The following is a 72,089-nucleotide window of genomic DNA, read 5'->3' on the forward strand; positions in this document are numbered from 1 at the left end:
ACATAACATAATTCTGTTGATTTTATCTTTAAGTTTTGGTTAGAATCTAAGCACATCTCACTAGCTTTACTTCTGGTACTTTAGTCCAAATTATCATCATCTCTTACCTTCATGCTCTCAGTTGCTTTAGTGGTTTCCTTGCTTCTACTTCTGTTTCTCTATAGTCTTTTTGCTATGGATGCTGGAAATATTCTGTTAAAATGCCAATCATAAGGGGTGCCCCCTCTGCTGAAACCCTAATGGTTTCACATTTCTCTATTTCTTTGAGAATTTTCCATTCTTCCTATCTCTATTAGTGTGATACTGGAAATCTTGGGTTGGTCCTTCATAGTTTGCTTTTTTCTCTCTCGTATTTCATATCTTTGTGGTTTTCTCTATAATCTTGGGTATTTCCTTGACTTTATTTACTTGTCTTTCAATTGAAATTTTTAATTTTAGAAGCCATATTTTTCACTCCATTTTTACACAAACTTTTTCTTATAATTGCATAGTTCCTTTGTATAGCATCCTGTTCTTATTTTGTGGATACAATGTTTCTTTGAACTGCCATAAGTGTATTAATTATAATTCTTTAAAAATTCTATTCTTGAATTACTTGTTTATTCTAAGGTCATTTTTTGTTTATTCATATAGATCTTTCTCATCTATGCTGTTCCTTTTTATTATTTGTTTTTTAAAAAACCTTGGTTTTCTGTTTATATTTAAGAAAGTAGTATTGGTTGGTTAGTGTGCATTTCCTCTGCTAACAGAAAAATTGTAAGGTGTGTGGCTGGACATAGATTACTGACTGGTGGGTTTAGATTTAATTTCAGTGAGCAGAGAGGACTATCATGACTAAGGTCCCTCAAAACCCAAACATAGAGGACTTCATTTTTTATAGTAACTTTCTTTTTTTAAATATAGTTTATTGATTATGCTATTACAGTTGTCCCCTTTTATTTCTCTCTGCCCTTCACACCCCCTCCCACCTGAGTCCCCTACCCCCTTTATTTCATGTCCATTGGTCACACATATAAGTTATTTGGCTTCTACATTTCCTATACTGTTCTTACCCTCCCCCCATCTATTTTGTACCTACCATTTATGCTACTTATTCCCTGTACCTTTTCCCCAGTTCTCCCCCTTGCCCTCCCCACTCATAACCCTCTTTGTGATCTCCATTTCTATGATTCTGTTCCTGTTCTTGCTGTTTGCTTAGTTTGTTTTTGTTTTTATTTTTCTTTTAGGTTCTGTTGATGATAATTGTGAGTTTGTTGTCATTTTACTGTTGATATTTTTGATCTTCTTCTTTTTCTTAGATAAGTTCCTTTAACATTTCATATAATAAGGGCTTGATGATGATAAACTCCTTTAACTTGACCTTATCTGGGAAGCACTTTATCTGTCCTTCTATTCTAAATGATAGCTTTGCTGGATAGAGTAATCTTGGATTTAGGTTCTTGCCTTTCATGACTTTGAATACTTCTTTCCAGTCCCTTCTTGCCTATAAAGTTTCTTTTGAGAAATCAGCTGATAGGCTTTTGGGAACTCCTTTGTAGGTAACAGTCTCCTTTCCTCTTGCTGTTTTATGATTCTTTATCTTTAATCTTGAGTAATGTAATTATGATGTGCCTTGGTGTGCGCTTTCTTGGGTCCCACTTGTTTGGGATTCTCTGAACTTCCTGGACTTCCTGGAATTCTGTTTCCTTTGCCAGATTGGGGAAGTTCTCCTTCTTTATTTTTTGAAATAAGTTTTCAATTTCTTTCCCTTCCCCTTCTCCTTCTGACACCCCTATGATTTGGATGTTGGAATGTTTAAAGTTGTCCTGGAGGTTCCTAAGCCTCTTCTCATTTTTTTGAATTCTTCTTTCTTCATTCTGTTCTGGGTGAATGTTTATTTCTTTCTTCTGGTCCAAACCATTGGTTTGAGTCCCGGTTTCCTTCCCTTCACTGTTGGTTCCCTGTACATTTTCCTTTATTTCACTTTTCATAGTCTTCACTTTTCCTCTATTTTGCTACCATACTCAACCATTTCTGTTAGCATCCTGATTACCTGTGTTTTGAACTCTGCATCTGATAGCTTGGCTATTTCTTTATTACTTAGTTCTATTTTTTCTGGAGCTTTGATCTGTTCTTTCATTTGGGATTTGGGCCTTTTTTTTTTTTTAATCTCAGCACACCTGTTACATAGCAAGGGTTGAAGCCTTAGGTATTTGCCAGGGCAGAGCAACTACGTCACTACCTCACGTCATTGTATGTGGGGGAGGGGTTTAAAAGGGAATAATTCCACTTGCTCAGCTCTCAGTCAGCTTTCAGTCAATTCCTCAGCTACCCACAAACAAATTCTGCCCTTCTGGTGCTGACTCCTGAGTGGGTGGGTTTGTGTACATTCGAGGACCCTGTGGATCTCTGCATTGAACTCTCCTGTGAGGCTGGGAGTTTCTCCTGCTGCCTCTACCCCCACAGGTGTTTTCAGTGAGAGGTTTTGAGGCTTTATTTCACTGCATCGGAACTCTGGGTTATATGGTCTGTCTTGCTCCCCAGTTGTTCCTCCTGGTTTATCTGAACACAAACGTGGGGCCGCCCACTCCACCAGCTGCTGCCTTGCCCATCCTGGTCCTCCAGCCACCACCTTGCTGTGAGTCCTCTCCACCCCAGCTGCCTGTCTCCACTCCTCCTACTGGTCTGGATGAATGTTTCTTCTTTAATTCCTTGGTTGTCCAACTTCTATACAGTTTGATTTTTCTGGCAGTTCTGGTAGTTTTTTGTTTTTAAATTTGTTGCTGTCCTTCTTTTGGTTGTGCGAGGAGGCACAGTGTATCTACCTAATCCTGCATCTTAGCCAGAAGTCCTTTTATAGTAACTTTCATGTTAGAAACCTTAACTTAACCAAGGGCATCCATTCAAACTTGTAAGAGAACAATCTCTTGGGGTTTTCTCCTGGAGAAGATATACTCTGAATTTTCATATCTGCCAGTGGGGGTACAGGTTGTTGTATTTACCCATATACAGATCTTCATTTAATGTTACTGTTTTTATATTCCTCAATGTTTGTTCTTGACATGAACGTCTGGGGTTTTCGATGGTAAATGGCTCCCATCTCCCTTTTGTTGCAATCCTTCACAGTTTATCTTAGGCTCAAACTTTCTCATGTAGTTTCAGCCATTCATTAGCTTTCATAACTCTTTGACTTTCAGAAATGAATTGAAATTTTTGTCCACTGGTAAATTTGTTTCCTCATTTTCATTTTTTGTTTATGAGATCAAATTGTTGTTTGTATTTTCAGTAGTTCCACAACATACAATCCATTGCTAGGCTTGTGTCATGGAAGAAATTGTTCTACCTGTTCATATGTTGCAAAGTTTGTCTCTATCATAATCTCTGAGACTGTAATTTTTTTTTTGCATGGTTTTCCATTTTGAAGAACGTGATTTGATTCCCTTGAATTTTCTCCCAAAGTTTGGAGGAGATATGCATAATTATCTATACCAATTATAAGAATGATGTCCCTTGCATCTAATGGAAATTCATTATTATGAAGAAAATAGTATTTACTACAGTTAGTATTAAAATCTATTGAAGATGTCTGTGTCTATGATGAATTTGGAGGGGGCAGGATTTCAGTTCAACAGTATTTAGTAAAAATGTTCTTCCTCTATGGAACATGGTAAAATGTGTTAAGTAAATAAAAGGTCTTGTTTTCCTTTAGTGGCATCATGATGATTACTTACTATGGGGTATTTTCATTACTTACACATGTCTGTTGCTTTTTGATTTGTTAAGTGTGTATGATTCAGCATCATTTTCTCTAATACAAGATGACAAGAAAACCCTCAAACCACAATGGTTTCTACTTGGATATCCTCTCAAAGTATTTGCATTTGTTAACCAAGTGCGGCATATAGAAGAAAAATAGAAGAGACTTTTTCCACCTCATAATGAAGTAGAAATAAGTATTCTTATAAAGATTCTCAGAATTAACTACCAAAATTCCCTTTTCCATTCATAGTTTTTATACTATGTTTGCTCTAATTACAAATTACTCTTTTTGTTCTAAACATCAATGATCCTCACATTCTAAGCACATAGAAAGTAGATAAACCCAAATAAATGAGAAAGTTTTGGATGTAGGTTAGCATCCCCTCATACCCTTTCATTATTATTTAAATTTTTAAGTTATTTAAATTATCTATATTCAAAGTTTCTTTAATGTTTATTAATATGATTTTCTCCAGTGAAGTAAAAGCTAGTACACATTTTGTTATTTACATCACTATAAGTTCATAGCTAAATATGTAATATATTTCTTATTTATAGAGGAATTGTTTGGGGATACAGACATATTAACTTGGAACGCAAGTGAATTTGAGTACTTTAATGTGAAACACATTGAGCAGACCATATTCACATAGACCTAATTGAAAGGCCATTTGAAATGGGAAAAGTCTTTAAAAGCTGTGTTTGAAAGTCATGTACAAAGTCAGGCACAGAGAAGAAAAGAGTTTTTGAAAGTTAAATTTTAAAATAGTAAAATCTCTTCTTTCCTTTTTTTTTTTAAAGCACAGTTTTATATTTCATCACTTCTCTGTGATCCTCACCTGGGCTCAGCATCCCCTCACTCTCCCCAGACTGTCCTCCATGTAGGCCCTTCACACCGGGCTGCTGCCTTGCCCTCCTCTCACTGGAGAACCAGTAAGCCCAGCCTGACTTTCTCAAGGATGACTGCTTGAAACAAATTTTGTAATTTCTCTCCATGCCACCAATTTACGTATCTAATTGTCCAGGGTCTCCAAATTTTTGTTTATGAAACTCTTCAATAAATAATTTGGAAAATTCAACCTCAAAATAGTATTTATATTTATTTTCAAATTATATACATGCAGTTTATACTAATATATGTGCATTATAAAAATATACAGAAATAAAAATTAATGATGAATAATTAACATTAATAAAAATGTTAGTGAAATTTTATTCCCGTACTCCAATAAAAGTCAGGCATTTTTGCTAGGATTCATGTATCCTATTTTGGAGATAATTGCATAGCCTGTTATTTTGGATGTAGTCATGTGGTTCAAAGTCAAACTGTTTTTTGTAGAATATTAATGACAGCCATTGACAATGTGTTTCCTTCTCAAGACATGTTAACATTTTGAAAAAGAGTCTTTCTACTAAAGAAATGACAAATTATGAAATCATAATCTATATGAGGAGGAGGATTACCCCAAAGCCCTCTCTACACATTCATAGAACTAAACATGGTGACATACATTTTTATGTGAAGATATACAATTTTTAAAAAGATGATGCTGATTAGGTGAGCATTAACCATGTAAATGTGCTGAAGGTAGTCTCTCTAATAATAGTCTTTGGGCTGGAATGGCAGACAGTTATAATTTACAACAAGGATTATTTACCTATTTGTTTATTCTCTTTAAATTGCTTTTCAAAGTGGCTATCGAGTAATTTATAATTTCAATATGGCTGCTGCTTAAATAGTTACAGAATCACAGATTTTGTTTCAAACTCAATAGAATTTTCAATATCATCTCATCTAGGTGCTTTACTTTTCAGTTGAGAAAAATGAGACTCAGTGAAGTTACTACCCCTGCCAAGGACACAAAGCTACTGACAGGACTAAGGCTATGTAATTCAGCTCTTCTTGTGGGACTGATGGGCCTTCTGTTCTTTAGCAGTGGGATAATAAGTGGATCTCATCAGAAAAGTGCTCCAAACTATAAACCCCTCTGCCCTCATTAGACTTGTTGGGAGGAGTGTCAACTGTAGATCCTAGATTTTAAAATCTATCCATGATAGGGTTGCGGTGGGCTGAATTTACAACCAACAGAAGAAGTTTTCTAATCAGCTATGGTGAGTAGAACAAGAATGAGACATACATAAGAGAAAAGGAAGGGACTAATGCTTATATGTAGTAGAATCCAAGTATACAGAAATTTTGTAAAGCTAAACCAGTCTGTTGCAGAATGAGTAACTAGTTTTATGAGTATTCTTTGGAAATAGAAGCAAATCTAGACACTCAAAGTTTCTCAACCAGAATGGGATTTGGATTAAAAATCAAGGTAATCTTTAAGAGAAATGAAGAAATATGTGTGGATATAGAGTAATTCTGAATAATTGATTATCTATTTAAGTTAAATTTTGCAGGACCTCAAATACTTACTTAGAGGATAGGTACAGAATAAGCAATAATGTTTCCTAAGTACTTAGGATATTCTGTGAACACTTGACTGGAGATCCCTTAGCTTGCAATCCCTGGGCTAAAGACCCCTCTTCAAGTGCAACTAGGTGACACAATCTAATGTAATTATATATTTGTTACTTTCTCTTCTCTGCTTCTCCCATTTCAATGTAATCTTCCACATAGGTATATAACCAAGAGAAATGAAAGCATATGCTCACACAAAAGCCTGCTGACAAATGTTTATAATAGTCAAAAAGTAGGAACCAGCCAAAGTCCATCATCTCATGAATGGCTAAAGAAAACGTGGTATATCCATCCATTGGAATACTGTTTGTCAACAAAAAAGATAAAGTACTGATTCATGCTAAAAATGATTAAATCTTAAAAATATGCTAAGTGAAAAGAAGCCAGTTACAGAATACCACATTTTTGCTTGACTCCATGTATTAACTTACAAGAGCTGCCATAACAAAATATCACAGACTAGGTGGCTTAAACAACAAATAATTCATTTTCTCACCTTTTTGGAGACTTGAAGTCCAAGACAAAGGTGTTGACAGGTTTGGTTTCTCTTGAAGTCTGTCTTCTTGACTGGGCTTGGCCCTGTCACTGTGTCCTCACATGGCTTTTCCTCTGTGCACACAGCCTCCTAATATCTCTTCTAACTTCTTACAAGGACACGATTCCTATTGGATTAGGACCCCACCCCATGGCCTCATTTGGTCTTAGTTAACTCTTTCTAGACCTTATCTTGAAATACAGTAACATTGAGGGTTAAGGTTACAACTTATGAATTTTGGGGAACACACTGTATATATGACAATCCATTAATATGACATGTCAAAAATTGGTAACTTCATAGAAACAAAAGGTAGATGAGTGATTACCAGGATCTAGGAGTGGGGGAATGGGGAGTAACTGCTAATGGGTATTTGGTTTCTTTTTGAGGTGATGAAAATATTCTGAAAATAGATAGTGGTAATGGCTGCCCAACTGTGTGACTATACAAAATACTATTGAACTGTACAATGTAAATAAGTGAATTTTATGGTATATAAGTTATATCTCAATAAAGCTGTTTAAAATGTAATCTTCATATATTAAAGGCCCATCTGGACATAGATACCACATTGATTATTTTAACAAATGGAATTCAATAAGTATTAAAGAACTAAAAAAGACAAAAAGAATAGTTTTAAGTTATCACAAAAGTAACAAATGCCACTCTTAGGGCTGGGAGAACACAGTGAGTCTGGAATTATTAGAAGTTAGCAGGTCAGACATGAAATTCAGACTTCTGGAAGAGGTGCAACTTGGCTGATGCTGGTGTCTCTGAGAACGTATGAACAGATTCTGTGAGTGTTCGCAAAACTGCAAAATGAATCAAGTGGAGCAAACTATTCCCTTTTGAGTGAAGAAGCATTGTGAATGATGCTGTCAGATATAGGAAGCAAACAGGAAGTCAGCAGGGAGGAGTGCATCCTTCCCTCCTCTTCTTGCCTCTAGCTTCCTTCTAGAGCACCCTATTGGGATATCCTAATAGGGAGCAGCTGGCAAAGGACAGATGTTATTTGTAGGGTCCCAATGCCAGTATCAGAAAGCTGATTACATAAGAGTAGGTTTAAAACTCAGAGACTGGCTAAACAAGTGACACACAAAAGTGGGGCTTAGCTTAAACTAGAGAATCTCTACAGCCTTTTCCAACCCTGGAGCTTATAATGTCAGATGAAGGCTTCATGTTAGAACATCAGTTGGCCAAATCCTAGTCCACTTCCAATCAAGAACAGTTGGTGATGAAGTTTTCACCCAGTCTAAGGTATTTCTTAGATTCTTCTCAGACTTCTGAGTGTTCCTTGTCAGGTGGTCAATTCTCTGAGTTTCATAGGAGTCTTATTAATCTGGCCCCAAGATCTCTACTTCCCCGAGCTATTTTGTCACCTCACCAGGTTGGGAGGTCACCAGATATGCATAGGAGGTCTGGAAGCTATAATACTTTTTTCCTTCAAAATGTTACAGATTAAGTGAAATATTTTAAGAATCTTGTTTGTGTTTTTAATAACAGTTTTATAAAACTTTATTTTAGACCTTGATACATCAAAAATTTAGGAACAAACTGATTTTTCTAATCTTTATATATCATGGCAAACATTTATAAACATTTATAAGAAAATATTTGCACTAAATGTAGTGTTATAATATATATTCATCTGTTGTAATTTTTCTGCATTCAAATTTTTAATGGAGAGAGAGAGAATACATACTGACACTCTTTGGGAAGAACAGAGCATTGTTCTAATATTATGTTCTTAATTTTTACAGTTAAAATATCAAATTCTCTTTTGTTTATGAAAAGATGGTGAAGGTAATGGTAATTTTCATTTTTATTTATTTTAATGCTGTTTTGTGACACTTTAAAAATGGCAATTATCTCTCTCAGATTATCTCTCTTTTCCTTTAATTCATCATTTGCAAACATGGCAAACTGTGCATATTCTGGAAGCCAAAATCCAAGTGACTTGTCTACTCTACTGTGTTCCTTCCTTCTTTTAATTTTCCCTTACAGCTCTGAAGGATAGACATGAAGTGCTCTTCTGTATTTCTTGAGTACCTGTTTGAAACTCATTGTGTACATCATATCTGATGGTATGGAGTCACCCTAATTTCAGGAGACTAAGGGCACTGGGAAGCATTTTGTACTGTAGGGTTGGTCCCCAAGTGTTTCTTGTTTTTATTTTATAACCCACAAGTTTCACTCATTGTTTTTGCTGTCTTTCTCAGATTGTCTTTCTACCCTTTCTCTTTCTTTTAAAGGGCTCTGGTATCAGTTCTCACTCTTCCAGTGTTAGATCCCCACCCTACCTTTCATTTCTTTTGTACTCACTAGTAGACTAGTAGGATTCAGAACTTATTACTGAAGGAAAATATACTTAATGTTTTTGTTTTCATTTTTAAGAATTCTATTAATATAATAAGTGATGTTTTTACATCCATATTCAAAGTTATTAAACTATAACAGTGCTACAAATCTACGCAACTTCAAATTTTAGTTAACAACCTATTATATCAGACCCACGGATGTATTCTGATGTGTCGGCATATAATTTTCTGGGCTTGAATTGTGTCTTCAGCTTTCTCATCAGCCCAAATTCTCAAGCAATTGGGCTACTGCATCTTGCACCGGTGGAAGCTTCTGGGTCATCAACCAAAGGAGGTGTTGCCAAAGTTCTCTGTAATGACTAATCTGGAGGTTGCAAGGAATGAGAAACTGAAGCTCAGGTCCATAGAAACAAGACATGATTGTGAAACACTGACATAAAAGTATTTCTAGCCATTGATGCCCCTTGAAAGTCCTATAGCATGTGGTGATTGTAGCACATAATTAGTCTGCGAACTCCAGAGGTAAAGAGAGAACCCATTCTTTTAATTAGGGTGCCCAAATTTCTGGACCCCACTAATTTTGCCAGAACAACTATCTTTGGAAATTCCTCTCCTTGGAAACTGTGGAAGGTTTGTGTTAGGTAGATTAGCTAGTCTTCTGCAAAATTAGATAAAGGGAGTTACCAACTTGTATACATTATTATTGCATTTGGTTTTTTTTACAGTTTAACACTAACCACATCATAGAAAAATTAAAATATGGTTTCCTTTGGGGGCCACAGTTACTACTCAGGCAAAGTAAGTGGTTGCTTCTTAAGAAAAATGTCTTATCTCTTTTTTCATAGCAGTGGTAAATTTCTGAGGATTTCTCAGGGTAAATAATGCCAAATGAGACAGGTATTAGGCTTGAGAGAGTGATCCTCTTACCTATATATCTATTATTTCTCTCTCATTTTAAGAAAATCTGTTATATTAAGTAGCTGATGAAAATGTCATGCTTCATCTTCATACAACAGAGGTATTGGTGGCTCACTACAGTGAGATAACAAGTGTTAGCAGTAAAAATAGCACTTTGTTCATTATAATCACCTTAGTCTTTTAAGTGAAACACATTATCAAATACAAAAATGGGATCTCAGCCACTGTGAGACCAAATGCTCAATGTTTTCAGAGATTTAAAATATATATGCAGTTTTGTACTTGACGTGTTTGTTTTAAAAATGAGCCAGGTTTCAACAAATGAGTTTCTGGACTAGATGATCTTTAATAATGTTTCCAAGCCCTGGATTTTTAGTGTTTATGTGGCATTACTAATACTGATTTTTATGTATCTCTGATGTAAAATTATATTGTTAAAACTTTGACTATTTTTAAATGCGATTGCCCCAGAGAGGTTATATTATTCTTTTAAATAAAACCCCCAGTGACCCAAATTTACATTTTGTTGGGAAATTTGCCAGGAAGGCAATTTTACTTATTTATATTATGTCACAATCCCTGTGTTTCCTCATTCATGGTGTATAACAAGATATAACTTAGAGTTATATGTATGTGGTGCCAGGATCAGGATATTATTGTGCAAGGATAATACTTCCAACCTCTCTGTCAGACTTTGGAAATCAATGTTCATTTCACATTGTACCCCCTCCCCAGTGCTTCTCAACAAATACCAAAGCCAGCAGAGATGACCCCTTTTAATTCCTTAATATAGGCCACAGTTCTCTTTGATTTATAGAAGACTGGTAGTCTATTTATAAAATATGTATCTGCAAGATGCAGTTTATGAGAAACTTGGCTTTTGGGACACATTAATTCTAACTGCAGATGCAACTTTCATGTTTTATAATATAACCCTGACAGCTGTAATTTCAGATTAAAGATTTTTCATTCACATTCCCATCCTGATTGCTCTGCACGGTCCTTATATTACCTTATTGTCAATAGCAAGTGTTCACTCTATTGGGAGTCATTTAATAACCAGCTGCCATTTAAAGTGAGGACAGAACATTTGTCTCAGCCAGGCCATCTCAAGTAGAGTTCCTCAGCATACGGAGCTGGGACCCAGTCAAGAAAAACAACAGCTGGCCTCACTATTGTTCTGACTTTTCCTTTTTTGTGGTGGCTAGTTAAAATAAACATGGACACTCTTGGTGAATTTCTGAATGCATTTGTGAGTTTGTTATTTTAGTAACCAAATCATTCCCTCCATCAGCCTCTTCTCCCAATCCCTTATGCCACCCTGAACCTCATCCACTTTATAGGTCAGGTTTTCATTCATTTCTGAGTTCTATAAATATATATTCCTCCTAAAGTCCATTATATTGGTTACTAAGAATTGAACAACATGAAGATTATAGGTTTAGTGGATATCATAAAACATCTGCTTTGAAGGAGACTGATCTGTTTATTTCTACAGATTATGTTTGAAATGATGAGATTGTAATTAAAATAATTAATTATAATAATAAGACAACCTTCCAGAAATATAAATTTCAGTCTGTCTGGAAAAACTTTGAGATCCTTGGCTGATATATGAAAATGCATTCATGATGGGTAATGTTTTTATTTAGTGTCTACCTTTAAATTTCCTTCACTTGACAGCTGGCATTAGCTTCTACAGCAGACAGCAGCGATGGAAATAAAAATGAAAAGTAAAGGAAAGCTTTGAAAAAATGGACTCTTTCATGGCTAATTAAACCAGAGTACAAATCAATCATTGGAAATAAGTGATGAATTTTTTTATGCTTGTAAGCTTACTGTGCCCTGTGGTGTTTGCTATACACTGAAATTACAATTCCCATTAGCTTATAGGGTAATCGTTTACCTTCAGCTTTACCTTTATCTATTGTATTGATCTGAGATTCCTGGGCAAGGAATGGAAGGGCAGTGGTCTAAGTGTGGGGCCTGAAAATGTCTCAGCTAAGAACAGAAACGCTGCTTTGTGGACTAAGTCCTTTTTTTCCTTCTTCTTCTAATTTCAGCTGCTAGGAAAGTACCACAGTTTGAAGTCCAAAGGAAAATTTAATCATGCTAACTAGGGAGGGAGGAGGTGGCCCTTGTAGAAGCCAAGTGGTGGATTGAGTGACCGACTTTCCAATGGATTATGTCACGTTTACCTGATCTTTTGCTTAACACCCACTAAGAGTTAAATTTTCAATTATGTCATCAACAGTTACTGGGAAATCTTTGCAGTATTAGGTTAATAATACAATATTAAAATCTTAAATTAAGGTTGAAATCCTTTATTCTGATTATTTTTGATATTTGAGTTCTCAGCCTGTTCTACATGTAATTTGTTTTCTGGGTAGAATTCAAGAGCAATTTTTTTTTTCTTTGAACATCAGGCAAGCTTTGCATATAATGACAGGGTTTATTTTTTAAAGATGTCACAAGCATATCATGAGGGATCCTTTAGACCCCTAAACTGGGTCTTGATTTTTGCACTTTGAGGATGTGATAGCATGTGATATTTCTAAAATAAAAATATGTCGAATATATGACATACGCTTATAAATTCAACATGTTTATATGAATGAGGATGATTCATATAAATTTTGGAAAATTAGGATGATGCACCCTTTTTCATAGATACAAGGTAAGATGCAAGGAAGCAACTGGCTAAAACCTAATGAATGGCAATACACCCCAAAATGTGATAATATCCACTTTATAAAAGAAAATTGCTGACCTGAATTTGCCCTTTTGGCAATGTGGAATTCTCAGACTGGCTTCTACCAGAAAATATTACTTCTTCTCTAGAGAGAGTGCCATGACTAAGCTGTTGAATTCTCAGCCCTGTCAGACGCTCAGCGCTCTGATCTAGCGTGGTGACCCTGCCCACGGGCTGCCAGGGCTCTCTCTTTGCCGTCTTAATGTGCTTCATATAGTAGCCACTCCCACAGTGAAAGCACAGCATCCAAAATCTGTCAGGGCTCTCTTATGTGTCATCATCTGAGGGCAGTAATAAAGAATTAGGCCAGCTGCATCCACTAGAAGAGACTGGCCTGAAACATCTGTATTTCAAATACAGCTCTGGATGAATAATAAATCGAGATGTCTCTGCCTGAAATTGGAAAAAAGGTCCCATGACCAATCATGTCTATAAGAGTGCTAGTATTAGAGTTTAGGGGAAAAAACGGAACCATCTTCATTTTCTGCCTCAGCACTCTGTGCTTACCTTCATCTGGCTAAATACAGTTGAGAGAGTAGTAGTTTTAAAAGAGGCCACACATTATCTTTAACTTTTCCCTGTTTTATTAATAAGAGAAAAATAAAGTTATTATTTAAAAATATAAGTGGATAGGGTGCAGCACAGAAAAATCATATAAGATAGACAGACAGACATATAACATCTAAATGAAGTAAATTCAGAAGGGCTAGGACTCCTGGCTGTCTCACTATTTACTATAAACAAAGTAGGAGCCCTTTGGAGGCTGATGGGGCTGTTGATTGGTGTTTATGCATCCCAGCGGGATCTGGCTTCTGATAATCTAGGACTGCTGTGTATTGACAAGTGTAGGCTGGTGGTGAGCTAGTGGGACCCACTTAAAGATGGGGAGAGGGGCTTGTAAGTGCTTCAGAGCTAGGTTGAGCTGAAAGACTGTTTATTTAGAATTCTTCCCAAGTCCTCTAGGACCCTACCAAGGGTTGTAGAAGTCACATTCCCCAAAGCCCTGTGTATCTTTGTAGAAGTATCTGGTTGGTGAAAGACCAAATAAGAAATCTATGACATTCCTTAAAGAAGCCCAGGTCATTTTATCTGACATTTTTTTTAATACTGTGATGTTTTGGTGGAACATCATTTAAATGTAAGCTATGTCAAGTTGAATATGGAAAGGACAATTCTTATTGCTCTAATTATATTTTTAAAAAAATCAAAGGTAATTTATATTTTAATGACATTTTAAAATTTCTTTGTTTTAATGGGCATGTTACGTTTTAGATTCTATTCCCTGCCGCCAGTTTTATTGGGATAAAATTATCATATTAACATATGAGATTGTATTAATTTAAGGTGTAATGTCATGTCAATGATATATTGCAAAATAATTACCACAAGTTTAGTTAACATTTATCAGCTCATACAGTTGCACATCTTTTTTCTTGTAACAAGAACTTTTAAGATCTACTTTCTTAGCAACTTTCAGATATATATTACATGCTTTATATTATATCCCCAGAACTTCTTTATCTTATAACTGGAAGTTTGTATCTTTTGACAACCTTCACCCTTCTGCTTTCCCTACACTTCATCGCTGGCAACTACCAATCTGTTCTCTGTGTCTATGAGTTCATTTATTTATTTTTTAGATTTGATATATAAAACCCTCAAGCTTTTAGATCTAAGAAGATACCAAGACAATTTTGCCAAGTTCTGCCACAGCAAATGGAGCTTACTTTAGTTATAAGTGAGCTCCCATGAGAAAGTTTTTCTATCGTGATTTGTAACCCAGTGCCCTAACCATGGTGGTGGTTCTGGATAAGAAACAACTCTGAGTGACTCCAACCTTTTGTGGTCTAACAACATTTGCTTATGTGATATCTGTCTTAGAACCATGTGGGTAGTGTATGCAATAACAGTACTGTGTGAACTGAGATGCTACACTTAAACCATAGTGAGTGATACTACTATGATAGTGTATTACTATCTACCATTTGATCTTACTAGAATTATTTCTTGTCTGCCTCCAACTAAATTGAGATCATGCTGCTTCTCCAATAAAGAAATAAGACACTGACTTTCTGTTTTTTGAATTTAGGTTTTGCTAAGGGTCACATTTTGGTTAAAATGCAAAATTTTTAAAAACCCTGTTATATTTTCAGTAGCTTTGATACATGTATCTTTAAATTGCTGTGGTTTGAAAATAGATGACTCACAGTTTTTATCATTTTGTTATATTTTTATCATTGATCATTAAGATCCTTAGTGAAGTTTGCCATGTAATTTATATTCCAAAATATCTATTTACTATTTATTTGTTTGTTTATTTTTTTCAACTGCTTAAAAATCCAATCATTTTTACATCAAGGAAACCATGAAAAATTTGACTGGTCAGCTCTCTGGTGGAATTTTCCCCCTTTCAACTATGCACATGCATAAGGGCAAAGTCAACTGAATTAAATATATTTGGATTGTCCTCAGAGATCACACAATTTGAGTCCAAATGAAACTCTTTCAGTCCTCTCAGAATTGCCTACGAACTAGCTCTGTTCCACTCCAGATGATTATTTATACTTCTTTTTTTCTTCTTTATTGTTTATGCTGTTACAGTTGTTCCCACTGCTTCTCCCTTTCCCCACCTCCACTCAGCCCCACCCTCACCCCACCCCAAGTCAATCTCCATATTGTTGTTCATGTCCACGGGCTGTGCACAAATGTTCTTTGGTTAATTAATCCCTTCTCCATCTTTCATCCTGTGCCCTCCTGCTCCTTTCTGGCCTCTCTCAGTCTGTTTTATGTGTCTAAGCTTCTGTTACTATTCTGTTTGTTGGTTTACTGTGCTCATTACATCCCACATATAGGTGAGATCATGTGGTATTTGTCTTTCACTGATTGGCTGAATTCATTTAGCATGATAATCTCCAGGTCCATCCATGCTGTCAAAAAAATGTAAAAGTTTCTTCTTTTGTACTACTGTGTAGTATTCCATTGTGTAAATATACCACTGTTTGTTTGGGTTTTTTTCCCTTCAATCCACTCATCTACTAATAGGCTCTTAGCCTGTTTTCAGATCTTCGCTATTGTAACAATATATATATACCCCTATGTTGCTATATATATATATATATAGTGTTGGTGTTTCAGGATCATTAGGATATATTCCCAGAAATGGAATTGCTTGGTCGAAAAGGAGTGCCGTTTTTAATTTTTGAGGATACCCCATACTGTTTTCCACAGTGGCTGCATCAGACTGGATTCCTACAAACAGTGCACAAGGATTCCCTTTTCTCCACAACCTCTCCAACACTTGTTTATTGATTTACTGATGGTAGCCATTCTGATGGGTGTAAGGTGATATCTCACTGTGGCTTTAATTTGCATTTCTCTGGTGATTAGTGACGTTGAGCATTTCTTTTATGTGTCTGTGGGCCATCTCTGTGTCCTCTTTGGAGAAGTATCTATTCAGGTCTTTTGTCCATTTCTTAATTGGGTTGTTTGTCTTTCTGGTGTTGAGTTGTATTAGTTCTTTGTATATTTTGGAGATCAAAACCTTATCAGATATATCATTGGTGAAAATGATCTCCCATGCAGTGGGTTGTCTATTCATCTTGCCGATGGTTTATTTACCTGTGTAGAAACTTTTAAATTTGATGTAGTCCCATTTGCTTATTTTCTCCTTTGTTTCCAATGCCCTAGGAGATACACTAGCAAGAAAATTGCTACATGATATATCTGAAATTTTACTGCCTATGTTTTCTTCTAGTATTTTTATGGTTTTGTTACTTACATTTAAGTCTTTTATCCACTTTGAGTTTATTCTTGTGTATGGTGTAAGAAGGTGGTGTAGTTTAATTTTTTTGCACCTGCCTGTCCTGTTTTCCCCAAACCATTTATTAAAGAGACTGTCTTTGCTCTATTGAATGCTCTTGCCACCTTTGTCAAATATCAATTGATCATTAAGGCATGGGTTTATTCCTGGGCTCTCTGTTCTGTTCCATTGATCTATAGGTCTGTTCTTATGCCAGTACCAGGCTGTTTTTATTACAGTGGCCTTATAGTATAATTTGATATCAGCAGTTGTGATACCCCTACCTTCGTTCTTCTTTTGCAAGATCGCTGAGGCTATTCAGGGTCTTTCTTTTTTGGTTCCATATACATTTTTGGAATATTTATTCTAGTTCTGTGAAATATGCCATTGGTATTTTAATGGGAATTGCATTAAATGTATAGATTGCTTTGGGTAGAATGGACATATTAATGATATTTATTCTTCCAATCCATGAACATGATATATGCTTCCACTTATTTATATCTTCCTCAATTTCTTTCTTCAGTGTCCTATAGTTTTCTGAGTACAGGACTTTTACCTCCTTAGTTAAATTTATTTTAGGAAACATTTTTTGTTGCTGTTGTAATAGTAAATGGAATTGTTTTCTTAGTTGCTCTTTCTGATCACTCATTATTGGTGTATAAAAATGCCATTGAATTCTGAATATTGACTTTGTATCCTGCTACTTTGCCAAATTCATTTATTAGATTAGTAGTTTTTAGGTTGAGTCTTTAGGGTTTTCTATATACAATATCATGTCATCCACAAATAATGATCATTTTATTTCCTTCTTTCCAGTTTGGATGGCTTTTATTTCTTCTTGTCTGATCACTATGGTTCAGACTTCCTCTACTCTGTTGAATAAGAGTAGTGAAAGCAGACATCCCTGCCTTGTTCCTGGTCTTAAGGAGAATTCCTTGTTTTTGCCCATTAGAATGATGTTAGATGTAGGTTTTTCACATTTGGCCTTTATTATGATGAGGTATGATCCCTCTATTCCCACTTTACTGAGATTTTTTAGCATAAATTTTTTATTTATCATAAAACATTTTTATCAAATGTTTTTTCTGCACTTATTGATATGATTATGTGATTTTTGTCTTTCCATTTGTTTACATGATGAAACACAATCATTGATTTGTGAATATTGTATCAAACTTGCATCCCCAAGATAAATCCAACTTGATCCTAATGTTTGATATTTCTAATGTATTACTATATTCAGTTTGCTAGTATTTTGTTGATGATTTTAGCATGTAAGTTCATCAGAGATTTTGGCCTATAATTTTCTTTCTTTGTTGTGTCTTTATCTGGTTTTGGAATTAAGGTGATACTGGCCTCATAAAAAGAGCTTGGAAGTCTTCCCTCCTCTTGAATTTTTTGGAATTCTTTGGGAAGGATCTGTATTAGTTCTTCTTGAATATTTGGTAAAATTTGCTGTGAAGTCATCTGGTCCAGGGCTTTTTTGTGGTGGTATTTTCTTTATCATTGTTTGATTTCATTCATTGTTATAGGTCTATTCAGATTTTCTGTGTGTTCCTGATTCAGTATTGGAAGATTGTATGTTTCAAGAAATTTGTCCATTTTACCTCCATTGTCCAAGTCCTTGGCATATAGTGGTTCATAGTAATTTCTTACAATCCTTTGTATTTCTGTGGTATCAGTTGTTATTTCTTTTATGTCATTTCTGATCTTAGTTATTTGGATCCTCTCTCTCTTGTGGTGTGTCTGATTAAAAGATCATTAATCTTGTTTATCTTTTCAAAGAACCAGCTCCTGATTTCATTGACCTTCTCTCTCTCTCTATATATAATATATATATAATATATATATAAAATATATATAGAAGTGATATATATTTATATATTATATATATTTATTACATATATAATATATATATTTTATATGTATACTATATGTAATTATATATATATATATTTATTCTCTATGTCATTGATTTCTGCCCTGATCTTAATTATTTCCTTACTTCTACTTGCTCAGGGCTTTGTTTGTTGTTGTTTTTCTGGGTCTTTTAGGCATAGTATTAGATTGTTTCTTTGGGATTTTTCTTGCTTCTTGAGGTTGGCCTGTAATACTGTGAACTTGCCCTTTCATGACTGCTTTTGCTGAGTCTCATAGCTTTGGGCTTGTTGTGTGTTCATTTTCATTTGTTTCCAGGTATTTTCAATCTCCTCCTTAATCTCATTGGTTACCCATTCATTATTAAATAACATGCTAGTTAGCCTCCAAGTATTTGCATGTTTTTGAGTCTTTTTATTGAGATCGATTTCTAGTTGCATGCCATTGTGATTCAAGAAAATGCTTCATATGATTTCAATTTTCTTGAATTTGTTAAGATTTGTTTTGTGACCTAATATGTGGCCTACCTTTGAGAATGATCCATGTGCACTTGAGAAAAATGTATATTCTTCTTCTTTGGGGTGAAATGTTCTGTACATATCAATTATATCCATTTGATCTAGTGTATCATTTAATGTCATTATATCCTTGTTATTTATTTTTTTGCCTGGAAGATTTGTCCATTGTTGACAGTGGGGTGTTAAAATCCCCTAGTATGACAGTATTGTTGTTGATATCTTCCTTAAAGTCCACCAACATTTTAAAAATATATTTAGGTGCTCCTGTATTGGGTGCATATATATGTACAAGGGTTATATCCTCTTGTTGGATTAATCTTTTTTTGTATTTTGTAGTGACCCTCTTTGTCCCTTTTTATGGCCTTTGTTTAGAATACTATTTTGTCAGATATAAGTATTGCCACTCTAGCTTTTTTTGCATGTGTGTCCATTTGCATGGAATATTTTTTTCTCTTTCCCTTTACTCTTAGCCTGTGGACATCTTTTGTTCTGAGGTGGGTATTTTGTAGACAGCGTATAATTGGGTCATATCTACTTATCTATTCAACTACTTTATGTCTGTTGATTGGACCACCTAATCCATTTACATTTAAGGTTATTATAGATAGATTCTTATTTATTGCCATTTTTCATTGTACCTATATTTCTCTCTCTCCTTATTATTAATGAAGGACCTTTTAACATGTCTTGCAGTGCTGGTTGGTGGTAGTGAACTCCTCTAATCCCTCTTTGTCTGGGAAACTCCTTATTGGCCTTCAATTTCAAATGATAGCCTTGCTGGGTAGAGGAATCTAGGCTGCATGTTCTTAGTTTTCATCACTCTAAACATTTCCTGAGAGACTTTTCTGGCCTGTAGTGTTTTTGTTGAGAAATCAGCTGAGATTTTAATGGGAGTGCCCTCATCTGTAACTGACTGTCTCACTCTTGCTGCCTTCAAAATTCTCTCCTCATCTTGGGTCTTTGCCATTTTAATTATGATCTATCTTGCTGTGGGTCTCTTTGGGTTCATCTTGATTGGGACTCTCTGGGCTTCCTGAACTTTTATAACCTTTTCCTTTGCCAGGTTAGGAAAGTTTCTGCCATTAGCTCTTCAAATAGGTGGTTCTCTATCCCTTGCTTACACTCATCTCTTTCTGGTGCTCCTATGATGCTGATGTTGTTACACTTCATGTTGTTCCAAAGGTCCCTTAGATTTTCTTCAGTTAAGTCGCTTTTCTTTCTCATTTTCTCTTTTGGCAGATACTGTTATCTTGTCCTCTAATTTGCTGATTTGAACCTCTGCTTTATCTAAACTCCTGCTTATTTTTTTCAAGGGAATTCTTCGTTTCAGGTATTATAATCTTCATTTCTGACTTGTTCTTACTTATTGTTTCTGTATTTTTTTTAATGCTTACTCTCTATTTATATTCTCACTAAGATCATTAATTCTCCTTCTAAGGTCTTTGAGAATCCTTATAACCATTATTTGAAACTCTGCATATGGTATTTATGTTGCTTTCATTTTATCCATATCTTTTAATTCTTTTTGTGGGTTCTGTTTTTCTTTTGCTGGGGATGTTTTCCAAAATATCTGTTTTTAAATTAAAACAACTTTATGGTATATAAGCAAAATGAGAATATATTTCAATCTGTTTCTAATTCTTCATTCAAAAATGGTGTTTTATGATTATCAAATATATGTGTCAAAATCCCTCCTAATCAATGTTAGTTGTTTTAGCATTAATAGAAGTGCACAAAGGCAAATCAGTCATTTAAAGAAAAGTTATTTGTTTTTGCATGGTATAGGAAGGTAAATCTTATGTCTATTAATCTAGCAGGAAATGTTTATTGAGTACCTGCCCTATACTTAATACAATGAAAGATATTGTATAAGGTATTTTAAAAAAGAGTATTAGTTTTTTAGAGAGAATTATGACCACACAAGGCAGACAGGACACATGGAAGGCAGTCAGATAATACAGACAAGTACATAGTGTGTGCTGGGATATGCAGCAGAGCTGATGAGCAAGATGGGAATTCAGTGAAGATTGTGAGCAACAAGGGAAAAGTTGTTTGGAAGAAGTAGAGCTGAAAAGTGAACCTTAAAGGGAAGTCAAAATTCATTAGAGAAGACAGAAAGGAAGTAGGGGTCATGCATGGTGAGTATATATTCGTTTCACTGTTTTTTTTCAGTTGAGTATATAGTAAGCATTTTTCATGTAGTCTTCTATAATAATAATTTAAATGGTTATATTGTAGTGCATGTTAGGAATAGACCATGTTTATTTTCCTGGTGTTATACTATTGGTCATTGGGTGATTCTTAAGTTTTTCTATGACAGTAAATATTATGTAAACATCTTTGAAGCTAGATTTTTGTGAGAATGTTGTTACATTGTTTTGGAATCAAAATTATTTATAACATATTGGGCTTAAATATCAACACATCAGTAATTTAGGTTTTTTAGCAAGTTAGCAGAGTTCCTGTCATGTAAGCTTTACACTGCTAGGTGTCTTGTAAAATGATAAGCTATCCAAGACCTCTGTATAGGTTATATGTGTGTATATGCAGAGGATATGTATGTATGGTATATAATTGCATGTACACATCAGTATGTGTGTGCTTGTGTTAAAACACACAGTAGAGTGTGGAGGGAGTTTTTTAACTAAGCTGCATGAAGTAACATTTGGCAAGGGTTCATTTCAGAGAAGAGAAATTTCATGATAAGAACCAGACTTACCCAATTCTTGCTCTAATAATACAAACTTTTGATTTCAGTGAACACTAAGAAATATATGCACTAAGACATGAGCTTGGAGAGTGGTTTTTGAGCCAGATAATGGAAAGTGTGAAATGTAAGCTAAGGAGTTTATACCTGATTTAAGCAATAAAGATTTTTAAAACAGATTTTAATAGATTAAAGGGCTTCAATAAAATACAATAAAAAAGAGCTTTATAGGAGAGTAATGGAGGTTTACAGACTGAGGTGAAAAGAAGAATGCTTTTATTATTAGGCAAGATGGAAGATTACTGAAATTTTCAAGGTCCCAATAGGTGGGGGGTGTGATCATGGAATGATGGAGAGATACAAACCATGAGGGTAGAAAAGGTAGGCAGATATTGGATTTCACTCATTACAGTTATTCAAGGAATACTCCAAATTCCTCACTAGCGTTATTGTCTACTTGGCACTGTACTGTCCCACATTCCTTATATTTCTATCAGTAGTAACCACTTGTATTACAAGATCAGTGAACAACCACACCTTTTGAGAAATGTGCCATTTCCACAAAGCACCTAGATGAGCATTTTTCCTCTTCCTTAAGGGTGGAGAAACAACGTGCTTTTAAAATAAGCCCAAACATTTAAAAAGAACATTTTGCTAATGCAGCACTCAGTTTTCTTTCTCTGAAAGGGCTGGACCCAAAGGCAAAATCGTTGATGACAGCGACAAAGGCAGTGATGGCACGCAGCAAGGAACTGCTCTACTGCAGTCAGGTATAATGGGAAGTCCAAGATTCTCTTTGAAACTTAGACCAAGATAATAAGGCGTAATACATATATTGTTTGTAAGACGTTCAAAACTTCTCAAATGATAAAGGATGTTGAATGAAGGAAATATATAATATGAAAAAAGAAGTACAAAGTATTATATTACTTATATTATATTATTATATATATTATATTATATTATATAAGATAACTCATTTTATGAGATTTACATATCCTTAAATTTCATGTTATTTTAATAAGCATGTTTATTCCCCTTTAAGCATTCATATCAAGCCCTAACTACTGTCTGCCTAACAGCTACTGAATGAGACTCTCCTCTGACAACAAAACATTAAAACAAAAAATAAAAAACTTACCTCTACTGGTATTTTTCATCTCATGACAAGACCTGCTTATAATCAGCTCAAATTTATCATGCCTTTATTTTATAATGTAAAAGTTAATTGTTACTAGGTATTTATTATGTGCTAGGCGAGTGCAAAATATTTTATGGGCATTATTTCATTTATACTTTGTCATGGAACTTTTCTTTGAGGAATGTTTTGCCATTGCTGTCACTGCTATTAACAATAGAGTATGAAAATAAAGAGTTATCAATTGTAACTGAATAATAATAAAAAAATTTTAAAAAGAAAATAAACAGTTACGACATAAATAGTTCTGAAACTTTATTTGATGTGGATATCCCTTCATGTCTATAAAACTCCTCTCTCTGGAAATGAAGTTTGTGATAATTTCTACTGAAATCGAGTGGATGTTATCACATTGCATTTAAAGCTGTACTATGGGCTTATATCATCATTGCTGTTTTTTCTTGTAAATACAATAGCACATTTGTAATATTATAATTGTTTTTAATCTTAGCGTTAAAGTTCAAAATATGTGATTTTTTTGCAAATATAAATGGACAGCATAATGAAAATTATGCAATGAATTTTGTTCTTGGAAGCAAGGTTTACTGAGACCTGAATAAGTACATTTGTGTTTGAGCAATGAAGTGATCAAGTGTATTCCTCTACTTTTCAGCAGTTTCCTTTAAAACTTCCAGGAGAAGTTTTCCCTCTCCTCTGCAGAAAATTCGGCTCTAAAAGGTGTTTGCAAATGTCTACAGGTGTTGAGCCTCTAGCATCATTTCAGTCACTGAAATAAACAACATAGGGGCTTTGTAACTATACATCTACCTGTAAATAATTGCACAATGGCTACTAAAATTGAGCCAGCAGTGTTTTTTTTTAAATCCCTGTGTATATGTTGCTTTTAACTTGATACAAATCTAATTTCTAAATTGTATTCATAATTTCTAAAAGTAGATAGAATGAGGTTACCTTATTTTCTTACAGAATATGTCATATAACTCAGTCCCTGGAAGGCATAAACAATGTAACACCTCTATGGAATAACATTTTTGTGCATGTTTTAAGCTACAGGAAAAAGCCTGAAAAGAAATGCTTGCATCTTCTGCAGAATTAGTCTTTATAACACTATTTATTCTGTAGTTTATCACCCCCTGAGTAAAGACCTGTATGATAAATTCCTATTAGAATTTAGCAGCTGCAGGAAAACTAAGTTTGCTTTAAAAATAGTAACAGCTATGCTTTATTTTACTGGGCAATGGGAACTAGGTAATTCATTTTCCCCAGTCTGTTGGCCTGGTCTAACAATATGCTCAGTGTGGTGGAGAAAGGTCATATGTGATATGTTATATGTATATTTTTAATTTCATTTTCATCCTTCAGTTTAAGTCAATACTAGATGATTAGTTACATAATTGAGTAACACTTCCATTAGGAAGAATGATAGTAACATCTGTCATGGGAGCTGCAGTCCTCATCCATCCAACACACTCAGGGTTATGAAAGATGAATGTGCTCATAGCCCTCATCCCCGTTCCCAGCGTTGCTTTCTCAGTTAAGGTCTCATTTTTTTCTTTTGTTCTAGATAAGTCTCCTTCATTCCAGCGTTGTTCCTATGAAAGCCATTCAAAATATTATCAGAGTTTTTCTCTATCATGAAAATCTTAGCATCTCTTTTACCATCTTTGGAGCTATAAATGGCTCCCTAAGGATGTTCCATAAAATGAAAAGCTGTGGTGTGATTTGTGCTTGTTGCATCAATAAAGCATTCTCTATTCAAATATAGTTGAAACTTTCTTGTAGTTTAAGGGATTTCTTTATTGCCAGTTAGTAGTATTCTAAGGTTCATTGAGGGTTACTTAGAGAACTCGAAGAGAGTATGTCATTTCCCAAACACATGTATCCATAGGAACGTTTTCCCGTGGAAATCCAAGTCCACTTTACCAGCTTTTCTTAGCCCAAATATTTGCTTTAGTTGTGCTGAAGGACATGCTATTTCTGGGCCACAACATGTATTCCTCATTTTAGTGTGAGTTTATGCTATTCCTTCTACCTATAAATACATTTTCCCTTTTATCCATATAAAATGCATAGAGATTCTTTAAAATCCAGTTCAAATTTTGTCATTTGTACTAAAACTTTCTTGTCCTTTCTCTAAGGCAGAACTATTCCCTCCTTCCTTCTTGTGGCCATTGAACACTTTATTTAAAGATTTTATTTATTTATTTTAGACAGAGAGGAAGGGAGGGAGAAAGACAGGGAGAGAAACATGAATGTGTGGTTGCCTCTGGTGTGCCCTCTGGCAACCTGACCTGGTCTGAAACCCAGGCACATGCCCTGACTGGGAATCGAACCAGAGACACTTTTGTTCGCAGGCCGGCACTCAATCCACTGAGCCACACCACCCAGGCTGAACATTTCAAAAATATCTATTATTGAACTTCTCACTCTAGGTTTTTAATTTGTTTATTTTATCACTTAAATTTTATTTTAATAAAGTATGTATACTCATGATTTATTTCTAATTAAATTAAAAGTTGGACATGGTAGTCAGTTTCCATAGATACTTCCCTCCTCAATGAACCATAACTATAAGATTTCATGCCATCAAATAGCCTCTCTTGAGTCTGGGCTAGCCCTGTCACTTGCTTTTGATCACTAGACTTTTAAAAAATATTTTATTATTTTATTTTATTTTTTAATCATTTTTTTCTTGTTGTTCAAGTACAGTTTTCTGCCTTTTCCCCCCACCCCTCCCCACCACCCCAGCCCTCCCCACCTTGTTATGGTCCATGTGTCCTTTATAATTATTCCTGCAAACCCTTCACCCTTTTCCCTATAATCCCCTCCCCTCCCCTCTCTGGTCACTGTCAGCCTGTTCTCAGTTTCAGTGTCTTTGGTTATGTTTTGCTTGCTTGTTCATTTCGTTGATTAGGTTCCTGTTAAAGGTGAGATCATACAGTATTTGTCTTTCACTGCCTGGCTTATTTCACTTAGCATAATGCTCTCCAGTTCCATCCAAGATGTCACAATGGGTAGGAGCTCCTTTCTTTCTGCTGCATAGAATTCCATTGTGTAAATGTACCATAGTTTTTTGATCCACTCATTTACTGATGGGCACTTAGATTGCTTCCAGCACTTGGCTATTGTAAATTGTGCTGCTATGAACATTGGGGTGCATAGGTTCTTTTGGATTGGTGTTTCAGGGTTCTTAGAATATAATCTTGGCAGTGGAATTACTGGGCCAAAAGGCAGTTCTGTTTCTAGTTTTTTGAGCAAATTCCATACTGTGGTTGCACCACTGTGCAATCCCACCAACAGTGCACTGGGGCTCCCTTTTATCCACAACCTCTCCAACACTTGTTTGTTGCTTTGTTTATGATGGCCATTCTGACCTGTGTGACGTGGTATCTCACTGTGGTTTTAATGTGCATCTCTCTGATGGCTAGCGATACTAAGCATCTTTTCATATGTCTCTGGACTCTCTGTACGTCCTCCTTAGAGAAGTGTCTGTTCAGGTCCTTTGCTAATTTTTTAATTGGGTTGCTTGTCTTCTTAGAGTGGAATCCTGTGAGTTCTTTACATATTTTGGAGATCAAACCCCTGTCCAAGGTATCATTGGCAAATATGTTTTCCCATATGGTTGGTTCTCTTTTCATTTTAATACTGTTTTCTTTAGCCCTGCAAGAAGCTTTTTATTTTGATGATATCTCATTTGTTTATTCTTTTTTTAATGTTCTTTGCTCTAGGGAAGATACCAGTGAAAGTATTGTTACATGGAATATCTGAGATTTTCCTGCCTATGTTCTCCTCTAAGACTTTAATGGTGTCATGACTTATATTTAAATCTTTTATCCACCTTGAATTTATTTTTGTGTATGTGTAAGGTGGTGCTTGAGTTTCATTTTTTTGCATCTAGCTGTCTAGCTTTCCCAACACCATTTGTTGAAGAGGCTATTTTTTCTTCATTTTATGCTGCTGCCTCCTTTGTTGAATATTAATTGACCATAGAACATGGGTTTATTTCTGGGCTCTCTGTTCTGTTCCATTGGTCTATGTGTCTATTCTTATGCCAGTACCAGGCTGTTTTGATTACAGCGGCCTTGTACTACAGTTCGATATCAGGTATTGTGATCCCTCCTACTTTGCTCTTCTTTCTCAGAATTGCTGTTTGGGGTCATTTGTGGTCCCATATAAATTGTTGATGTGTTTGCTCTATATCTGTGAAATATGTCATTGGGACATATTTAATAGGTCCCTATTAAAGGCAATACCTTTAATAGGTATTGCATTGAAACTATAAATTGCTTTGGGTAGTGTGGACATTTTGATGATGTTAATTCTTCTGATCCATGAACACACTAGACTTTTGTGAAAAATACACTGTGTGACTTTTGAGACTAGGTCAAAAGAAACCTTGTCTTTTTTCACTGGATCTCTTGGAATGCTTTTCTTGAGGGATGCTAGCCACCGCGTAAGAGGGTTGACTACCTTGAGATCACCCTACTGTGAGAAAACCCATACTAGTTATGCGAAAAGATAAGGGAGAGGAAGAGATAGATGAGAGAGAGACAGAGAGAGAGAGAGAGAGAGAGAGAGAGAGAGTTCAGGAAAAAGAGAGAGAAAGGAGAGATGAGCAGTCAACAATCTGCTGTTCCTGACAGTCCAGATAAGGTACCAGGCGTGTCAGAGAAGTTGTTATGTATCTAGCCAAACCACTGTCTGCCTTCAACTGAAAACCCACATGACATTTGGGTTTTCTAGCTACATCCAATTCTCTGGCTACATGCAGTCAACTTGGGAGTTGGATGGTGAACACACACGTGCACACACACACAGCATTTACTTTGGAACCAGGTGGGAGTGGAATTTGACAAGACTTTAAGGAGAGGATTTCTGGTCAAGGTGGTAGAGCAGGTAAATGCTGTGCCCTCCTGCTCCCACCACCACATCAAAATTATAATTAAATTATAGAACAACAATCATTTAGAACCACCTGAAGACTACCTGAACGTAAGTTCTATAATTAAGGATATAAAGATGAAGCCATTATGAGACTGGTAGAGAAGGGGTAGAGATGTGGGACAGGCAGGTTCCATACCCATGGTGTGATAATTAAGAATCAGGAGGGATATTTCAGCTGTAGTGGTCCTCCTTGAGGGGTAAGGGGTCCTTGTTCCACATCCAGCAACCTAGTCAGGAACACTAGTGCTGGGAAGAGGAGTCCCCATAACATCTAGTTGTAAAAAACAGTAAGGATTGCATCTGAGTTAATACAGGGGGCTGCTGGAGCCCCAGGAATTCACCTGGAGGGGCTCCTGTACCAGGACAGAGGCAGCACTCAAAACACAGCAGGTACACACTGGGAAGACTTAATTGACTAGCTTCAGCGCAAGAGCCATAGAGGAAGGGGTCAGGGCAGCTTTCACCAGGGATGGAAGTGCTGGCAGGTGTCATTGTTCCTTTGTAGAGCACTTCTCTCACACAGCCACCAGGTGCAAGCAGGTGCCAATTCTGCTCTCCATTTACCTAACACCATTGGCCTCACTGAGTCACACAAGTGACCTACTTTGGCTTGTGCTTCAGACTTTCCCAAAAATCTCTCAAAGTTCCACAAACACCAAACATACAGCAGCTGAACTCAACATGCCCTATACATCTTGCTAAGTGGTTCCAAGCCTGGCACAACACATCCAGTCTCAGAATGCAGCAATCAGCTGCATTGTAGCTCCCATAAGGTGGCACCATGCCTGGCATAAGCTGTAGTTAATTGGCTTGGAATGTTGCTTCAACTAAGAGGACATAAACTCAGAACAAATGGTGGCTAGTCTCAGCTCACATCATGGTGCCCACTGAAATTATTTCAAACCAGCCTTAGTGACAGTCAGACTAAGTTCACAACACAGCCTTTCCCAAGTGTCTCCAGGCTCAGCACAAGCAGCAACCAACTGCAGATCACTTTGAAGTTCCCACCATGTGGACCAAAGACAGGCACAAATGGCAGCTGACTTTGGCCTACACTGGAGCCAGTCCCAAGAGGCTACAAAAACAATATGCTGGTGACTGATATCAGAATGTACCAGAGCACCATGCATCAGAATGTACCAGAGCACCATCCAACTAGTTCCACAAATGACACACCCAAAGGGTGGACTTGTCTGGCACCAGAATCCTGCTAAAGTGACTACTTCTCTGTAGGGTCAACTGTAGTCATGGAAAAGTCATCTTGAGGGTCAATCCCACTCACTAATGTGGCAATAGCAATCAAGATTCAACTACAACAGGTGGGCATACACAATCTACACAAAGGACACCCTTGGAGCAACTGGCTTAGGTGAAAAGGGAGACTACCATTGAGCCTCACAGGACACCTACTATATAAGGCCACTCTGCCAAGACTGGATGATGTAGCAGTTCTACCTAATACATAGAAACACAGGGACACAGCCAAAACTAGGAAACAGAGAAATACATTCCAAATGAAAGAACAAGAGAAAACTCCAGAAAAAAAAAAGATTAAATGAAATAGACACAAGCAATCTACCAGATACAGAGTTCAAAACACTGGTTATAAGAATCTGCAATGAACTGAGGGAAAGAATGATACACTCAGTGTGAATTTCAATAAAGAATGGAAAACATTAAAAAAGAACCATCCAGAAATGAACAATGCATAACTAAAATGAAGGATATATTAAAGAAAGTCAATAGCAGCTCAGAATAAGCAGAGGATCAATTCAGTGGTCTGGCAGACAAGATAGTAGAAAAACAATCAGAAGAGCAAAAAAGAAAAAAGTATTAAAAAAAGATAGTTTAGGAGACACCTTTAAGCACACCAACATTCACATAATAGGGGTATCATAAAGAGAAGAGAGCAAAAAATTAAAAACCTATAAAGAAATAATGACAAAGGAAACACATATAAGTAAGGGAAGTGCAGAGAGTCTAGAACAAGATGAATACAAAGAGGCCCTTACCAGACACATCATAATTAAAATGCCAAAGGCTAAGACAATGACAGAATCCTAAAAAAGGCAGGAAAAAAGCAGTTAGTAAATTATAGGGAGCTCCAATTAGGTCATTACTTAATTTTTCAACAGAAACTTTGTAGGCCAGAATGGAGTGACATGAAATATTCCAAGTGATAAAAAAACAAAGAACTACAACCAAGATTACTCTACCCAGAAAGGCTATCCTTAGAATCCAGGAGAGAGAAAGAGTTCCCCAGAATGTGTCCTTTGATAGATGATTGAATAAAAAGTGGTACATATATACAAAGGAATATTACTCATTGAAAGATGTAATACTGCCATTAGGGAAAACATGGGCAGTCCTTGAGAATATCATACTAAGCAAATAAGTCAGTCAAAAAAAGCCAAGAACCATATGATTTTATTCATATGTGGAATATAAAACTGAAAACAACAAATGGACCAACAGGAAGAACAAACAAAAACAACTCAGACAGAGACAACACTGTGGAGATTACCAGAGGGGAAGTAGGGTAGGAGGAGTTAGTAAAAGTTAAAGGAAGTCAAATATGGTGATAGAAGGAGATTTGACTTGGCGTGGTAAACACACAATGCAATATACAGATGCTGTATTATAGAATTATACACTTGAAATCTATATAATTTTATTAATAATAAAATAATTTAAATAATTTTAGGACTGTATAAATATAACTACTCTTTAACTGTAAAGGAGTTGAAATTACATTTGGCCCTTTGAAGGCAACTGCTGAGGCTGATGTGGCCCCCGGTGAAAATGAGTTTGACATACCTGATAGACCCTTACGATGAGAATAATGTTATTTGAAGCTTCGAAAACACACAGACTAAAAGTAAAGGTATTAAAAATATTTCATCAAAATTCAAACAACAAACAAAGCTGGCATAGCAATTCTTATATCAGATAAAATAGACTTTAAGTCAGAGGCTGTTAACAAAAGATAAAGGGCGTTTCATAATGACAAAGAAACCAACCCAAGAAAAGGACATAACTCTTGTAATAACATTACTAGATGCAAAAAAAGACAGTGTTTTCATAAATGTTGGTGGGAATACTGGACAGTTACATACATACTGGATTGCTTTCTTACATCACATACAAGAATAAATTCAAAATGGATTAAAGATTTAAATGTAGAACATGAAACCACAAAAGTTATAGAAGAAAATATAGGCAGTAAACTCTCTGACAGCACAACTGGTAATATTTTTGGCATATATGTTTCCTTGGGTGAGGGAAATGAAAAGAAGAGTAAACAAATGGGACTACATTAAACAAAAGTTTTGCACAGTGAAAGAAACCATTGACAAAATCAAGGACAACCTACTGCAAGGAAGAACATATTCACCAGTGATACATTCAGTAAGGAGGTAAAACCCAAAATATGAAAGAAACTCATAAAAGTTAACATCAAAAATAATAATTAAAAAACAATCCAGTTATAAAATGAGTAGAGGACCTGCATAGACATTTCTCCCAAGAGGACAGGCATATGGCCAACAGACATATGAAAAGATGTTCAACATCACTAATCATTAGGGAAATGCAAGTTAAAACCACAATGAGATATCACCTGTCAGAATGGCTATCATCAATAAATCAACAAACAAGTGTTGGCAAGGATGCAGAGAAAAGGGAACCCTCATACCCTATTGGTGGGATTGTAAATTGGTGCAGCCATTGTGGAAAACAGTAGGGTGGTTCCTCGATAAATTAAAACTAGAACTCCCATATGTTTCAGCAATTTAACTTTGAGTATCCATCCAAAGAAATGCAGAACAACAATTTGAAAAGATACATGCACTCCTATGTTCATTAGAATGGCCAAGATATGGAAGCAACCTAAGTGTCCTTCAGACAAATGGATAAAGAAATGGTACAATGGAATGAAATCTCACCATTTGTGACAAAATGAATGGATCTAGTGGATATTATACTAAATAAAATAAGTCAGACATAGAATGACACTAATATATAGAACCTAAAAATCAAAACAGAAACAAACTCATAGATACAGAGAAGAAACTGATGGTTGTCAGGAAGGAGAGCAGTTGTTGGGATGGGGAAAAGAGGAGAAAGGATTAAAAGTCCAAATTGGTAATTATAAAAATAGTCACAGACATGTAAAATACAGTATAGAGAATATAGTCAATAATATTGTAATAACTGTATATGGTGTCAGATTGATACTAGACTTATTGGGGCAATCAGTTTATAAGTTATATAAATGTCCAATCACAATGTTGTATACCCCAAACTAATGTAATATTGTATGACAACTGTAATTGAAAAAAACAAAAGAAAAAAAAACATTTTTCTCAAGTAAGTATTTCTCTGGATCAATCTAGAAAGTCCCATCTCTTTTTCTCTCTCATTCTTTCTCTCTCTCTTAGTGGTGGTGGTTTTGTACTTAGGGATTGTTTTTTTATCACTGACTCTTCTATTAGAAGAGGCTTTATTTCCTGAAACAGGTAATCCAATAGTTGGTGGTAATCCTAGAGGATTAGTCCACTCAGCAGAGTCTGTGCCTGAAGGTATCACTTTTATGGTGATGTAGAGTCTGACCATTTGCTTTAGTAGGTTTGTGGTAATGCCGCCCCTGGTACACAAGTTTCTCTCAATTTTGTGGTCAATGAATACTTTCAAGTGCTGCATCTGATTTTGCATGTAGGCATCGCTGAGGAATTAGGCAAAAGTAATGCAAACCCAGTGGACAGTGGGCTTCAGTTAACATTTGAAGTGAGCAGTAAAAAGAGAGGAAGAGGAAATTGATCCAAGACTTGCCTTCATTGGTGTTTTGACATAATCAAATATGGATGCTAGAATTTGTTGCTCTACTGGTAACTACTTAAGAACAATACCACCTTAGTCAATTTTGAGACCTTGGTATATATTATAAGGAACTGCCAGATAACCTTATTAAATTACTTTAAAAGAGGGAGAGGGAGTGTATTGTACTGGTTAAAAGCAAAGACTGGAATCAGACCGCCTGGGTTCAAATGCTGCCTCTACAAGTGCCACCTATGGGATCTTGGACTGGTTATTAACATTTTGGGGACCTCTGCTTCTTCTGTAAAATGGAAGATTTATATCCTGGAGTTTAAGTAAATAAATTAATATATGCTAAATGCTTAGAAAATGGCTGGCTCAAAATAAGCATTATAAAAATATTATTATTACTATTAACAAATGCAGCTATGCTTAAAATCAAAACTGGTTTCTGGATAAATACATGTAAACACTACACTGAAAAGTCAACACTGTATCAACCATTGAACTAAAGAGTTTGCTTATATTGTTTTATTTAGGTGAAGATTATTATACTTTTATCTAATAAAATGGCTTAGAAGAGTTGAATAACTTGTCTAAGAACACACATCTAGTACTTTACTGATCAGAATCTGTTGTTAGGTTGTCTAGTGTCAAAATTTGTCCTCTTAACCTATATACATTCTCATATGCTATCATAAGTAATATAAAAATGCAGTAGAGGAAATGACTCACCTTCCTGGAGAGTCAGAAAGTCTTTGTAGAGACCGCAAGTTTTAAAATTACCAAGTGAAAAAAGTTTCTATTCAATGTTTTTTAACTTTTAGGACAATTTCTCTCAATAACCCAAATGTGTTTGTGAGTAGGAGAGAAAAAAAAGAACTATTTATAATTATGTAATTATTCCTACTAAAAAGTCAATATTACTTAAGAAATTCAATTTCACAAATATTATTATTCTATTTTATAATCTTTTTGTTCTTTCATTTTTTTTAAACCTCACCCAAGAACATTTTTCATTGCTTTTAGAGAGATGGGGGAAGGGAGAGAGGTGTTTTGTGGGTTTTATTTTTTTTAGAGGGAGAGAAACAAAAAACATTGATTGGTTGCCTTCTGTTTGCTCCCTGACTGGGGACCTAATTTGCAACCTGGGTATGTTCCGGAGACCTTTTGGTTTGTGGGGCAACACCCAACCAACCCACCACACCAGCCAAAGCAAAATCAAATTTTTAAATGTAAAAATAGAAAAGTTATCTTTCAGAGAATCCTTTGGTGAAAATTTCATTATTCAAGTTGAAAGCACCAAATTCTCCTTTTAAAATTAGGTCATATTTCAAACTTAGTTAATTAGATTACCATAAACATTTAAAACTACATATATACATTTAAACATCCAACTTTTTTTAGACACTTAAATGCCTGAATAATAAATCTGTTACCCTAATTTGGAAGCAATTTCTAAATGCTTAAATGGTGCTGAAATTCTAACAAATAAACCTTAAAAAATCAATACTTTTGAAAATATGATATTTTTACCTTGTTTTATAAAATATAGTCCCTTATATACCATGATTGGGAAATTGATTTTTCTAATTAATGTTTTCTGGTCTGTATTAAATTAGCATGAATTCAAAAGATGACTGATAATTTTTTAAGTATTAACATGCAATTACACACAACGACTAACCTGTTCTGCTCTGTTACTTCTGGGTGACAGAGAAAGACCTTCGGCATTGTTGGGGGGGTCATCGTGATGATAACTGCTTACCATTGACCTGGTTCAGCTCTTTAAAAAAGTGTATACACTTTTGGATAAATAACATACTTTTGGATAAAACATCTTAAAATATGTTGCAGTTTAGATTTTTTGAACTTTCATTAAATTCATATGTCTTGTATTTTTTAAATTGCATCATCTTAATGGTTTCTCACCACTCTGCCAGGCAGCTGAAAGTAAAAGTGTTTCAAAATAAGAAGAATCAGGGCTGTGCCTCCATTTTTATTTATGCCATGTTAAAACATTTACCATATATTTATGTGTACTTTAATTTCTTTAGGTTGCCATGGGAAGCTGGAAGTTGCAGTGCAGAAAGGAGTGGAGTCAGAATGATTTTTACTATCTGTAGAATAAAATAAAAGACTAAAAATGAGTAACTAAGTTGGAATGCCCAATTGCAAATAACTAATAATAATTAAGTCATTACACCTACAAAGTGAATAGTAAAAAAAAACACACACACACAAGCACACACAAAAGGAAAAATAGGCTTTTTATGGTGGAGAAAAAATGCACAAATATTTCTATGATGATTTTGCTAATGGAACTTCTCTAAACTAGGAGATTGGAAAACTATAAAATCCCTTGGTTGCCTATAATTTTATTTTCTTTAAAGAAGGAGGGAAAATCTTTGGCATTGACAAAAGAGAGAAGGAATTATTGCTTTTAATTGTTGTTCAATTAAAGTTGTCCCACCTTTTCCCCTGTTGCTCTCCCCCGCCCCACCCAGTTCCCTCACCACAGTCAATCCCCACTCTACCCCTGGGTCCTTTATACATGTTTCTTGACTTGCCCTTTTCTCTTTTTCCTGTTATTCCCCTACTGCCACCCATCTGGTCACTGTCAGTTTATTCTTTATTTCAGTGTCTCTGGTTCTATTTTGCTCATTTGTTTGTTTTGTTGATTAGGTTCCACTTATAAGTGAGGTCATATGGCATCTGTCTTTCACCACTTGACTTACTTCACTTAGCATAATACTCTCCAGTTCTGTCCATGCTGTCACGAAGGGTAGGAGTTCCTTCTTTATTTCTGGCGCATAGTATTGCATTGTGTAAATGTACCACAGTTTTTTTTTTTTGATCCACTCATTTACTGATGGGCACTTAGGCTGTTTCCAGCACTTGGCTATTGTAAATTGTGCTGCTATGAACATTGGGGTGCATAGGTTCCTTTGAATTGGTGTTTCAGGATTCTAAGGGTACAATCCCAGCAGTGGAATCACTGGACAAAAAGGCAGTTCCATTTTTAGTTTTCTGAGGAAATGCCATACTGTTTTCCACAGTGGCTGTACCAGTCTGTATTCCCACCAACATCTTCACATCTTCACATTTTCTCCACATCTTTGTCAGAACTTGTTGTTTGTTGATTTATTAATGATGGCCATTCTGACCAGTGTGAAGTGGTATCTCACTGTAGTTTTAATTTGCATCTCTCTGATAGCTAATGATGTTGAACATCCTTTCATATGTCTCTGGGCCCTCTGTATGTCCTCCTTGGAGAAGTGTTTGTTAGGTCCTTTGCACATTTTTTAATTGAATTGTTTGTCTTCCTGGTGTGACATCATGTGATTTCTTTATTTATTTTGGAGATCAAACCCTTGCCCAAGGTATCATTGGCAAATATGTTTTCCCATACTGTTGGTTCCCTTTTCATTTTGTTGATGTTTTCTTTAGCCATGCGGAAGCTTTGTAATTTCATGTATTCTGATTTGTTTATTCTTTCCTTTATTTCTCTTGGTGTAGGGGATGTATCAGTGAAAATATTGCTGCATGGATTATCTGAGATTTCCCTGTCTATGTTCTTCTCTAGGACTTTTATGATATCATGATTTATATTTAAGTCTTTTATCCATCTTGAGTTTATTTTTGTGTATGTGTAAGTCGGTGGCCAAGTTTCATTTTTTTGCATGTAGCTGCCCAGATCTCCCAAAATCATTTGTTGAAGAGGCTACTTTTACTCCATTTTATGTTACTGCCCCTTTGTCAAATTTTAATTGACCATAGAACATGGGTTTATTTCTGGGCTGTCTTCTGTTCAATTGATCTATGTGTCTGTTCTTACTCCAGTATCAGACTGTTTTGATTACAGTGACCTTGTAATATAGTTTGATATCAGGTATTGTGATCCTTCCTACTTTGTTCTTCTTTCTCAAATTGCTGTGGCTATTCAGGGTCATTTATGGTTAGATATAAATTTTTGAAATATTTGTTCTATATCTGTGAAATACATTATTGGTATTTTAATAAGGATTGCATTGAATCTTAAAATTGCTTTGAGTAATATGGACATTTTAATTATGTTAATTCTTCCAGTCCACAAACACAGTATATGCTTCCATTTATTTGTATCTTCCTTAATTTCTTTCTTCAGTGTTGTGTAGTTTTCTGAGTATAGGTGCTTTATTTCCTTGGTTAGGTTTATTCCTAGGAATTTTATTTTTGTTGTTGCTATAGCCAATGGGATCAGCAAGCCTGTAACTGGACTCATCAAGAAAAACAGAGAGAAGACCCAAATAAATAAAATCAGAAATAAAAGAGGAGAAATTAAAACCAATACCACAGAAATACAAAGAATTTTAAGAACTACGTCAAACAACTCTATGCCAAGAAACTTGAAAACCAGAGGAAAATGGACAAATTTCTAGAAACATATAATCTTCTAAAACTGAGTGAAGAAGCAGCAGAAAGTCTGAATAGACTGATAACAGCTAGTGAAATCGGAGTAGGAATCAAAAAACTCCTGGCACACAAAAGCCCTGGACCAGATAGATTCACAGGAAAATTTTACCAAACATTTAGATAAGAGCTAACCCTGATCCTTCCTCAAACTAGTCCAAAAAAATCCAAGAATAAGGAAGACTCCCAAAGTCTGTTATGAGGCCAGTATTATCCTAATCCCCAAACCAGATAAAGACCCAACAAAGAAAAAAACTACAGGCCAACGTCGCTGATAAACATAGATGCTAAAATCCTCAACAAAATATTTGCACACTGAATCCAGCAATACATTAAAAAGATCATACGCCATGTTCAAGTGGGATTCATCCCAGGAATACAAAAGGAAAGACAAAAATCACATGATCATATCAATAGATGCTAAAAATCATTTGATAAGGTACAGCATCCCTTTATGATAAAAACACTCAGCAAAGTGGGAATGGAAGGAATATACCTCAACATAATAAAGGCCATATATGAGAATCTTACAGCCAACATCATTCTCAATGGGCTAAAACTTGCCCAACGGACTAAAAGCTTTCCCACTAAGATCAGGAACAAGACAAGGATGCCCACTTTCACCACTTCTATTCAACATAATATTGGAAGTCTTAGCCACAGCTATTAGACAAGAAGAAATAAATGGCATCCAAATTGTAAAGGAGGAAGTAAGACTGTCATTGTTTGCAGATGACATGAGAGTGTACATAGAAAACTCTATAGACTCCACCAAAAAACTACTCGACCTAATAAGTTAATTTGGCAAAGCAGTGGAATACAAAATCAATATTCAGAAATCGAAGGCATTTTTGTACACTAACAATGAAATATCAGAAACAGAAATTAGGAGGAGTTACCAGATAATAGCTTAAAACCCAAGAGTTACTAAATGAATGGAGGGGACTGAGCTATCTTACTTTAATGTGGTAACATGTGCACCTTTACATCTTTGGCAGAAAATACCCCTTTTAAAAAATATATATTTTACTCTCCAATTATTTACTCATTGAAACATTGTATTATTTTTTCATGGTTTGTTTCTCACAACAATACTCTATTTTATGTTTATTAGTAATTTTGTAACATTTTTTCTTTCTCAGGTAAGATAGGATACCAGAGAAGGTTCACTTGGGGTGAGAATTATGCGTGGATTCTGCCATGGGCTACAGCAGACCTGCTCAGGACCTACTACCTCTGCACTATGCTGAGCGCCTGACCCTCCCTGAGAATTTCTGTTGTGAGTGTGGTGAGGCACATATCCTTTGTGGGGTTTTTTTTCCTTCTGAGCTCATTTTATAAATTCTGAAACCCTAATCTGGTTCCTCCCTGAAGGTTTGACATCTCTTAAGTGGAGAAAAGAGTCTTTTCTATGTTTTTAGTTCAGAGAATGTGAACACATTGAATTAGGTTGTTCCCCAAAGAGGGAAAATGAAGCATTAGACAGCAAGGCCCAAGAAGAAAAGAGCTAGGTTTAATTATCATTGTCTTTCTAATAGTCACTTGACTAGTGTCACATTTAGTATGGTTCAATACATATTTGTTGGATGGGTTAAGAAATGAAAACAGGAAATCAAATTATATTGTTTATCTACCTCTGTTTCTTGTGTTGGTTCATCTTATATAAAGCTGAGGTCTTAATGTATGAGAAAAATAAAAACATTTATTATTTATAAATAGAGGATTACACATATGGAAATATATATGTTGTTTTGTTTCTATGTCACTTTAAATTGTGGTTATTTGCATGTTCACATTGAAATCATGGAAATATAAACAATGTGGACAACAGTGTGGTAATTGTGGGGGTGGGGAGGAGTAGGCGGAGGTGGAAGGGGGTGTAGGGAGGATAAAAGGTAATGAAAAAAAAAGAATGTCTGTTATAAAAATTGAGAATGAGAAATTCCAAGAGCTAAACATTTTTCAATTATTCTTTAATTGTTTTAAATATTTATTAAATCTAAATTTAAGTTTAGATTGTTAAGCTTGCACATTTAAATTACTATTAGTCTTTTTAAAAAGATGTTTAAGCACATACTAGATGTCTAATCACTTTCTATTTTTGCCATTGTTTGCATATTTGTAGAAGAAATAAAAAGGAGAAATAACCATTGTTAAACATGATGGCAGAAATGTCTCCTGTCCTATTTCCATTTCTCATGAACTTTCCCTACCAGTCTTGTAACATGTCTTAGAAGCTTTTTTATGATACCCAAGCAGTTATGAAGATAGTAAGTCCACATATATATATTCAAGTCTATGCAGTTTACTTATTATTTGGTACATTTTATTAAAAAAGAGAAGGGGGCATAGTGACTTACAATGTGACTTATAATATGGCATTGATTATGAGAGGTAGCTACAGTCGACAAACACAAAAAAATGTTGTCTTTATGAAAATCTTATTGATTAGCTAGGAAAAGTTTTATGTGTTAATGTCATATTATTTGTTATTGTTGTCTATTTTCCACAGTTCTTTCATTAAAAATAATAGCAAAAAAAGCAACCAAAAACAATTTTAAGTTTTCCATATTCTGTAGTCTTGTAACTGTGCTAAAAGCTGGTATGAAAGTAGATAAAAGAATATTTCCAAAATTTTAAATTTGTAAAAATTTAATCTAGTTCATAGGCTACTTTTCATCAGTATTATTATTATTGTACATGAAAAGTAGCTAAAATATATGATTATCAGTTAGTTAATCTGTACTTCTGAGGAAGAATGAAACTGTCTCCCTCTCTTCTTCTCTTTTTCAAGAACAAAGCAGTAATACTCATATATTGACAGTAATCTCAATGCAGATAAGTGATTTTTGTGTTTGGCTTATCACATTGCTCCTGTGAATACACATTTAGCATGTGCTTATATCAATTTGTATTTACAATCCCATGTAAGAGACTCACCTCTTGCAGAAATAGAAAGAGTTGAGAAGAGGTCACACAGAAATGGTTTATACATTAATAATGGTCATTAACTATCTCCATTTATATTGTGAAATTATTTGGTAAGAGTGGTATAATTACTACTTAATTAATAGAGCTATCTAAACTATTCACAACAACTATGAGAGTAGTAAGGAAGGGCAAAAGGAATTTGTTCATCTTTATAAGGCAGTAAAAAGTGTTCATTTCAGACTCTGGTATATGTGTAATTAAAGCCTATTAGAATCTGAAATTCAGGTGACTAGCATCAGTTGGAGTCATTTGCTATACCCCTCTGTTTTAACAGGCACTGGCACAGTGTATGCATTAAATGTTTTGCTCCAATAGAAAGCAACAACAAAATTTTATCCATATGTTACCCTCTTGTATTTGAAATTATAACAACCCAATGGAGCATAAAAGAAATAGAAACTACTTTTTTTTAACTATATAAATAGGACAAATTGATTAACCTGGAATTCATGATTTCATTAGGTTTTTCTTTTAGAAGCTTATGGCTATGTGTGCCTCAGGGTTATTTTGTTGTTGTTAATTTGAATTAATGTAATATGCTAATAACTACAATGCTATAAAAAGAGATTATGGGAATGGGAAATATAAAATCAACCAGAATTTTGCTAAAAATTGCTGAAGAAAGAATTTAGAAAGGATACTCTAGTATCCTCCCAACTCTACTATGTTAATGAAAGAGGAGTGTGTGTGTGAGTGTGTGTGAGAGAGAGAAAGAGAGAGAGGGAGGGAGGGATCTGGATACACTCACAGTTGGTTGAAGATAGATGGGCAGTAACAGCTGCCACCAGTGTCAGCAATCAAGCACAATGAAGTGTGGCAACCCCCCAACTGTTTTCCATTCAAATGAGTTATGAGATCTCACTGTTCAGAATCATTCTCATTTTTAAAAAAATCCTAAGTTGAGTTGTGAGAATTGGGGAATATCCACCTGGCAGGGAAATTTTCATGCTTTGGAAAAAAAGATTACATTAGATCAATCAAAGTCACTAGAAAATGTTAAAGTGAGAAAATATCAGAGCAGCAAGAAATAAAATGGCAATGCGGGGCACCCCGTTAATGAGAATGAGTGTCAGTGTTTCTTGGTTCAAGGACTCTGCTGCAATGGATTAGAACGTGGAGCAGCACACCGCAATTGCGCAGAGTAAACTGCAGAGGGGCAAGGGGCCCTCTCCACCCCGACATCAAAGCCTAGCTGGAGAAAAAAAAAAAAGCTTGGTTCCTTGTAGCTTAATCCAATATTACACACTTCTTTCAAACATCAAAAATGCTTCTCAGCCTTTGGGTTGCTGGACATTCTTACTACTAATCCAGCCTTAATTATAAAACTTTATACTCCCTCAGTTTCCTGCCCCCTATACCACCAAATGGCAGGAGAGGCATTGAAAATAGGTGAAAGAAAATTGTTGCTTACTTAGTGGTCAGAGCTAGACAGAATGTTCTAGAGACATCTGTATGTAAAGATATTAACTTCAAGTGTCCCTTTGCTTGTTAGAAAAATTAGGGTTTTTTTTCTTATCTCTCCTAATAAACTAAAACTTATCCTCACTCAGAGAAATCTCAAATGGCACTGGGATCCCACAGATCACTTCAAGCTACTCATATCATAAGATAAAGGCCACATATCTCTTTTCAACCAGATTTTATCCACAAACATTGATTTGCAATCTTTTGTGCCCTGAAGTCTAAAAGCACATGCCATTTGTGCTTATGTACTTGAACTTGAATGATGTCAAGTCACAAGTTATATAAATTACGTAGAAAGGTAAAAATAAATTATTCTAGGCAATTCCCATGAATTTCCTAAATTTATGGCTTTCTACTCTTTTCCTAATGTTTAACATAACTTCTACTTTCTCTTCCCGTAACGGCTCCCTAAATGCTTGTAGACAATTAACATGTCTCTCTTCAATTGTCTCTCCTCCAGCCTGAACATGCCCATTGCTCACTGGTCTGTCTTATATCCAAACCTTTTATCAGTTCATATGCTTTCCTTTGAACTCACTCCAGTTTGTCTCTATTCAAACATATGATATCCAAAACAGAACACAAACCTCAAGTAGGCCTAGATGGAGCAACCCAAAGCAGTAAAAGTGGGTTCTTTCTTTTTACATTCCACTTAAAATCTAGGTGTATTAAAGTCTTTGCCTTTATTGGAAATAGATTGTTTTTAATCCTTCTATGTTTATTGCCCACAGTCTTTAACATCAGAGCCTTTGGTACTATTAACCTGCCTCTTGTGTTAATATGAACAGATTATTCCTTCGATGAACTATTTTACATGTTTTTAAGCAATTTTTCAAATATAATAAAAGTCATTTTATATTACTATCTCTCTTCAATGGTATTTATAATAACACTTTTTTGTTCCTCATAAACATGATTAATAATTATTTTGGTTATCTTTTGCATTGTGTTCCCAATTTAAAACATACCATTCAATTAATTATGTGGTGGAGAAAACACTGTATAATGTACACTTTCTTCAAACATGGCATTGGTCTAGTAGCAATTTTTCTGCTACCCAAGAGATCAGAAACAATAGGCTATCCATCTTTTTGTAGTTTTCTCTAATCCATATCTCTCTGGTTTCTCTATGCCACCCTCTGCTTTTGAAAAGAAGACAGGTGTTCCATGACAGCTGCACTGGGTCTCTTATGGCAGCCCCCCAGCAATGAGAACACCGCCTTGCCCCTTCCCGGTTCTCCTCACTTCTTTCACAGTCTGCAGATATGTTTCAGTTGGAATACAAAGAGCTAAAATCCAAATTGAGATGTATAATGATTAATATCAATAAAGACTTTTTATTTATAAATTTACTAGTGAAGAATGATGACTTCAACATATGTATTCTTCAAGAAAAGAACCACATCCCAAATATGTTCATTCTCATTTTCAAGATACTAAAGTGTTCATAAATAGTGCAATTTTTATGTATCACTTGATTTTTATGGAGCTTTAATTGATTTTTATAAAGCTTTATTGGATTTTACATTAAATTGTACTTTGAAAAATAGGATCCCTATGTAGTGAAGATGACCACACCTAACATTTTGGAATTATATTTCTATAAGAAATGGTATAAGTAAACTAATTCTAGACTTTTTAGAGGAAAATATATTTCTGATATTAAAAAATCCTCATAAATTATATCTGTGAGACATTTAAGAGGCATTTATTATTTGCCAAAAACTGATGGTCCATCTGAACAGTGGCAAAAAATCCATGAATTTTGAGTAGCCTTATGTTAAATTTTCCAACAAGGTATTGCTTATAGCAAAAGAGATCAAACGTTATCAGCAACCTACTAAGGTAATGTCTTGAGCTGTCTATTATAAGTACACACTTAATATGAAATCTTGCATTTTATCCAAACATTCATTGGATTTTGCATTTTACTTCATAATATGCCTGTGGTTGTTTCATATAACAGTAATATTTGTATTCAATACCAGTTAAATTCTTTTTTTAAAACGTCTTATTGAACCAGTTAAATTCTGATCTTTCTGTTTGCTAGAATTGTGAATCTAAGAAGATGCCTTACATTTATCCTAAAATTATAGTATGTACTAGATTTATTTATCAATTATCATATGATTCCTGCCCCCAAATCTACACACTACAGGGCAAGGACTGAGAGCAGTGATTGGCATGTGGTGGGTTCTAAACAAATATTTAGTGGAAAAAGTAGCCTTATGTGGCTGCCTATATCTCTGGTATAGGAACCCCCAGAAAATTTACACTCTACTATGAGATACAGGCATTTAAGCATGTTTATGATCAAGATTCATCAACTAATCCTACAATGACTGTGATCTAACCAACTTGGACAAATATGCTGCATTATTTGACTTCACATACTTTTACATACCCTTATACACCTTGCACTTAATGTCTGTTTACTTGCTTGTTTTCCTCATTTAACTGAGTGGGGAGGAAAGAGAGAACCTGGGGGCCAAAACTGTATACCATTTGTCTTTCTATTCACATTAAATGAGTGACTGAAGGGAGAATGAACACGTCAACAGATGGGTGCATGATTCGGCCTCAGAGGGCAGGTAAGAGACATTTATTTTTATGTGATCTGTGATATGGGCCAGTATATTTTAAGGCCTTCCATAATCTGATTATTTCTCAACTTTATTTTCTGCTCTGTAATACACTGACCAACACTGTAGGTTGCTTGGAACATAGAAGGAGGATTAAAACCCTGGGGTCCACGTACACTATGTATGTGTGGCAGTTGGTAGTGCTCAGTAAAAGCTATTCACCATCCCCTTGCCCTTTTCTATAACTTAAGCAACAATCTTTACTAATCCCTCTTCCCCAACACACTGGTACACATACCAAGCCCGTATTCACTTTAGTTATTCATCTTGTGTCTTGCCTACTTTCTAAAAATAGGAAGGCTGTTTTTCTTCTTCACCCATTTTTACTCAAAAGCTCCCCAATTTTCACTTCCTTTCTTTTTCATCTTTTTCATCCAAGAAAAACAATAGTTGATACCCAATATGAGAATATTTAATAATATTTTATATGTTCACAAGTCACTACAAAGAATGTTAGTCTTCTCTCTCCAGCCTGTCACATTCCCGAGGATTTAGGTCATATATAGATAGAAGCAAGTACCCAAATATATCTGTGACAGATTTATACATAGCTACCTTTCATGGTTCTTAAGTTTTTTCTTTCTCTTAAATTATCTTAGTTCAACAATTAATGAAAACATGGTGGGAAAAAAGATTTTACAAAAGTTGTTTCATGTAAAACTACTTAAATTCCTCTAGCTAGCAAACATGTATTTGGAGGCACATTGTGATGGGAAGCCGACATGGGCTACTTAAAGACTGAATGTCCTCATTTTCATTTGACTTTTGGGATCAGCTTTGCAGTTCTGGATGACTTTGAACTTCATGGCAGTCATTTTTCAGGAAATTGTAAATTGTTATTCACCAACTTTCTTGTGTCTCATTCGGTGCTGCCCTGACTTAAAAGGCAGCTGGACTCTCTTCTTGTCCCGAGGGCTATTGTAAATTGGTTTGGGAAGAGAGGAATTTGGAGTAAAGGGGACAGCTTCTAACTGACACATCTAAATTCCTCCTCACTTTTTGACTACCTCATATATTTAATAATAATAAATGCTTTGAATTAAAGAAATAAGTTTTATTTTAGAGTATATTTTCTTTATTTAAAATGTATTTCAACATATTTAAAGTTTTCAAACATGCCCCTTTTTAATATAGTCCGAATATCATCCTCTATGTATTAGCTATGTTGCGCTAATACTTTCCAGAAGCTATAGTCATATCCTCTTAATGTTTATTTAGTACTTGTTTCAAAAGAAGATTTAATTAATCTGGTAAAAAGAACCTCAAGTACCTGTGTTTCTTGTCTGTTATTATACTTGTAGCAGATTGCCAGTGTCCTAGAAGACAAAAAGTCCAAACTCCAAAGGGAGAATGCAGTGTGCTATTTCCATGATTTGGCCGGTGATAATAGCTGAAGGGTGTAGAAGCATGTGAAGATGAAATTTTATTTTTCCCAAAGCTTTGTTGGAGGTATGGAAGAAAAAGTCTAGACACGATAGTGGATTAAGAACTAACAACAAGAAGTTAGTGGATTATAACAGCAGGAAAGAATAATCTTCTGAATACTTTGTTGGGCTTACCTTGCATGTCAAATGTCAGCTCTTTTTCTGCACGTTTTCTAAAGACAATAGCATTGTTGATAGTTTGCCTGTGCATTTGCAAGGATGCCTTGTTGGAACCAGTCTGCCTTTGGCACACAGAGACAGGGCTGTAGTTGAAAAAGCAGAAAGGAAATGCCAGGGAAGTTTCTCCAAAAACTATAATATCTGTTTACATTTTTGTGTGGGTGAGAGAAACAAAGCCACTCGTTGAGTTAAGAGACAAAGTACTGAAAGCATAACGTCACAAAATGTTACTGTCACTAAAATGTTAAAGGCATACTATTTTGTGAAACTTGGCACGAGGTGCTTGCTCAGGAATAACCCTTTGGGTTAATCATCCTATTGGGTCGATGTGATTGAGGAGGCTTATCAGAAGATTGTAAGAAAATGAGAAGAGAAAGAAAGAAGCTGAAGGATGAGTTTTCTAGGGATGCATTTTATAGGCACTTCAAATAAGATGCCCTAGATCTTCAGAGGGATGAGCCATTCCCATGTACTCTCTTGCCAGCAACCACCCCCAACTTTTTCATGCTCCCCTTTTGCCATTTCTAGAGTGTAGGCTCCGGAAGATGGAGGATATGTGTTTCCTTTGAGAATCTTGGAGAAAAAAGGTACAGTGTTGGGAGCAAAATGTATTTTGGGAAGTTTTGGGTATGTGATACTGGCACCCTACATGTAGGTTTTCTAAAATCTCTCACACATCTTTGATTAACTAACAGATTACAGGGGAAAAATTTCACCCACTGTGGGGCTGTGCTCCACTGCTTTCATTTCTCATAATCTGCCCTAGGCTATTTTCCTTAAAGTGAATGAGGTTCTAACTGTAGATAGGCTTTAAATATTACATGATATTTTAAAATGAAGAGTAAAGGCAATTCCCTGGGTAATTATCATGGTGGTTCAATTGCCTCTTTCTGCAGAGTGTCTCTAAAGGACAAGGAAATTTAGTGAGCGGGTGTACTTTGTTTGACCTGTCTTCCTCGCTGATCAAGATCATTTCACCTACCTCTCTGCTTGTGGAATTTCACTGTCTAAAGGTTATTCTTTTCTTCTGTCCAAATGATGTATAGGCATGTTGTACTTTATTTAAAAATTGCTGCTTTTCACTGCAAAGCTGTTTGCATTCCTATGTTAGTTGAAATGATTAGGATATCCATATTTATTTATAGCTATGTAGGTAATACCAAAACTAGAAGACATGCTGATTATAGTTTTTTTCTCATATTTCAGTTGGTCATAATTTCCTCAAACACTTTTCCTCTGGGCAAAAGTTCATACTATATTGTTTCTTTCCTCCAGTTTAACATGGTTGAGCTGGATTACTTAAGCCATTTGACATTATTCAAATATAAGACACACACAATTATTCTCCTTATAACAAAATGGTTTTGAACTTTATATCACTCCTTTAACTCAAAGCCAATAGAAGCTATAAACTTCAATTTTCACATGATTACAGTCCTCATCAGGGAAGGCGAACAAGCCAAATCTTAAGAATAACAATTACAAAAAAAAAAAGAATAACAATTACCTTTTTTTAGATTATAAACATTTTTTAAATGCTGAAAATTATAGTTTTGTGTCTGAGCTCTATAGTTAGACCATCTTACTGACTTCATAAGTCATTTTATATTTTTAAACATATAAAGAAATAAGACATATCCAACTAAATATACCTTAAATATAGAAAAATACCTAACCTGCTTCCTGATTTAAAAATAATTTGTTGGGGGTCACTGTAGCCAGAGGGTGATGTTATTATATATTATACACATGTTTCAGGCTGATAATGGCATCTTCAGTACTTAGAATGGATTGGGAGAAAAAAATAACAGTGATTACAAAATCTAATCAGTTGCTTTTGAATAGTTGAGGTGCATGAGACAAGTCAAACAGATGGGAATTAGAACCTGGACTGAGGAAGCAGAGGGGACACAGGGACTGAAGAAGACCCAATGTTTAAAACCTGGACAACTCTGCTCATTGTGACGACACTGATCTCTCCGAATGCAGAAGGGGGATGCGTTTTGAGAGAAGGATTCATTCCGTTTGAACATGATGAGTCTGAGGTGCACATAACATACTGTTGTGGTCATGATTAGTCAACTGGAAGTTAGTCAGGCATGTGTGTTGAAAACTAAAATATGTACAATATATATTCAAATACATGTATGTATGTATTCAAATACATACATGTGTACATATAATATATACATACATTTTCAAAGATTAGAGTCTATAGGTAAAAGGAGAAAGATTTCAAGGCAAGAAGATCACGTGAATGAAAGCATCTAACTGCTCCTGCCACTCTGCCACCACTCCTTCACCTCTAACACTAGATTCCCAAAGAAATTAGAAGTTAAGTAGACGTGAAATGCTTTCGTTAGGAGGGAAGCCCTAAATCAGCATGAAATTTAGAAATAGTGTTTCACTTGCTTCTTTCTATGTCCTTGACCTCATTCTGTTTATCCATTTCATATTTCCCATTATTTGTCATAATACACATTTACGTGTTCATTTGTCCATTCTCTGACTCTCCCCACTAGGATATATGATTCTCAAAGTCTCTGCATCTGTCATCACTGTATCCTCAGCTCTCAAAAAAAAAAAAAAAAGCTGAATAGCTGAATGAATGAAACTTCGACATAATGAAAACCCAGAGAAACTTTAATTAGATGTAGATTAAGCAAAAATATATTTAAAAGAATATTGAGAATCTTTTGGAAATCCCCACTACCACAGAAGAGCGTTTATAGATGTTCATGAATGACATACCGGCAAAGGTCAATTTATCTTCTACCTCACAGTGATGAGGTCAGGTTAGAGAACAGAGGTAAGAGACCTAAAGTTGGCCTGCTAGTGAAGTCACAACCTGCAGCAGACACCTGCTTATACAGTAATGGGGTTTTCACCTGAAGGAACAGGCAGAGAAATAGAAAACTTTTACATGGGCTCCCTAGCAGAGCAGATTTTTACCCCTAGCACAATTCTTCCTTTTATTTTTAAATTAAATTTATTGGGGTGATATTGGTTAATAAGATTGCATAGATTTCAAGTGTACAATTCTATGATACACTATCTGTATATTGCATTGTGTCTGCCACATAGTCAAATCTTCTGTCACCGTATATCTGACCCCCTTTACTCTTTAACGCCTCCTTCCCACCCCCTTGTCTTCTTGTAACTACCATACTCTTTGTTGTCTGTATCTATGAGTTTGTACTGTTGTCTGTGATTATCAGTTTTTGTTTGTATTGTTCTTATTTGTTCATTTGCTGCTTTCAGTATTATATCCCACATATGAGTGAAATCATATGGTTTTTAATTAACTTTTCCTGTTTGACTTATTTCACTTAGTGTGATATTCTTAAGATCCATCCATGTTATTGCAAATGGTAGAATTTCATCTTTTCTTACACTGAGTAATATTCCATTGTAAATATGTACCACATCTTCTTTATCCAATCATCTAGCCAAGAACACTTAGGTTGTTTTGATGTCTTTGCCACCATGAATAATGCTACAATGAACATAGGCAGGCATATATCTTTGTGAGTAAATGTTTTCAAAAATTTTGGGTAGATACCCAAAGAGGGGTTGCTGGGTCATTAGGCAACTCTATTCTTAATTTTTTTAAAGCCTCCATACTCTTTTCCATAGTAGCTATACCACTTTACATTCCCACTAGCAGTGAATGAGGGATCCTTTATCCCCACATCCTCTCCAACACTTGTTATTACTTGTCTTGTTGATAATAGTCATTATAACAGGTGTGAGGTGGTATCTCATTGTATTTTTAATTTGTATTTCCCTAAAAGCTAGTGAAGTTGAGCATCTTTCATATATCTGTTGGCCATTTGTATATCTTCTTGGGAGAAGTGTCTGAAGTGTCTGCAGAAACTTTTTCAGCTTCCTTCAAAGGGGGCAACAGAAAATATCAGAATCTCTGCATCACAAGTCTCCTTGCTCCAGGGAACCAGAATGAAACACTTACAGAAGAAAAAGTATTAGAGCATCTCTATCAAAAGATATAGGACTAAGAACTTGTATACCCAAGTACTCAAGGGGACATTACATTTATGAAATTAAATCTGGTGTCTGATGAAAGAATAATGTGTAATTGGTCAATGGTGTACAGTGATGAAAACACATATTGTGGAATTAAAAACCATGCTGAAGGCTGGGTGAGGATATTAGATACTTGCAAAAAAAGAATTAACAAGATAAAAAGTCAACTAAAACATTCTTCCACTTTATAACAACAACAAAAATGATGAGTGAGAGAGAGGGAGAGAGAGAAGGAGTTGGTAAATATAATGCATATATAATAAAAATACGAAAAAGACAAAATATTTTTGAAAAAGAACAAAAATATATGTATAATGAGTATTTTGACTAAAATTAAAAGAATGAAAATCTAGTACATGTAGAACATAAACACTATTTAAATAAACATAAAATAAATTTTGCTAATGTGAAAACAAAACTGTGTCTTTACATTACAAAGTATGGAAATGTACTTTTGTTGATCATGTGCAAAAAACCCAAATACTTTTGATATTGCAAATCACTGGTACACCTTTAAAAATTACTAAAAAACAAATTACAGTTACTTGAGTTATAAACTAAAATAAAAAAGTAAAATGTGGGGGATATGTATTAAAAGTCTATATAAACAGCAGTGAAGTCAACACTATTCAGAGTGAGTTTTTTTTTTTTTAATTGTTGTTAGTGGGATTCTTGATATTTTTTAAAGCAGTAGTAATTTTTGAAAGAAAAATATATAAGGTCAAAACCAGAATTTAATTACGATCAGCAGGATGTAAACTCCGAACTATATGAATGATACAGGGAAATTTGTGAGAGGAAGTTAGTGTGGAACCATGAAGTATGCTAAATTTTTAGTCCTCTCTGAAGTTTAAGAGATGCTATGCTCTTTTTATCATTTATATTAAAGAAAAAATTAATTCAAAGGAAACTATTAGTGGAATAAAAATAAGCTTTTAACTCCAAATCCCTAGAGCAAAGGAAACATATCAGAAGAAGAAAGGATATTTAAAAATAAACATTAGGCATAAAAATAAAAAGAAATAAAAGCTGTCTGAAATAAAAAAGAATAAAAATAAAAAGAGACTGGCTAAATGTAAAATCTCTAGTACTTGAGAAAAATTGTGGTAATCACAAAAGCTGTGGAGTGTTTTGGTCAACCCTCAACCCTTCTATGACCCAGTACCCATTGGAAGGAATGTCAGGCATGCTTGGAAACGACAGTGAAATGCTACAGCTTTTATAGATAGTATAATCTCCTTGACTCTTCACTAAATAGCGCTACTATCATTTACAAAGCCGCTGTGATCTGGGGAAATACATTCTTATGGAAGCAAAATAAAATAAGGTGTAAGAAGTAGAGGAGTCACAGAGATAGTAAAAGAAAGTCCCAGAGTGACTACTTAGTCAGATGTCTAGAGAGCAAACCATCTTGACCAACGAAGACGGAAGAATTACAGAGGGAAATCTCAAGGAACTAAATGATGAGTTCTAGCATTTGGGGAAAAATATGGCTGTGAAAGTTTTGACAATTGTGATAGAACATCTGTGAAAAAAACTTACATATATGTTATTAATAGAGAGAAATATATAAAAGTTTAGTAAATAAAAATATAAAATTAGGTAGTATTCACTTAAGAATAAATCAACATTATACAAAACAGAAAAATAATAAACTATTTCTTAATGCCATATTAAAATTTTAATATAGTCACAAATTATTATTTTAGTTTTTTTATTGTTGTGCAATTACAGTTGTTTAATAAGTAGTAATTTAATTAAAAGCTGATACATACCTAAACTTGGGGTGTTTATGTATATATACAGAGGTTGGAAGGGGATAATTATGGAAAGAAGGGAAGGAACTAGTCAAAGAACGTGTATGAATGACCCATAGACATGGAGAATGGGATGGGGATGGACGGAGAAGGGCAAAGGGGAAAATTTGGGACAACTATATTAGAATAAACAAGAATAATAAAAAAATAGTAAAACATTTGATTTTTTAAAAAAGTAACCCACAAAACACTGCTTTTTCAAAATTTTATATGCCTCACATAGTCATAACATTTTTGCCTGTGTTTAATATATATGAATTTTATTTAATTGTTATACATTTGTATATATAGTTCAGTTTCATAGTCTATATTGTAATGTTTCATATGATTATATATTTATTTCTCCATTGAACAAATATTAGTTGGCTCTGTCTATATACTGGATGTATAATTGATAAACAAAATAGGATCTTTGAGGACCTCCCAATTTCATATGAAAAACAGTTTAAGAGAGCATTGCAATTCATTGTTCTAATTTGTGTAGAGGGTATAAGCACATATGGAAACACCAGAAGAGGCACCTTCCCCGCTTTGTGGGTTAAGGTACAAACCTCAGGGGAGGATGTGGGTTTAAACTAAGAGGAAAGGCCAAGAGAGAGGCAGTTTACAGGAAGGCGAAGACTGTCACAGGAAGAAGGAATGCAGTGTACAAAGAGACTAGGGCTACAACAAATGGAAGAGAATATGGTGTATTCAGTAAACTGGAAGTGAGTCTTTTGATGCTACTATAGTTAAGAAGGTTAGGGAGAGTGATATGTATCTGAAAATATAATACGCACCAACTGGGGCAACTTTTAAACTTATTCTTTCCCCTGTGTTCCTCATTTTGGAGCCTGGATGGGTAATCTAGTAATCTAAATTATCCCAACAAGCTAGAAACCAAGAGCCTTCCTTAATCCTTCCAACTCTTCCTCCTCTATTGCCCCTGCACTCCACCCTTGCACATCTAATCAGCGGCTAAAACCTATCACTAGTACTTTCAGAGGGTGGTCCCACCCAGACACCTTCACCTTCCACCTCCACTTCTCTTGTTAGTTGCTACCTTAGTTCAGGTCTGCCCTCAAAAGTAATGTCCCTTTACTCTTCCTTACACATTTTCCAGATTAATTTTCCATTCCCCCCATATGCAGTGGCACTCAAACAAAAAGGAAGAATAAATTGCTACAACACTGCCTACATATCTTTTCTGTTTCATTTCTGTTCAGTTGCTTCTCTCTTTATCCTCTCCCTGACTGATTCATCTTTCCACACTATTTACTTTCAGTTCAAAGTATACTTTCTTTCATGAGCCCATCAGTTCTGGGTTATGTGTCCTTTCTACACAGCCACAAACCCCCCACTCAGGCCGTCACAGGCTGATTAATTCTCACTTATGTCAGCTATCCTTGGAAGCTAATGCAAATAGAGAACTTTTAATAAATGCTTCCTATGTGCACAGCATAGAACTAAGGTATTTACATTATCTCACTTAATGCAACACATTTACCAGGAAAGCACTATTTTTGCCTTTATTTGAAGATGAGAAAGCTGGGTTACAGGAACCCAAGGTCAAACAGTTAGTAAGTGGCAGAGCATTCATTCCAACTGTAGTGAGTTGAACGGCAGAATCATAGTTGTACAGAAACATAGTGTTGTTTTTAATTTTTTTTAAAGCTACATTGACTCTGCTTTTGAATCTGCTTTTGAATTCAACTAGGCAGTGTGGGGTGGTAGGGGCGGGGATGGAGAGACAAAGCACACTAAAACAAACCAACAGGTTAACAAATCCTCCAAACGAAGAATCAAAAACCATGTTAATCATGCCCCTCCGCCCCCCGCCAGGCTTCAGAAACCTGAAGATCTTACATGGACATCCAGGACCTCAGTGCTTACCTGGAGAACAATAGATACATGGAGCATGACATCATCAGAGAATAGATGTTGAGAACAGTATCACAAACTGATATGGCATACTTGCATTCCTCTGCTCACCACCCGCTGACCTGTATTTGTTATCATGCCCCCTGTGGGTATAATCACAATGTGTCTTGGGTAAAGAAAGAAGCCACCATGCTTGGAATGAAGAAGGCTTTGGGTGCGTATAGTCTGGCTAATTTAAAAGATACCAGTGGAAATGGAGCTGTGTATATAGTAACAATGAGAATGGCATTGCTCTCTTTGGAGCTGATGATGAAGAAATGTGATGAAGCAGATATAAAAGAATGCCTTACACAATGTGAATCAAAGGAGGCCAAGAAATCTAGACTGGTAGCTAAATCGTCTGAATCTGAAATCCTGGGTGGGTAGGTCAAGGGTGCAGCATTGGAGGGATAAGTCAGAGCATTCAAGCAGTGGCTTAGTCTGAAGCTCTTCTGAACTAGCTGATAGGATGTACCACCAATAACCTTCAGAAACAGAGTGGAGTTAAAGTGACACATTGGGAACAGCGTGCTGGAGGGGCAGATAACTTCTTTTGAGAGTTTGTGTTTGGTTAATGGACAAGGCTGTTTTCAACAGGATCAAAACCCTTACTTGTTAATTGACTCAGGTGAAAGTTTGAAACAAGGAAACAAATCTTAATCTTGTCTATTAGAAGTAATTCAGTTATTGACAGTTTACCTGGAGACTTGCAGGTTAACTAGGCCCCTTTGTACTAAATGCCCCAACTTGTAGAGTTCCACCCTGCTGTGCTTCTCACTCTTCCTGCTCTCTTGTTTTCTTCTGGTTGACAAGAAGCTTCTGTAATATCCCTGCAATGGGAATGGGGTCCATTATGGTTTCTGCCTTGGCTTGTAGTCATCACCAAGCTGGGTCTCTGGGTGCTGGTGTCCTCCCTCTCTGGGCCCTGTGTAATTCATTGTCTCTTCTGGTGAGAGGTCACAAGTTCAAGTCTCTTCTTGCTCCCTCAGCTGTGTAGGGGCTTTTATTGTCTCTGAGAATCTGAGTTACTTCTACCAATCCCATTATCTTGGATCTCCAAACATTCTGGTTTATTTCCTTTGCCCAACTTGCAACCCCTTTCCCTGACATCTCAACACTGAGAAACAACAGAGCTGAGGTCCTCTCAGAGACCCTCACCTATGTCCTCGACTCTCTGGCCACTCCAGCACTGATGGGGTGTGGTAGAGAGGTAGGGTTGGGATAGGAATGCTGTGGAGGGAAGGGCAGAAAGAACACTCAGGACCTGCCTACCTCATTCAAGCTGCTGGAGAGAGCTCTGGACTTGGCAGTCTCATGAGCAAATTAATTTCCTTTATTTTCTAGCTTCTTTGTTATTGGGTTTTTATTATGCTTTCAGTATAAAAAGTCCAAATTGAATCAAAGAGGTAATGCAACATTTTCAATAAAATGTACCCTTTGGAAGATAGGACATGGAGGTCGTAGTCAGGAGTTTGGGGATTTGTTAAGGTCTCCGTTCATGTCCATTGTGAACAGCTGCACGTGGTGGTAGTTGATGCAGTCACCTTTGGCATGTATCACCTTTGCCATCCTTGTTTACATTGTCTTAAAGTTATAGATGATGGAGGATATCATGAGTGGTTTATGACTGAGGTTTAATACTTTATCAGTTTGCAGTTTGAAATCAGAAAGCTCTCTTGACATTTTCCTGAAGTCTTTATTGTCTTCTCGGTCAGTCTCAAGTTGAATTCTACCTTCATTCCCTCACCCCTTCCTTTCTCTCTTTTCTCACAACTGGGAAGTTAGGACCAATCATTCAATAAAAGAAACACTTAGCTAACAAGAGACCTTTTCAGGTAGATGTCATCTTCTAATGAAGAATTATTGCACTAAATATATTGCCATAGCAAGAGTAGAACTAGTTTGAAGGTTAAATGACTTGGACAGTCATTTCTTTTACACATTTTCCCTCCAAGAACAGAAAATATCAAGTCAGCTAGGCTCTTGCCCTGTAGTGAATAGGATGAATAGGGAGGATCATAGGCAATGTAGTTAGAAGCAAATTCCTATTGAGCTATTTTTACACATGTCATTACTGAAATATTAGTCTGATAAGGAATCCACAAAAGATAATATTTCACTAAAATTTTAAACATTTAAAAAATTCCATCACATATTTAAAATTATCTTTTTTTGGAGGGGGATTAAATAGTAATAATACTTGTTTCTTATTGTGAATTTTGAAAATTTAGGAAGAACTATAATCAACATATTAGTCTTGAAGTTGACACTCTAAGTGCTTAAATGACCAGAATAAAGAACAAATGACCAAATACAGCTACTTAGTAACTATTTCTCAAAAGTATTTCAGGAGTCATAGATTTGTAGCTCCTTAGTGGCAAATATTCTCTGGCATGTAGAAGTTTTTTCACATAAACTTCAATAGCTGTACACTACAAATCTGTTGGAAGTTGGTTTAGCAAGAAGACATGAGCGAGGGTAGATTTTCCTCATTTTTCCTTCTGTTTCTCATGAACAATCTGCTTTGTGAAGGTGGATTAAATGGTTCAGTGTCTCACAGGACATGAGGAACTGGCAGAGTTGGGTGTAGAGTAGAAGTTAGAGGAGATTGGCATGAAAATAGTCCCCAACCAACTGCTATTCTAAAATGCTCCCTCATCTAAGAGTAGATCTTTGGCTTTCCCAGACTTCTAAAAATGTGACTTCCATGGTAGATGGCTAGCATAAGGCGCTGTGGCTGCACCTGCTGGGGTTGGACCCTGATTCCACAGCTGATTCTATGACCTTTGACGAAGGAAGTTACTTATTCTCTTAATTCCTCAGTTTCTCCATCTGCAACATGTAGCAAATATAACATCATTTACTCATAGCATGTTTTTGTATGAATTTAATAATAAAATCCATGCCACATGTTTAGCCCACTACACTGTATGTCATAAGTGCACTCTAAATGTTAATTATTATTAAGTCTAATTATTTGCATATCACCAAATATTTATAAATCTAAGGACTATGCACCCTCTCTGTGTAACTTGGTGGTTTAAAGACTGATAGAGCCCGAAATAGATACACTTTCAATGTCAAACCACAAAATGTGAAACATTTTTTTCCTAATAATTTAAGTATTTGTTATGTGGGCATCTTCAGAATTTTATCAGAGATTTTGAAAAGCTATAGACACCGATAAGTCCATCACTTACTCAACTGCATGAACATTCCTTTATCTTCCTTTAAGCTCTGATCTGCAGTAGTAAATAAAAATGTTTCCTTCTCTCTGTCTTTAATCTCCAGGCACTCCATTAAAGGGAGACTAAAGTTCTGCTACTTTGAATTTAACAAATGAAAAGGGGATCTTTCTAATTTTATTTTATTCAGTGGATCATAGTCTTCTGGTACGTTCTGAGATATATATGTATATATATCTCCTATCATCACCTAAGGCTCACAAGAACTTCAAAGTGGATGAAACACAATGGCACACAACGTGGTAAGAAACAATTCCAAGTCATAATGAAGTATTATCTGAAGCAGTGCCGAAGCAGATGTCTTGGGAGAGGAAACGGTAGCAGCATACCAAGTGCTGAGCTGTTGAAGTCAGGCCTGGGTCACTCAGCCTTAATGAGATCATGCTGAAGGCCAACCAGAAAGGCAGGGCTGGTGGGGCTGGGGGGAGCACACGGTACAAAAATCACTGGAACCACTGTTGTTAACTAAAGGCCAGATTGTACATGTGACTCGCTGGCACAGAGGGCTGGTCATGCATAAATCTTCCCAGTTTCAAGGAGCTGGGAACGTTGGGAAATGACCAAGGCTCACATTATCTTATAATGTAACCAGAGCCCATAAATGAATGTGGGACCCTGGAAGGGAGTCTGGGCCCACCACTCCTGGTGTACATGAGCATTTTACTCCAGTTCCTGTTAGAGGTGTGCCTTCCCCAAACTCTGTTCACCTATATCTTAGCAAGCTTGTTTGGATTGAGCATGGTGAAGAAAGATTTTTTATCTCTGGGTAGAGTGTGTGGGCAGCCCTGAAGTTCTACTCTAATCCATCCCTGTTGTCCAAGGCTCCTGTGTTTGGTCCTCAGACAGGAAATGCAGAAGGCTGTCAGCTGAGCTGAGAAAATAGCAGTGATTCTGCAAGAAAAAGGCATTTGAGGAGTAAAAGGATCAACACCCATTATTTTTAAGTCTCTTGGACCTCTTTTGTAACTGCAATATTTAACTTTTAACAGGGTACAAAACAAGACAGAGAAGGTAAACACAGCTTTGGGAGAAAAAGCACATTTTATTGTCCACTATACAGTGTACTTTCTAGTGGTTAACGGAGAAGTTACACCAGAGAATTACGCACTGCCCACTGCCTTTGCTGACGAGTTGTTAAGAGAGCTGATTAATGGAGAAAATATGGTTTTGGCATAACGATCAAGATGGGCTCTTTAGACAAAGCAGGATTTGTCTGCTTTACCCAATGCCCATTCAAGATGGACAAGTCGACATTTTAAAAATGGAAAACAGATGTTCCTTACAAAGCTTTAAAAGTGTCACGTATAGATGAAGGACCCTGGCTACTCAGATGAATTGGATTCAAGAAGGGAATGTGGAGAAATCTGGCATTTTACCCAGCAGGCATAAGTATATCCTAAAATAATTGTAGTTTACTTTTAAATAAAGGGAAGTTGTCCTGAATTAGTAAATCAGGATTGAATGGCTTCTGAATGACCCAACAGTCATCACACTAATTTTCCTCCAGCTTTGTTGACATATAATTGACAGATAGTATTGTATACGTTTAAGGTGTACAAGGTGATGATTTGATGTATATTGTCAAATGATTACCACAATATGTTAATTAATAAATCCATCACTGTCATCATACTAATTAATTGCTACTCTAAACAATTAGTTTGTCAGGTTGTTATCACATAATCCCATTTAATAAAGAGACAAAATTTTGAATAAAGTTATAACTGCATATATTTGTAATTGAGTATCATTTACTCAGTTGAATCATGCTCCACAAACTACATGTGGAATAGCTAATAAACTTACTTTCATTTTCTTAAAGCAAAACAAAAGGAAACCATATGCAAAAACATGTGTATGTTTTTAAATTTTAAGTAAATACATGTTTTTGACTCTCATACAGTTGCATTAACTGTCAAAATGCAACAGTGTTCCATTACAATTACCTGAGGGAATTAAAAAAAAAAACACTGATGGGATTTCACTCTTAGATATTATAATTTCATTTGTCTGTGGTAGAGCTGACACACTGGAATTTTTAAAAAGCTTGTCTGGTTTTATAAAATGTATAACCAGACTGGAAACTCCTGCTTCAATGTAGCTAAGTGGCTGCATTATAAATTTTGTGTGCTCCTGCTTACTGGGGTGAACTGTCGACGACGCCAAGGGCCACAGCCCGTGCTTATCGCCAGTAGCTGTTTATATTCTCAATAATTGGGTGATGCGGTGAGTGAGGGCACAGACTCTGGAGAAGCAACGCCCAGTTTGGAATCCCAGCTCTCCACTCACAGCTATCTGCTCATCAGATAGATCATCCAGACAGAAAATCAAGGAGACGGCGGCCTTGAACGAAACACTAGATCAAATGGATGTAAGTGATATCTTCAACCCATTTCACCCCAAAGCATCAGAATACGTATTGTTTTCAAGTGCACATGGAATGTTTTCTAGGATAGACCACATGTTAGGACACAAAACAAGTCCCAGTAAATTTAAGAAGATTGAAATTGTATCAAGCATCTTCCCTGCCCACACTGTGATGAAACTACAAATTGATCACAAGAACACTTAAAAACACACAAAGACATGGAAGCTAAATCATATGTTATTCAACAATGAATGGGTCAACAATGAGATCAAGGAGGAAATCAAAAAATACCTTGAAACAAATGAAAATGAGGACACAACAATCCAAATCTGTGGGACACAGAGAGAGCAAACCTAAGTGGGAAATTCATAGCATTGCAGAACTATCTCAAAAAACAAGAAAAAGCTCAAATAAACAATATAACTTCACACTTAAAGGAACTTGAAAAAGAACAACAAATAAAACCCAATGTGAGAGGGAAGGAAATAATAAAGATCAGAGAAGAAATAAATGGAGTCTAAAAAATTCATACAAAATATGAATGAATCCAAGAGCTGGTTCTTTGAAAATATAAACAAGGTTGACAAACCTTTAACTAGAATCATTAAAAAAAGGGGGGTTTGCAAAATAAATAAAATCAGAAGTGAGAGTGGAGAAACAAGTAACAACAAAAAAATACAAAGGACTGTAAGAAAATATTATGAACAACTATATGCCAACAAACTGGACAACCTGGATGAAATGAATAAATTCCTAGAAACATACAATCTTCTAAAAGTAAATCAGGACAAATCAGAGAATAGGGATAGATGGATTACACCTAGTGAAATTGAAGCAATAATAAAAAAAACTAAAAAATTAATCTGAAGCCCTGGACTAGATGGCTTCACAAGTGTGTTTTACCAAACATTCTCAGAAGATCTAACAACTCTCCTTCTCAAACTATTTATAAAATTCAAAAGGTATGAAGGCTCCCAGACACATTTTACAAGGCCAGCATTATCTTAATTCCAAAAGCAGATATTGACAATACAAATGAAGAAAATTAGAGGCCAATATCCCTGATGAACATAGATGCTAAAATCCTCAACAAAATATTAGCAAATTGAATACAGCAATGCATCAAGATCATACACCATGATCATGTGGGATTTTTTCTAGGAATGTAAGTTTGCTACAATGTTCTCAAATCAATAAACATGATTCACCACATAAACAAAATAAAAACCACATGATTATATCAATAGGTACAGAAAAAGTACTTGATAAAATCCAACACCCAGTTATGATAAAAACTCTCAGCAAAGTGGCATTAGAGGGAACATACCTAAACATAAATGACAAACCCACTGCCAGCATCAGATTCAGTGGGCAAAAACTATAAGCATTTCCCTTAAGATCAGGAATAATACAAGAATATCTGCTTTCACCTCTCTTATTCAAAATAGTACTGGAAGTCCTGGCAACAGCAATCAGACAAGAAGAGAAATAAAAGGCATCCAAACTGAAAAGGAAGAAATAAAACTGCCACCATTCACAGATGACAAGATACTGTACATACAAAATCTCAAAGATTCCACCACAAAACTATGAGAACTGATAAATGAATTCAGCACAGTAGCAGGATACAAAATTAATGTCCAGAATCAGCTGCATTTTTATATGCCAATAATGAACTGACAGAATGGGAAATTAAGAAAGGAATCCCATTCGCAATTGTTTCAAAAAGAATAAAATACTTAGGAATAAACCTAACCAAGGATGTAAAAGACCTGTACTCAGAAAATTATGACACTGAAGAAAGAAATAGATGAAGATACAAATAAGTGGAAGCACATGCTGTGTTCATGGTTAGGAAGAATGAGCATCACTGAAATGTCCATACTACCCAAAGCAATCTATAGATTCAATGCAATTCCTATCAAGATTCCAATGACATATTTCACAGAACTAGAACAAATATTTCAAAAATTTATATGAAACTACAAAAGGTCCTGCATAGCAGCAGCAATCCTGGGAAAGAGGAACAAAGGTAGAGGAATCACACTACAAATATCAAACTATACTATAAGGTCATAGTAATCAAAACAACATGGTACTAGCATAAAAACAGACCCATAGATCAATGAAACAGAACCGACAACCCAGAAATAAACACACACCTTTATACTCATTTTGACAGAGGAAGCAAGCACATACAATGGGTAAAAGATAGTCTATTCAATAAGTGGTGTTGGGAATGTTGGACAGATATGTGCAGAAAAATGAAGCCAGACCACCTTCTCACCACAGACAAGAATAAATTGACATGGATCAAATACTTAAATGTTAGACCTGAAACCATAAAAATCCTAGAAAAAACCTTAAGCAGCAAAATCTTGAACATTGCTTATAGCAATATTCTATCTGAAATATCTCCCCACACAAGGGAGAGAAAAAAAAAAACAAAAGGGATTACATCAAACTAAAAAGTTTTTGTGCAGCAAAGGAAATGATCAACAAAATAAAAAGACAACCCACAGAATGGGAGAACATATTCACCAACACATCTGATAAGGGGTTAATGTCTGATATTTATGAAGAACTGACAAAACTCAACACCACAAAAACAAACAACCCAATTAAGAAATGGACAAAGAATCTGAACAAACACTTACTCAAAGAGGACATACAGATGTCTAATATACATATGAAAAAATGTTCAACATCACTAATCATCACAGAAATAAAGATTAAAACCACAATGAGATACCATCTCACACTTACCAGAATGGCTAGTCTGCGTCAGCAAACAAGTGCTGTGAGCATGGGGAGAAAAGGGAACCCTTCTGCATTGTTGGTCGGAATGCAGACTGGTGCAGCCACTGTGGAAAGCAAAATGGAGATACCTCAAAAAATTAAAAATGGATCTGATTTTTGACCCAGTGATCCCACTTCTGGGAATTGATCCACAGAAGCCCAAAACACTAATTTGAAAGAACATAAGCACCCCTATGTTCATTGCAGCATTATTTGCAATCACCAAGATATGGAAGCAGCTCAAGTGTCCATCAGTAGATGAGTGGATAAAACAACTATGGAACATTTACACAATGGAATACTACTTGGCTATAAAAAAGAAGAAATTTTTACCCTTTGTGACAGTATAGATGGACCTGGAGAACATTATGCTAAGTGCAATAAGCCAGGCAGAGAAAGACAAATACCATATGATTTCATTCATATGGGGAATCTAATGAACAAACTAAACTAAGAAGGAAAACAGACAGACTCATAGATGGAGAGCAGGATGACAGCTTGGTGGGGAAGTAGGAGGTGGAGAGTTTGAGGAAAAAGGAAAAGGACTCATAGACATGGACAGCAGTGTGCTGATTGCTAGGGTTAGGTGGGTTTTAAGGGGACTAAATGGTAATCAAAAAATACAATTAAAGTTAAATAAAAAGGAAAGAAAGAAAGAAATCTTGCCAAATATGGAAATACTCTATATTTTAAACATACCTTTCTCGTGGCACTTATCACCTTGTACTCTACATAGATGTTTGCATGCATATTTTATATTATCTCTCATCCTAAAATCCTAAGATATCCTGAGATATCACATTCTTAAAGCCAGGGATTGTTGTGATAACGTTTATTATATACCCTAACATATGTTATTCAGTGCTTTGTTAAACATTTTAGAGCTCCATAATTGTTTATTAAATGACTATGTGAGGATCAGCCTTTTTTTATACTAAGGAAGTTAGGGATCATCTAGATGTGCAATAAATTATTTAAATTCTTCCATTTCAATGGTTTCCATGTAATTTCAGAATTAGAATCAACACAGACTAGAAATAGGAAACTCTTCAATGCTACAAACATTTTGGCAACATTCCTTATCCAAGAGTTACATAAAATGGGTTTTATTTGTCTAAAATACATATTTTTTAGCTTAGTCAAACTTTGACATTTTCTTACAAAAAATTACTGAGCTGCTCAGTTGTCACTTATTTGAAAAACCCATATATCAAGATTCCATTTGTTTATTTTTGTACTGTATGCAAACCACATGGACAACTGGAGAAGAATAAAAAAAGTTTGCATGACTTGTGCTTGTGCAGATGAAAAGATACTAAGCAGTTACAAACAAATTATTTATTTACTTCTAACAGCAAGTTACATCCTCTAAAATGCAAGTCATAGTTTTATTTCTAGGCATTAGTTTGCATTTTTTTCTTTCTTTTTTTTGCTAGCAGTTCTGAAATTTTGTACTCGTAGATCTTAAAAGCATCCTTTAAATTTACTTTTATTGAAAAAGTGAACATTTGCCAAAAAAAATCTTTTAATTGAGAGCTGAGGATATAACCAAAACTCAAATTGCTTAGATTTGTCTGGGATATGTTATTTTATACCTATTTTAATATTTAGATATTAGTACTTGTCGTATAGTGCATTACAATGTGAATTAGCATTTTTCTATAAGAACACATAATTTAGAAATCAATAAGGTTTAGAAATACTACCAAAATCCTAAGCAATACTGTATTTTTCCTTCCAAGTGGTGTTCATATATGTGTGTATATATATATATATCATTTGTATTATTAGACATATCATCATCACTATTACCATATTAGACATTGTAAGAAGGATGACAAGCTCACATTTTGGTCCTTGCTCTTTAAAAATACATACTCTGGTGGGAAGATAAGGCAAATTTTCATATTAATGAGATAACTTCAATGAAGAGTGCTAAATGGAGTGCCAATTAAGAGGTGAATAGAACTTAAGCAGTCTTAAAGAATGGTCAAAATTTATCCACTCCACATAATCAACAAAAGAAAAAAGCAAACAAAATATAACCAGAGACATTGAAATTAAGAACAATGTAACAATAGCCAGAGGGGAGTGGGAAGGGGATAGTGGGGAGAGGGGTCTACAGGAGCTACTATAAAGGACACAAGGACAAAATCAAGGGGGAGGGAAGAGGTGGAGAAGGGAGGTGGGATTGGCTGGGGTGGGGTGGAGGGATGGGGAGAAAATGCAGACAATTGTAACTGAATAAAAATTTTAAAAAATTTTTAAAAATGGTCAAAATTTAAATAGGCACTTAACACATTCTTTACCTCACATAATTATCATATACATTTGCATTATATACATGTATCAAATCATCACATTGTACACTTAAACCTTACACAATGTGTCAATTATATCTCAATAAAGGTGTGAATTTCTTTAGCCTATTGAGTCATTCATAACACTCCAAAACCCTGACTTTGATCTATCCCTTGAACATCTTCCACCTACTCGTACACTGGTGTATAATTACTTAAACAAATTATGGTAAGTCTAAATTTGAATCTATGTACATTTTCTAAAGTTTAGTTTTTTACCACTCTATTTTCAAGTTTATAAAAAATATTGTTGGGGATATCTTATTGTTTCAATGATAAATATGATACTCCCCTTAAGTTGAAACATATACTTCTCAAAAATAGACCTTTTTTGTCACTTGGCAAAAATAGACATTTTGTCACTTAGATAAGCTGCGGGTGGTACAGTGAGGAAGTGCCAGCTTTCTCAAAGCAAATGGAACAGCTAAAGGGACCATGTACTGGGTTGTAACTAATATAAAATATAAGGTTTGCTTATAATTAATAAAATTTAACTTATTGAGAAGATTTTCAGTTTCTGGTCTGGCATGTAAGGAGCTTGGAAGTTGGCATTCCATCCTATATACAAATAAAAAGCCAAGCAATTTGAAAAGTAAACATCTCTCCCCAGATACGCCAGAGAATGTGTCAGAGAAGGAGGTCACAGGGAAACTCCTCCCCCCAAATTAGAAAGACAAACAGGCTAGATACAGAGAATCGTACCTGCTGGAGAGGAGTCCCACTGGCAGAAAGCTCCACAGACAATGGAGAGGAAACCTCTGCAGGATCCAGCCCCGGAGCTGGAGAATCTGAGCTGTAATTGCTGAATTTCTGAAGACTCAGTGTGGATGACAAGTCTGAGAGTAAAAAACTTCAGGGTGGGGGCCCAGTTATAAGGGGGTTCTCACACTCATGAGTTTTATGTCCAGAAACTCAGACAGTTCTCACAGTGAAAATCTGAAAAAAATCCGCTCTTGCTTCTGGCAGGGGAGGGGAGAAAGTAATCATTTTGAAATGTGCCAGAGCATTCTGTTCTCCTTAACAAGGCCTGTCCTCAGGAGAAACTATTTCACTGGAGCCTAATGTTGGGGGTTTTAGCATTGCTGAACTGACCTGGGGGAATGGAAACATTCAACTCCAGCTCACTCTAGTCTTCTGTGTGCGGGAAGGGAAATACACAATTGCAGGCTCCTCTGGACGTCCTGTCCCATTTTACTGTGCACTTAAAGGGCACAGATCATCTATGAGGACTGAAAAGCACTGGTAAATTTATGGTTTAGGGGCACAAGCTCTTTAAAGGACTACAATACAGCTGTAGGACTGTATAATGCTTCCCCTCCTCCCACACCTTACCACCACACCACTAAAAGCCTATTTACTTCAGATTGTTTTATTTAGTACGCCATGTTACACAAACTAGAAAAGTTACAAGGCATACTAAAAGCTAAAAACACAGTTTGCAGAGATGACTAGAATCAGAGTTAGATAGGGCATGAATGTTAAAACTGTCAAACTGCAGGATTTAAAAAAAGCAAACAAACTATGATATGATAGGGCTTTAATAGAAAAAGTGGACCGCATGCAGAACATACGGGTAATGTAAGTAGAGAAATGGAAATTCTAGAAAGAAACAAAAAAGAAATGTTAGAGATTTCATTTTTTAAAGGGATATCAGTCAAAGGAGAAAGTTATGTCGCAGGTTGTTAGCATGACATAACTTAAATGTGGACACATAGAGGACACGGCTTGCACCTCATTCACACGTTTTTCCCCAGGCCCCTCCAAACTATAGGGCTGCGCCTGAGTGAATGACCGCAAGTGGGCAGGGAAGCCTCACAATGTTTTTCCTTCACGGCACACATCAGGAATGAGAACTATAGAAGAGGTTAGGTAGGGTACTGGTAAAGAGTTTGCTAAAAAAAAAAGGGGCATGTTTTCTTTCTAGTATATAATTTAGAGTAAATAAAAATGTAAAGTATTACCAGATATAACAAATATTCAACTTGTACTCTACTACATTCAAGTAAAATATATTCATATTTTAAAATGAGAAACCAGTCTCATCAACATGATTTTTTTATATCAGGATTTATATTTGAGATGACTATTTCTAATTGAATTTAGATGTTTTATATGTTTTTCAAATGCTTAGCGATAATTTTACCAATAAGAACATAATAAAAATTTGTGTTTATACATTTTAAAATGTATAATAATTTACTTATATATAACATTCCTTTATTTTATTCACAAATATAAGGTTGATATTTTTATAGTAATGTGGTTATTCTAATAAAAAATATTGAGAATTAACATGTACATTAATTACATCGATTTCAACCATAAAGTTTTATAAGTTTTGATAATTATATGGACCCTACATGCATCTCTACAGTGATCAAGACACAGCACATTTCGGTCATCCTGAAAGATACCTCGTGCCTCTTCGTAGTCCAGTCCTTTGTTCTCTCCAGTTCAGAGGCAAGCACTGATCTGCTTTGTCACGACACACTAGTTCACATTTTATATTAATGAATCATATTATACGTACCATTTCAGTCTGGGTCTTTCATTCAGCACAATGTTTTTGAAATTCATACATATCATTGCCTGTTTCAATAATTCATTTTTTTTCACTGAGTAGTATTTTATTGTAAGGGTATATATACACTTTATTTACTCATTCTCCTGTTCATGGTATTTGAGTTGTTTCTACTTTGGGTGTGTTGTGAATAAAGCTACAATGGATGTTGTGTATAAATCTTTGGGTAGACATAGTTTCCATTTCCCTTAGTAAATAAATATCTAACAGTGAAATGGCTGGGTATGTGGTAGATATAAATTTAATGTTTAAAAAAGCTACTAAACAGTTTCCCATAGTGACTGTTAACATTTTACATTCCTGTCAGTAGCGTATGAGATATCAACTTGCTCTGCCTCCTGTCAACACTTGATATTATCAGTCTTACATTTGTAGCCATTCAGGTGAATTTGTAGTGATATCTCACTAAGGCTTTGAATTGTATTTTCCTGATGGATTATAATGTTGAACATTTAAAAAATTGAATTAATTTGGAATCCAGTTCACATAATCATGCTGAATGCTAAATTCTAATTTGTAGAATTCCTGTGCCTTTTTACAATAGTCATCTAGTTTGACCACCAAAAAATAGTTGATAAATTTTGTATGATGTTAGCCCAGCCTCTGTATCCCTCACCACTCCCCACTCCAACCAGCTGTTCCTTAGTTTGGGGGCTGCTCCCATTAAGATCAGGAATGGAAACTCCTGTAGCAGCACCACAAGGGCCCCTCTTGTCCTGGCTGCTGAAGTAGACGACATCATGGCCAATGACTTTGGTGGATGTTCTGTGTGCCATGCAGTAGGTCAGCAAGTGTGAACGTGACTCTCCATGGCCTGCCTACTGGGGAAATGCAGAGTAGCACCGTCACACTGCTCTACCACAGTCCCTGTCAAGGAAACCTAAATGAAGGAGCCTGTTCCTGGTGGCCCAGGGTCTATCTACCCCAGGAACTGCACTCCTGCAGCTTCTTGGGCAGAACTATTACCATCTATGTAACTAACACCAGTGCCCTTTAGCGCTCCATCCAGTTGGGATGCTTTTGACCAGACTCTTTTCACCTGAGGCTTATTACATAGATTTTTCAAAATTTCAAGGTGGAATTTTCTCACAGAATTTGTCTGCTTAAGGATTTTAAGACCCAAGGAATATTTAGTGGGGGTGGCTAAAAGTGTATTTTGTATACAAAGTTTTCTTTAAGGATAGACTCTGTACTATGGACACATTGTGAATAATGAACATGGAAGAAAAGGACACATTTGAATCTTTCAAAAAATGTTTCCAGGATTCCCAAGTGACAAAATTCTAATGGTTGGTATGCAGAAAATGAGGCACCATAACTGATAGGCTTTAAACCATTCTGGGCTTACCTTTGTGACGTGTGATTGAAAAATGGAGCAGCTCTCCTTTTGATTTTCTTTTCCATCTGTTTTTTACATTTAACTAACCAAAGCTATACCATTTATCCCTCAAAATGGCCTCTTTTTATTTGACTCAATTTTTTTCTCTGAAGGCTGCAGCCCATCCTGTGCTCTGTAAGACTCTACCCCACATGTCAAACATGCCACCAGCTGATATTAGCAAGGTAAACACTTTCTATTTTTGATATTTCTGAGTTAAAATAGGTAAGAATTTACTTACCACAAAGTTTTTAGCTATGATGGTTAAGACTAAATGATTGGTGAATTAGAATTTGTATTGTTCAGTTTTGTGAGGCCTATATTTTATGAACAAAAATGAAGTTTCATTCACTGTACAAAATAAGTGAATCAGTACACATTAATCACAATTGCTTTGGAAAAGGCTATGACATATTTTAAACAAATAAACAATAGATCCTTTCTTCCAAGAAACTTTTCATATAAGAAAAATTGATTTTGTAATTCAAACCAGAAATTGCCCTAAATATTCTGCCTGTATTGATTCATTTTGTTTGCCATTTTCTCTGGGCAGTTTCTGTTGACATTTTCTGTGTTTGTAACTTCATAGGCTTGGTCATTTGTTACCTTGGCATCACCTATCTGCACCAACATTTGTCATTCTTCTGCTGAGTTCGGCTCCAGTTGGGCAATGGGAAGTCAGGGCTGGTGGAATAATGCTGTTTGTTATGTGAAGGTTATCATTAGAGAGCAAAATTGTACTTCAAAGACCAAGCACATATGGTTTTGACTATAAACATGGCAGGTGGATGGGAAGAAAGCTTGATTTCAAATTTATTTCCATGATAGGAGAACCTTCTTGAAAGTCTGAGGAAGATTAATTTCCAATTTGAAATTCCTAATAACTGAAACATGATAAGGCTTTACAACTTCCTGAGGCACATTTTCTGGATGACCAAACCATCTTCATGTGAATCAATGGAACAATTTCACATAAGCCTCAGAATGGTAGCATACTGACAGGTGCTGGGTAAGAGAATCTATAGAAAACCAACACATGAGAGGGAAATTCATCAGAAAACTTTTAATTAAAAGATTTACAACATTACAGAACTAAAAAATAAATAATTAACTTTTAAATGTGATTCAAATAAAATCAAGCAGAGTTTTAAACATTGTTTTCTATTTTAAAAGATGAATCTATTATGTATCCAGTTTAATTTGCAATGCTGTTCAGCATAGGAGGGCTTCCTCGTGCCCTGGAATACTAAAGCTCCTTTGATAATGATTATATGGGCTTTTCTAAAAGCATTTTTTTCCTCCTATACTTGTTTTGCCTCCATTTAAAGAAGGTGTTAAGACTGGACAACATAAATGAGAATTCGACTTTTAGCAATTATTCTACACACATTTGAACATGCAGTATTTTAACATCATCCAGCAATATTTACAATGGCAAAAAACACAAAAGATCACTTAAAAGTCCATTTGTAGGAGACAAATGAAATAGGTCAGGCTACAAATAAATACTGCAGTGCTATAGTCTACTCCATATAATGACACGGATCTGTATATAATGCCATGGAACAATTTCCAGGATATAGTGATAACATAAAAAGCAAAGCTGATATTAATATACAAACTGTACCAACATTTATGTAAAATGGATGTATAATATATACATCATGTATATAAATTTAGAAACAAATTGCTGACTCAAACTTTAATTAAAATGTCCCTTTTACCCATTAATATTCTGTACATGAGAAGAGAGAAACTGCACAATCCCCAGGGGAACCACTTTACTCCCTTAACCCCAAGTGCATTCATATTACAAAGATTTTTTACATCTTTGCATTGAAGCAGTTCAGTAACTTGAGTAAGCAGGCAGGGGACGGCTTACTGAGAATTTCTTTATTTGGAGTAAGAGTTTTCCTTTCTGAGACCTGTTTTTTTGTTTTGTTTTGTTTTTTGTTTTTGTGGTAGTAGTAGTGGTAGTTAGGGTTTCTGTGAGACAAGGGAGCTGTTGGACAGGGGCCCTCGCACTCACACGGTTTGGATGGAGGGAAACTCTGGCAGAGCAGGCTTGTGGGCACTGCCAGCAGGGGAGGAAGAACTGCGGTCTTTATTATTCCCAGTTTTGTGAGAGGCAAGTTTCATATATTCTATAGAAAATTTGTAGTTTTTATGGTATTCTTTTCTTTCTTTTTTTTAAATTGTTGTTCAAGTATAGTTGTCTCCATTTTCACCCCACCATGCCACCCCTCCCCTCCCATCCCTGCCTCCCATCCTAGAACCTATTCCCTTTGGCTCTGTCCATGTGTCCTTTATACATGTTCCTTGATAGCCCTTTCCCTCTAATCCCCTATTATCCCTCTCCCCCCTCCTCTCTGGTAACTGTCTGTTTGTTCTTCATTTCAATATCTCTGGTTGTATTTTGCGTGCTTGTTAGTTTTGTTGATTAAGTTCCACTTATAGCTGAGCTCATATGGTATTTGTCTTTCATTGCCTGGCTTATTTCATTTAGCATAATGCTTTCTAGTTCCATCCATGCTGTTTCAAAGGGTAGGAGCTCCTTCTTTCTTTCTGCTGCGTAGTATTCCATTGTGTAAATGTACCATAGCTTTTTGATACATTCATTTACTGATGGGCACTTAGGTTGCTTCCAGCACTTGGCTATTGTATTCTTTAGGGTAACTAATTCTCTAGTATAGTGAGATCAAGAAAATAATATTTTTGGAGTGTTAAATAAAGATGGATGCTGAGAGGCAGAGGTTAATAATTATCTTCTGTAAACAGGAAGGGAGGTCACTTTTGGGGGTGGAAATTGAGGAAGAAATATCTTCTCAGTAGGCATTATCAACAGAGTAAAACTCTCAGACAGAGTATTACCTCTGTTCTTGAGCCCTAGACCCAGACCTGGGGTATTCTGACAACTAGCTCTCCCCTCTAACAACAGTGGACCAGGTCAGCATTTCTTGCCTGGTTATACCATCAGGGATCCACTGAGAGCCTATCCAAGATGCAGGGGAAGAAAAGATGGAGTTTGGGAAACACTTGCTCTTCACCTCCCATGACCCAGTATCTTCTACCTTCAGCCTCACTCCAGAAATTTAGAGCCCAATAAAGGATTATTTATTTATTTTTCATTTCCCATTACAACATCTGGCATTCAAAAACAAAGAAACAAATAGAAAAAGCAAAGTAAAAAAACTACAAGGCATGCCAAATGCATAAAAACACACTCTGAAAAGACAAATGCACATCAGAACAAGATTCAGGGGTCTAAAACAAAGTAGACTAGAAATCAATAAAATTGAAAACAAGAAACTGTTAAAGAGGATCAATGGAACAAAAATTAGTTATTTGTAAAGGCCGATAAAGTTAATAATCTCTAACTAGGCTTATCAGGAAAAAAAAGAAAAGGCACAAATTATTGATATCAGAAATGAAGGAAAAATCATCATTGATCTAATAAATATTAAACAACAATAAGGGAATACTATGAAACAACTCTCTGTCTACAATCTTGATGACTTAGATAAAATTGACAAATTACTTGAAAGACAAAACTCCTAATACTTACTTAAGGAGATATAACTAACCAGAATAGCCCTGTATCTATTAAAGACATTTAATTAAAAATTTAAGTCTTTTCACAAAAAAAAGCACCAGGCCCAGATAGTTTGACTGGTAAATTCTACCAAATATTAAAAAGATACATATTGTCAACTTTCTATAATCTCTTCCAGAAAATGTAAACAGAATGAATGCTTCCCAACTTATTTCGTGAGGCCAAAAGAACTTTAATATCAAGACTTGATAAAAACATTACAAAAAAACTCCAATAACTCTCATAAACATACATGTAAACATCCTTAAGAAAATATTAGAAAATTAAATTCAGCAATATGT

This window comes from Desmodus rotundus, chromosome 4 (genome assembly GCF_022682495.2).
Source record: "Desmodus rotundus isolate HL8 chromosome 4, HLdesRot8A.1, whole genome shotgun sequence".
In the NCBI taxonomy this organism is placed as follows: Eukaryota; Metazoa; Chordata; class Mammalia; order Chiroptera; family Phyllostomidae; genus Desmodus; species Desmodus rotundus.